The sequence below is a fragment of the Nuphar pumila genome, chromosome 7 (genome assembly GCF_984573655.1).
Source record: "Nuphar pumila chromosome 7, dmNupPumi1.hap1.1, whole genome shotgun sequence".
In the NCBI taxonomy this organism is placed as follows: Eukaryota; Viridiplantae; Streptophyta; class Magnoliopsida; order Nymphaeales; family Nymphaeaceae; genus Nuphar; species Nuphar pumila.
This window is the reverse complement of record NC_143255.1, coordinates 44,738,745-44,810,833: the sequence shown is the minus strand read 5'-3', so window position 1 is coordinate 44,810,833 and position 72,089 is coordinate 44,738,745. Positions and strand designations below refer to the sequence as shown.

The 72,089-nt window shown below is 37.2% G+C and overlaps 1 protein-coding gene across 1 annotated transcript; it reads left to right on the top strand.

The window, feature by feature from the left end:
- Positions 1-29,142: 29,142 nt before the first annotated feature.
- On the top strand, positions 29,143-67,297 carry LOC149832114 (receptor-like protein 4). The gene is made up of 9 exons (XM_090012357.1): positions 29,143-29,320; positions 29,628-30,668; positions 30,884-31,031; positions 32,164-32,235; positions 44,102-44,170; positions 45,807-45,875; positions 61,791-61,868; positions 63,176-63,384; positions 66,570-67,297. Exons 1-9 carry the CDS (start codon positions 29,245-29,247, stop codon positions 66,695-66,697), a joined length of 1,890 nt encoding a protein of 629 aa, XP_089868483.1. The 5' UTR covers positions 29,143-29,244; the 3' UTR covers positions 66,698-67,297.
- Positions 67,298-72,089: the final 4,792 nt, after the last annotated feature.

The window sequence follows — 72,089 nt, the reverse complement described above, 5'->3', positions numbered from 1 at the left end:
GCCTCGAGGGAATGTTGTATGCGCATCTTTGTTTGTGCAGCTTTGGTTGTGTGATATTTCTCTTATTTTCTCATATATATATATATATATATATATATATATATATGTATCAAACTCTTTCAAAACCTTGGGTGTATTATTTAAATTTCCCCTTTACTTTCAAAAAACCCCAGGTGTACATTTTTCTCTACCTACATTTCTTTTCTCTTTTTAGATCAAATTTTCTTCAAAAACTTTGGAAAATTCCTTTAAAAATTTCTCAATCTTTCAAAATTTCCAGGTTTGATTCTTCAAGAGTCTATCCGTAAGTCCTGCATTCTATTTTATTCTTCTCATTTCTTCTCTTTGCCCCAGTATCATCTCGATGGCGTCTGATTTTCTCGATGTTGTCTTTCCCAGAGATCATGTCTTTTATCAGATTCAAGGTGGATCTTTGGATCATCGGGTCATCCAGTCTCGTCCTTTCTTCCCTCGGTGGTATTATTCTTGGTTCGCCACCTTCTCGCGTATGTTCCCAGACCACCTGGATGACTGTGGGTTGGAGATGGCATTGGCAGTGGGCAAGCGAACCATCAATGGAGCTTTGATTCAAGCTATGGCAGAACGGTGGAATCCACGTACCTATACATTTTGGTTTCCATGGGTAGAGATGACTCTACTGATGGACAAGTTCAATGATATTATGGGATTGCTCGAACCAGCTGGTCAGCCAGATGATCCTATCGAGCAACAGTTTTTTATCAACATCAAAGGGGTAGATGTTCGAGAAGCCTTGGCCAGAGCAACAGGGAGTAGATCCTGGTCTCTCACTCAGATTGGTGGGAATCAATTCATCGACCTATTCAGACTCTATCGCAAGTATGGGGCTTACGAGGAGGTTGACACTTTGTCTCGAGCAGCAAAAGACAGAATTCAGCATGCCATGATCCTATGCACAGTAGGATTAGCTTTCTTCCAAGATGGCCAGAATTTCATAGATATCAGAGTCGCCCAACTCTTTCGAGGATGGGGAAGCAAGCAGACCAGTCAACTATCAGTTTCTATGGCATCATTGGCTTTTCTTTACAGAGGCTTGGCTCGATTTGCCCTCTGAGAGACCATTCTGGTAGAGGGATGCACTTACGCTCTGCAGTTGTAGTTCATGTGACATGTTCCCTCGAAGGTCAGCTCCTTCAGATTCAGCAGTAAGCAGCCAAAGTCTGTCATTCAGTATCGAGCCTTGATCGAGAAACGGCATCAGGAGGAGATTGTTTGGGACTTCTTCGACAAAAAAGAGACTGTCCCTCGATATACATATGCTCGCAGCAAGCGCTACAGATTGCTTGGCCCCTTCTTCTGTGTTGATTATCAGCCGGAAAGATGTTTCAGGCAGTTTTCGTAGCGGCAGGTTCGTGCCAACACCAGCTTCCCGACAGGCAACATGCCAGAGTTTAATCTGCAGTCGGATCAGTGGTCTGGGGCATACCATGTAACTAAATATACTTGGGACTCCTTTGTTTCTCTGTTTGTATTTCCTGGGCCAAATGTATATTCTGAATATCAAGAGTGGTGGCAAACTGTCTGCCCACCCTCTCTTTGTCTGTAAATATTACTACCAATAAAAAATATTTTTTGGGCCAAAATTTTATTTCTTGTATTTTTTATTTATAGCAAAAATGGTCACAATTTTTGGTGACGACCTCATCCCGGATAAAAGGGGACATTCCTTCCATATTTCTTCAATACATTTTATCATGGTTGATGACCTTGCCTAGGTAACAAGGCACATTTCTCCGTTATCATCTAAAATGATAACACAATTGTCACAAATCTTGTGATGACCCAATCCCGGTTAATGTGATAATCTCTTGGAATTGTCTACCAAAATTCTTCATTCTTTTTTTTCTCAAAAATTATGATTTTCGAAAAAAGCTTCTCCATACTCTAACCATTCCGATATTCTACAGGAAAACTTTGGCATCCAAAGATGGTTCAGACAAGGGCAGGTAAGCAGACTGTTCAGCAACACAGTGACAACGAACAAGAAGAGACGAATTCTCCCAAATTGTCCAAGAAGCATGACTCAGAGGATAAGAGCGACGTTGATCCGGCTATGTACCGGGTCTTTCAAAAAATGATGTCCAAAATGATGGCCGAGCAGGATAAGGCTGGTCCAAAGAAAGCAGCTTCTAAGAGCAAGGTTAAGAAGAAGCCCATGAAGAAGCCTGTCAAAATCAGCAAACAGAAGGTACAGCGTGACAGTACTTCTGAGGATTCTGAGTCGGCAGAAGAAGTCTCTAAAGAGGAAGAGCAACTGATTTACATCTCAAAACATCTGCGGCAATCCAAGAAGCCAGTGGAAGAGCCATTATCAGTAAACAAACCCAACTACGGGCCCCCCGCACAGGATTCAATCCAAGCACTGACTAAAATAGTTAAGGATCTGCAAATCCGAGACAAAGAAAAGAGGTCGTACACCAGGTAGGATTTCTATCTCGGCTTGGAAGGGGATAACAATCTAGAAAACCTCCTTCGGAAATTCATTAAGTTTGACGGATCCAGAGATCCCAAGGCCCATTTGGCAATGTTTTTCGCCGAATGTGCCCGGTTCAGTGAGGATAACCATGCCCTTTTCCTTTGTTTTCCCCACAGTCTGGAGGGGATAGCTGCTAAATGGCACGCCGAGCACGTCAATCCCATTAAGCTAAGGGATTTTGACAAAGTGGTCAATATGTTTGTTGAGCGCTTCCTGTTCAATACGAAAGCTCTGCCTACGCTAAACCATTTATGCAACCTCAAACATGAGCCTCATGAAAAGGCCAGAGATTTCATTCACAAATAGAGGAGCATTTGTAACAAAATGAGAAACCCCATTTCTAAGGAGCATGCCCCTTCAAGTTATCCTTAACAACTTCTGTCAGCCCCTGAAAAAGCCTCATTTTCCCATATCCCTCCAAGTCATTTATTGAACTGACGATGCGAGCAGAATGACTCGAGATGGGGGTAGAGAATGAAATCTACGAAGGTGTCGCTCTGGCCAAGAATGTCCAGGATCCGAAAAAGAAAGCACACTTCACTTACTCAGCCGAGGTTCCAGAGGATGACCAGGGCAGTAGCAGCAAGCACGGCAGCGGCAGTGGCACGAAGCTTGAACAGAGCAGAGGGAGAAAGGGGAAGTTCTTCAAGAACAATGACAAGCTTCTCCCGACCGGTCCTCAACAAAAAGAGGACCTTCAGGAAAAACCTAAGCACATAAACTAGAGCAAGGATCGAAAATTCACTCCCCTCGACCATTCTTTGGAAAAAGTTTTGGAATATTTACTATCTCACGGAATGGTGAAGCTTCCCAAAGTTGCAGATCCGCCAGTGATCATGGGAAGATTCAAGGAACAATACTGCAAGTTCCACAGAGCGACAGGCCATGACACAAAATATTATTTCGTCCTAAAGCATTTGATCCAGGATTGCATTGATAAGAGCATCCTCATAGAAGATGAAGAGAAAGGCAAAATGGATATCCTGTCCGCCCCATTTCCGAAATATTCAGCATCAACCATTTCGGAACATTCTTTTCTTCCACAGAGTCACATGCATCCATGCTCCAACGAAGATATAAGTCTTCAGCATCAGGTGATGGTTCTAGATCAGGATCAGCCTGCATCTTAGAGGATGAACCTCTTCTTATTCTTGAACTTAAGAAATATGTCAGTTGAGAGTGGAAAACCCCAAGTTTTCCCAAAAAGATTCTGAAAAAAGAAGTCTGCGCAGAAGAAGCAGAAACCTCCGAGGCAGCAGAAGAGCAGGCCAAAAGCCTTCAAAAACCTATTATAGCGCTCTCCAACATTTATATTTTTGAATTGACTCACGATTCTCCCAAGCATCGAGAAAAGCTAGATGATCTACTGAGAAAGATCAAGGTGAAGTCGGGCACCACGCCCGAAGATATGGCACAAATCGTAAATCAGGCGATGACTAATGCGCCTATCACCTTTTCAGATGAGGACCTGCCAAGGCCTCATTCTTTCCATAACAATGTATTGTATATTATGGTGAAGACCAGGGGCATGACTGTCCCGCATGTACTTGTTGATGGAGGCAACAGCCTCAACATTTGCCCAGAAATGACAACGAAGGCCCTGGGATTGAAGGAAGAAGAATACATGTTTGATCCCATTACCATCTATGGCTTCGATAATCACGTGTAGACTGCAAAGGGCAAGATCTTCCTGGAAATTTTCATCAACTATTCAGTGCACACCGTCCTGTTCCATGTCGTCAATGTGCCACCAACTTACAATCTTCTACTAGGACGCACATGGATTCACAATGCCAATGTCGTTCCATCAACCCTCCATCAGTGCATAAAGTGGTCCAAGGGAGGAATGATTACTACCATTCTGGGCGAAGATCCCGAAGAAAGGTTACCACAGCCTATGATTCCCCGTCCAACATTCACAGCTGATATTCCGAGCATCAGGGAAGCAGATGAAATCAATCTCAGTGACAGCCTAGAGATGTTGAAGTTGAAAGATGTCATGGAAGAAGAAAACATGGCAACCAAGGTCCAATGGCAGGAACCTTGTTTTTTCAAATTAAAAGGACGCATCAATTACACATCTTTCAAAGATCATCCTTTATTTCCACAATTTTCTAAAGCCAGAAAGGGATTTGATCTGTTGATAAAACATGGATATCAGCCATTCCAAGGCATGAGGAAAAATGAAGACGGCATAATAGAGCCTATCATTTCAATTCAGCATGCAGACAACTCAGGGTTGGGGTTCACCGGCCAGGATTCTAGCAAAAAGACCATTTTTTTTAGAGGAAGCAAATGAAGAGATGATGCCTTAGTTTTCCTACTTATTTCTATCTTTTGTTACTCTTGTAGGGACAACATAGTCCCATCTTGTCGATATCTTGTAAATATTATACTTCAATCAATGAAAGATCAATCTTTTCTTCATATTTGGGCATCTATCATTCTTTCTTATATTTTGTCTATGTCATTGCTCTTTACTTTGTACAAAAATTTGTTTTGGCTCGTACTTTCCCTTAAAAACCTCTTCTTGGCGTTTTCAGGACCATTAACTCCTGAATCAATGAAGAAATTTATTATCAATCCCAAGTATCTAAAATTGGCAAGGTTTCCTGAGATGAAAGACAGAACAGAGGTAAGCCAGGCAGCAGAGCAGACTGAAGAGCCAGTCGAATTTGATTCCACTATTCAGGAATTGAGAGAATTTGCTCACATTCAGAAGCAGGATGAACCCTCATATTTGATTCAAGTTCCAACTGAGGATATCAACATTGGGTCGGAAGATGATCCGAAAATTCTCAAAATCGGTTTGGGTCTAAATATAGAAGAAAAAGCAAGACTCGTTCAATTCCTTAAGCAACATCAAGAAGTATTTGCCTGAACTTATAAAGATTTGCCAGGATTAGATCCCAAGCTGGTTGAGCATCGACTCAAGTTGAAACCAGATTTCAGACCAATCAAGCAGAAATTGAGGAAGTCAGACCCTCGAATTGAGCAACAAGTCAAAGAAGGACTTGAAGATTTGTTAAAAGCAGACTTCATCCGAGCCATTGATTATCCAAATTGGTTGGCAAATATCGTAGCAGTTCCTAAAAAGAACAGAAAAGTTTGGATCTGCATTGATTTCAGGGATCTCAATAAGGCTACCCCGAAAGATGATTATATACTTCCTAATATTGATCTGTTGATCGATAGCACAGCAGGTCATGCCATGATTTCTTTCATGGATGGATATTCAGGCTATAATCAAATCAAGCTGGCCGTTCGTGATCAGTCGAAGACTTCATTTACTATACCATGGGGAACCCTCTGCTATACTGTCATGCCGTTCGGGCTCAAAAATGCCGGGGCAACTTACCAGAGGGCAATGGTCGTTATATTCCATGACCAGATGCACAAAAATATGGATGCATATGTGGATGACATTTTGGTTAAGTCTAAAGAAGAAGAGGATCACCTTGATGCTCTTAGTCAAGTTTTTGAAAGACTTATTCTCTACAAATTGAGACTTAGTCCTCAGAAATGTGTTTTCGGAGTTGAGTCCGGCAAATTGCTCGGCTTCATTATCAGCAAGAAAGAAATAGAGGTGGACCCGGCCAAAGCAAAAGCCATTATTGATATACCACCACCAACTAATATCAGGGAACTGCGAAGCCTTCAAGGGCGCATTCAATCTATTCGCAGATTCATTTCCAATTTGGCTATGAGATATGAACCTTTCAATCATTTGCTAAGAAAAGGAGTTAAATTTGAATGGGGATCGGAATGTCAGCTCTCGTTTGAGCGCATCAAGCAATATCTCCTTAATCCACCAGTTTTGAAGCTGCCTAAATTGCGGAAACCTCTTTTACTATATATTTCCGTAAATCAGAATGCTTGTGGTGGATTTCTCGCACAGTATGAAGAAGGCAGCCTGATAGAGCATGCCATCTACTATGTGAGCAAAACCTTCATTGATTATGAAAAGAAGTATTCTCAGATGGAGAAAACTTGTCTAGCTCTGGTTTGGATGTGCCAAAAATTAAGACATTACTTGTTGGCTTCTGAAATCAAGTTTCTATCGAAACTTAATCCTCTCAGATACATTTTGGAACAACCATTTCTCACTGGACGGGTTGCGAAGTGGCAAGTCCTTCTAATGCAATATGACTTAGAGTATGTTTCTCAAAAGTCAATTAAAGGCCAAGCGATCGCAGATCAGTTGGCAGATTTTTCTTTGAAAGAAGAAATTAAAGCAGAGGATGATTTTTCTGATGAGCACATCTGTAATGTCTAACAACCCCCAATTTGGAACTTGTTCTTTGATGACTCTAAAAACATGTCTGCCATCGAGATCAGAGTCTTGCTAATCACTCCAGAAAAAGAAATGATCCCTTATTCCCTCAAGCTTGGTTTAAAATGCACTCATAACATGGTCGAGTATGAAACTCTAATACAAGGCCTCAAAATTCTGCCAAGTTTCAATGTCAAGAAAGTGCATGCCTTTGGTGATTCACTACTTGTTGTCAGTCAAGTTAACACTGAATGGCAAGTGAAAGATTCTAAATTGATTCTGTATCAGAAGATCATCCTAGCTCTTGTGGACAACTTCGAAGAATTTCAGCTCAATCACATCAGAAGAGAGCACAATTAGATAGCTGATGGTTTAGCCAGCCTGTGTTCCATTTTATCCTTCAAAGGCAGTGAATCATGTCGTTCTTTCGAAGTTGGCAGACTTGAGCAACCTGCTTTCATTTCAACCATGCAAGTAAACCAGGTCGATCAAAAGGAGAAGCCTTGGTACCAAAATATCAAACATTTCATTGAAACTGGTGAATTTCCCCCAAAAATGCCAAAAAGGGAACAACGTGCAATTCAGCGTATGTCTACCCGTTATTTCATTTTGACCAATGTCCTCTACCGTCATGGTTTCAGTTCTGAGTACGCAAGATGCTTAGACAAAGAAGAAGCTATGGAAGTTATCCAAAAGGCACATGAAGGGATTTGTGGTGGTCATGTCGGCTATCAAACTCTTGTCAAGCAGATCGTCCGAGCAGGGTACTACTAGAATACCATGCAACAGGATTGTCATCGTTTTGTGAAAAAGTGTGTCAAGTGTCAGATGCACGCACCTTTCATCCATGCGTCGGCTACATATTTACAATCAGTTGTTTCTCCTTGGCCATTTTCTATGTGGGCTTTCGACATCGTCGGCCCGATTACCCCTTTTGCTTCCAACGGCCACAAATACTTTCTGGTTGCGACAGAGTATTTCACCAAATGGGTTGAAGTTGTTACTCTACGCACAGTAGAAGGCCCCCTTGTGGTTTCTTTCATTCACAAGAACATTCTTTGTCGCTTCGGCATACCACATGACATTGTTTCAGACAATGGGAGCCATTTCAAAAATGAGAAGATGAAAACCTTCTGTTCTAAATTCAAGATTTTCCATCATTTCTCAGCCCCCTACTATCTTCAAGGGAATGGCCAAGCAGAGGCTACCAATAAGATTCTGATCCGTATTTTGGAAAAGACTGTGAGAACAAGTTAAGATTGACAAGAGAAAATTCATGATGCACTTTGGGCATACCGAACCACCATTCGAACTTGTTTACAGAACTTGTTTACGGAACTGAAGTAGTGTTGCCTCTCCATGTCCAGAAGCCCGCTCTCAAATTTGCTTCCCTTATAGAATTGCCACTTGATCAGTATCAGCAGCAGAGATTGGTGCAGCTGGATCTACTGGATGAAAAAAGGCTCAAGGCAGCAGAGCATGCTCAAGCTTATCGACAGAGGATAGCTCGACATTATGCCAAGTCCGTCATTGAGAGAAGATTTCGGGTTAATGATTTGGTGCTCAGATCGACAACCCATTTGAAGCATCGACCACGGGGCAAGTAGTCACCCAATTGGAAAGGCCCTTATGTGGTTAAGGAAGCATTGCCTCGCAATTCACATCGTCTAATCAATGCAGACGGGGTGGAAATGCCAGACCCTATCAACGCTTTGCATCTGAAGAAATTTTATACTTAGAATTTTCATTCTAAAGCCTTTTGTACTATTCAAATAGTCATTTCAATAAAATAATGATCTTCTATCAATTCTTACATTCTTCTCCATGATACTGGAGCATTTTATTTTGGTCTATAATCATCTTCTTTTATCATATGTAGGCAGGATTAGACAAAAGCCCTTTTCCTCAAATTTTATTAATTCTCAACTGATCTTGTGATTCACTTTTGGTTTGATCAAATTTTCATCAGACTATTTCCAATTTCTGTCAAGTATTAAAATCTTCGTGAATCTTATTAAATTCCATCCAATCTTTATCTTTGAAAATACCCTTTCGGGTTAAGGGATAAACCTGATACCTCCTTTCAATGAGGTATTCTTTTTTGTTATTTTCTCCGTTCAGGATAAGTGGATAAATACTGAATTATCTTCTAAAACTCATTTTGAAAATCTAGCTCATCTTCAAAACCCGGTCCTTGCACTGGTTATCTCTCAAACTTTTTCAATCATATATCAAGCTCATTTGGAAAATCCGGTTCTCACACCGGTAAATTTCTAACATCAGTCTTCTGATAAAATACTTTCCTTTTGCAAAAATCAAGTTCTGACTTGAACTTCCCAAGATTTGATATTTCCAAAAGATTTGGCATCTCGCTGGTCATATATTTTCCCAAAAGGATCCAACACTCGTTGGTCATGTCTTCCAAAAGATCCAGCATCTCGCCGGTCATATATTTCTAAAGGATCCAACATCTCGCTGGTCATGTATTCTCAAAAAGATCAAACCCTCGTTGGTCATGTATTTCCAAAAGGATCCAACACTCGTTGGTCATGTCTTCCAAAATACCCAGCTCCCGCTGGTCATGTATTCCAAAAGGATCCATCATCTCGCTGGTCATGTATTTTAAAAAGTCCCAGCTCACAAGTGTCGAGCTCCTCAAGTCAATCTGTTTCACAAATCAAACCTTCAAGATATGATTTCTCCATTCTCTCATTTCCAAACCTTCGGGTTTTCAACCTTTTCAAATCCAATCACTCTCAAACCATCAGATTAAATCCTTAATTTTTAAAATCCAGTGTTCTTCACTGGTCGGGATTTGAAATCCAGTATTTTTATTGGTCGTGATTTGAAATCCAGTTTCTTATAACTGGTCGGGATTTGAAATCCAGTATTTTTCACTGGTCGGGATTTGAAATCCAGTTTCTTATAACTAGTCGGGATTTGAAATCCAGTATTTTTCACTGGTCGGGATTTGAAATCCAGTGTTCTTCACTAGTCGGGATTTGAAATCCAGTATTTTTTCACTGGTCGAGATTTGAAATCCAGTTTCTTATAACTGGTCGGGATTTGAAATCCAGTATTTTTCATTGGTCGGGATTTGAAATCCAGTTTCTTATAAGTGGTCGGGATTTGAAATCCAGTTTCTTATAACTGGTCGGGATTTGAAATCCAGTGTTCTTCAATGGTCGAGATTTGAAATCCAGTATTTTTCACTGGTCAGGATTTGAAATCTAGTATTTTTCACTAGTCGGGATTTGAAATCCAGTTTCTTATAACTGGTCGGAATTTGAAATCCAATATTTTTCACTGGTCGGGATTTGAAATCCAGTTTGTTATAACTGGTCGGGATTTGAAATTCAGTTTTCATAACTGGTCGAGATTTGAAATCCAGTGTTTTTACTGGTCGGGATTATCAAAATCCAGTTTCTCATAACTGGTTGGGATTTCCAAAACCTAATATATTTCATCAGTCAAGTTTTCTAAGGTTTGATTCTTACACCATTTCTTCAAATTACAGTTAAAGATCTCATCAAAATTCATATTGAGTGATTATTTCATAAAAGAATGCTTGAACATTATGCCAATTTACTAAAAATAGTTGTCGATTCCAATATTCTCACTACACAAAAGAATTACCTCAGATTACCTCTAGTATTTCTTTCCAAAAAGGTGAAACTTTTTGCGAAAAAGAGGTAAAATTCAAATCTTTTCCTGTTGGTCAACCAAAAGGATGTAAGAAATGTCCTTGGTATGATTAGCAAAAGAAATATTCAACGATGTTGAAAAGCCAGAAGCGGATTGATATTGATCATGGCTATGGCGCATGTTTAAAGACAACTATCTGGCAATCAGGCAGTGGAAATATCTCGAGCTATAAAAAGAATCCACTCAACCCGTATCTTCTCATTCATTTAAAGTTACAATCAAATATCCGCAAAAGGGATCTCTCAACTGTCGCCGAGATGAAGACGAATATGCGAGGTAGACCCCTGGGGCCAAAGAAGATTTGGATCATCTCCAAGATGAAGGAGTTTGTGAAGGATCCTTCCAGGGAAAGTTCAGATCATCGTCGAGATGAAGGCGAGTGCGATGAACCTACCAACAAACCCTAAAAGACATTTGATTTCTGCTATCCTCTAAAGACCCTTTTTTATCCAATATCATCAATAGAATGCCTGAGAAAAAGAAGAATCAGAACATCTCCAAGATGAAGGAGTTTGTGACGTGCTCTTCCCCGAAAAAAAGAGAGAAAAGTCAGAATACATCCAAATAAAGGATGATGTAAAAAACCCGAGAAAGTTCAATGACTCAAAAAGGAGTGCAAAAAGATCATCGTGGGAAAAACATCTAGATATCAATCTGCCAAAATTGCCAGAAGTCATATTTTCTCATACGAAATTCTTTTATCAATATCTTTTCATTACTTGCTTTTATGAAATTAAGTTTGTTTCTTTTCTTCTCATATCAGAGAAATGGATAGCTTCCTTGAAGAAAATCATCAGCGCTAAAATTTTGAATTTGACTCTTAAGACCAATAAGTTAACCTCGTTGGGTGAAATACTCTAGGTAAAAGAGGGAATATCTTTTGCACATACGAGCACATTCTCAAGCATTTGAATCAGTTATAATTTTATCGTATTGACAAAATTTTCTAGCTATTTCAAGAATGAAATAAACATTCAAAATTCCATTTTGATGCAACCTAGCGTTGTTTATATTTTCTAGAAGAGTTGCCTCCTTCAGAGGAAGTATCGCTTCCTGCCCCGTCATGGTTTCTTCATTTGAGAAATCCGTATGGTAGATTTTCCCATTCAGATTAAAGGTTAAGCCTGAACCTCGTGCCATGAGGTATCTTCCTTTTTCAGGTTTGGGTTAAACCTGAGTTTCGTTCCTACAAAATTTTTCGCTTTAACGAGATGTTTTCTTTCAAGTCCCATCATGGTTCCTTCCCATCGAGGAATCCATGCTTCATATATCCATCCAGGATATGATCCTACCTGAGCTTCATTTCACGAGGCATTTTTCAAAAATGTCCCATCAAGATCCTCATGTATTCCTTTCCTCATTCAATTCATCTTGATATATCTTCATCCCATCCAGGTTAAGGGCTAAACCTGAACCATTCCGAAAGCGTATCTTGTCTCACCCATGAGACTTGATCAAAATTCTTATCTTCATCATTTCGGGATCTTCGCCCAAAGTCTCGTCACGACTTCCTCATCTTCTGCTCAATCATATCATTCTCGAGGATTTCATCCCCTCAAAACTATTCAGGATAAGGCTTTAAGCCTGAAGAGCCATATTTTTCAAATAAATTCTTCCACACCCAGTTCGGATCAGTTGACTGAGGCATTTTCAAAATTTGGACTGTTATCTTTGCCACTAAGCTCGGCTTTCAACCAGCTTAGTAGCAAAGAGGGGCATTTGTGAACACCCCAAAATTTTCAAAGTTTGGTAAAAATGACCTTATATTTTTCATCTGGCATCCTGTTGGATCCACAACCCTATATTTTTCAGTTCGGGGTTGTAAACCTCAAAATATTTCCTAAAAATCCGGATATAAACCCGCTTTCTGAAGAAATTTTTCCAAAAATAACCTTGAGTTCTCAGAAAAAACTCTCTCTTGTAAATACTTTGCAAAAATACAAAAAAATCAGTCTTAAATCTTTATTTTCTCGTAAATCTTAGGATTTTATTCTAAAAATACAAAAACATGGGAAAACAACACCAAAAAATCAAAAAAATCGAAAAAACTATGTGAAAAATGAAGGGTTTTAAGATTTTCAAAGTTAGTTTTGCTAAATACTTCATTTTTGAAAAACCATTTTATGAAAAACTTTCTTTAAGGGGACCTCCTTTTTGAAAAAAGGGAAACCTGCAATGGTCGCAGGCTCGCTTATCCTCTCCGCCTTCGATTTTCAACATCCCTCTTCGCCCTCCGCCTTCAATCTTCAACCATTTTTTTTTCTCTCGAACCTTCCATGCTCTCTTTAAGAAGAGACCTCGATCTTCTTAAGAGGATCCTCCATTTTTCTTGCTAACAACCATCGACTTGGCTTCAGGAAGATTGAGTTTTCTTCTAATCCGTCATCCACTCTCTTGCAACAATCCTCCTCCAGCACCCTTCGAGGCACTTCCCCCCTCTGCAAAAGGTCGGTAAGAATCCTTCTCTCACCTCTGGTTCCCCTTTAATATTCCCTTCACATTGTTGTATTTCCATCTCCCAGTTTCGTTTTATCATCTTATTCCCTGGTTTTACTTCATTGATGCACCATTGAGTATGTTGGTTTGCTCATAAGCAATACCGACTCCTCATGTGCAAAATTAAAGGGGTCACAGTATCCCAACATATCGAAATCCCTGTTCATGTGGTTATTTTATTCTTTTAGCATTAACTAGTTACGAATTTCCATTTGTTTTTCCTCTGCCGATATGGGTCCAGCCTTGGCAGATCAACACTCGGTTTTTAGATATTGTGTATGTCATGCGTTGTTATTTCTTTCCTCTTTGCACAATTTAGCCTTTGTTTGATTCAATTTCACCATGAACCCCTTTAGTATCATCGTCTTGAAATTATTAAAGTTATACCACAATGAATGTCATATAATATCCAACATCCTCTACATGATCTATTTGTGAATATTTTACAGAGACCTTAGATCGAATTGCGATTGTGGGAATATTCTTGACAGACGACCTGATCTGGTTCATTAAAAAGATCATAGGAATGGTCATCCAGAGGTATTCCTGGGCTAAAAAAAACCCATGAAGATCTCATTCATACCTTGCGAAATTTTCATAGTTTTAAAAGACTAGAGGTAGTTCACCTCATGAAGTTTTCAATCTCCAAGCAAGAATGGAATAAATGGGGAAGAAAATAAATGGAGCACAACATTGGGATGACCATCATCATACATAATAAGGCCTCCCTTCCCTTTAGCCTGCCATGAAGAGGAACCTTGTATTGAGTTATTCTCCTTCCAAACCATGGTCCGACAGGTTTGATCCACCATGCACCAAACGGAAATAAACTTGTGGCGCACATAAGTAGCAGAAACCGATTCATTGCTCTAAATTTTGACAATCTTATATCTGAAATGGATTTGGTAGACAATTTATTACATTAAGTGTGAAGGATCTATATCTATAGTTGTTCTACTATAAATTTCTTCCTTATTTGTTATAGATTCTCATTTCTTGATATCAGTATTTGCAATAACTTTGTTCCATTTGCTGCAAAAGTCTGCAGAATAACTACTGTGAATATTCTCTAGTCCCATGGCAAGGTCAGGCTTAAATATTTTTGTAAGATCGATTAATTTCATTATATATTCACTCATGATACCCCATTTGCTAGTTTTAGTATATGTTTGTTATCATTCTATCTCTTCTTTTCTATTTCTCCCTTGATTACATTTTTTTATTTTATGATTTCTGCTGCTTCACTCTTTTATTGGTTGTCACCATTACCTCTCAAGGCATAATTTGATTTAATAGGTCCCATCTTCCCCTTTACTCATATTTCACAAAAAAAAAAAAACTTATCTCTTTTATAAAGGAAGTAATCATCAGTATCTCTCGTAGATTCTTACTTGAGGGTAAACTCTTGGAGAGTTTGTGAAGCATAATAAATGAGTTTCCAATAAAAGATGAATCTAAGTTGTTCCTTGCTCTTATTCTGTTTTACAAATCCAGATTTGTTTCATTGTGTCATTTGCCACCCTCTTATTGCATGACCTGATTCGTTGAGAAGGATTATGAGCTCGTAGATATGCAGATAAGAGGACTAATAAAGCTCTGCCCTCTTATTAACTGTCGGAAGAAAAATCCTCTTTCAGAATGAATCAGATAAAATTCCTGAGGTGTTGCAGGGAATGATCAACTGATTTTTTTTATATATATATAGTGGACTCACTTTGTTAAAAAGGGACATCGAGTTTCTCGATATTCTCCATCGAGTTTTCTGTGGCAGAGTCACTATGCTTTCAAACACCTTTCCCTTACACAACACCTTACCACTGTATCCACCACAGTAGTGTAAAACATCAACTTTCCTCAATATGCCTTTACACAACATAATATCCGTGGCAATTACACAGATTGTTCTGTTCTTTTTGTTGTTCCTGTATATCCACGTCTCCAGCATGCTATTCACTACAAGCACCAATTATCTGTAGTTAATTTTAGATGCATTTACAATCATGCATAATGAACCTTCAGTGATATTATTGCATCAGTCGTTGACTGTACCATGGAAATGGTTTTGGGCTGGTTAAACAAAGATATATTCATATGTTGGTCCAGTCCCCAGCCAGATCCAATTCCAAATAGTCGGTCTTGAGAGATCTGGTGATGATATTGCTATTTTGTTAAACTACCTGTGCACCATTCTCCATTATTTTGTTGTCCTACAGTAACACCCCTGCATTTTCATCATCTCGGCACCACCTGGCACATCTTGCAGCATGTCTGCTACATGATGCACCTGCCTCAGCTTCAACTCTTGCACACCATGTGCTCCAACAGCACCCTGTACCTACTTCTTACTTCACACCCACGTGCACCAGCCCCTCACCTTCACTATGCACAACATTGTCTCACTCCAGTACACAGTTTTCCATCTCCAATTCACTGCGTGGTTACAATATATCCACCTGCCATCTAATGTCTCAAATTCCCATACTGCACATTACACACATAGTAATCACCCACAACACCTGTGCATTAGGCATTTGCAGGTTAGTAGTCATGTTTCAATTTACATGATCCAATTCAACTCTTAGATACTGTAGATGGTATCATAAGATCCTCGTTGGGTGCTACAGTGAGTACAACAGGTAATCCTGCATCTAGCATAACAACCAGTTCAGTGTTCGGTGCCACGAGTATTCCACCATTTGAGTCTACCTACCTTTTTAGACTTGATACCCTAAACTCCTCACTGTTTGGTGCTAAAGACCTCTTCCTATACACCATCTTCTGTGTTGTTTTCTTTCTGCAACCGCTTAGTGTTGTGCAACACATGTATCTCCACTTCTTTAGCTTCAACACATTCACTATATCTTCATCCAGCACCACATAATCAGAATAGTGTATACATCAAATTTGAACACCTGTATGCTGCCACCAGATTAGCATCATCTCTCCTGCTTTCATCACATCACAGCAGTGCATATCCCTCTTCACAACACTCTACCTACTGTAATACAATGTTACATCCACATTGATTTTTCCTTCACACAGCCTCTGTTTTCTTCTATTTAGCACCAACATCTTCCCTGGTTAGACATTACCTGCCACTTCCTGCTACCACTATACCTACAACACTTACACTCATCTTTAACCACAATTTGTATATGTCACATATATATGTATATATATGAACACCTATATATATATACGTATATACATATATACATATAGATGTATATATAAGTATATATATGTCATCTTCCATCTTCCTATCATTCATATTTTGGTATATGAACATTTCTTTAGATATCCATGTGATATATGCCATTTTTCTTCTATTTTCATGTTAATCCAGTTGTTTTGCAGGGAATATGTGGAAAATATCATTACTTGGGGGTTGTAAATTCAATTTTTGTATTAAATTAGATCTTAATGAGAATTTACATTTCTTATTTTAGATAGAATGAATGAGCATTGTAAATATCATAAATTGCTTATTTTCATGCTTTTTGCTTTTATTTCTCAAAATCTCACAGTGGTGAAACACGAATGGCACGTGCATCATTTCGTAAGAGGTAATTAATCCTAAGTTGATGATTTACATCAATGGCCATAGTCAGGATGTAAACAAAACTTAGCATTTTTATCTTTTATAAAATAACACTAGATCCACACTGGATCCTTTTCAAAATTCATCATGTCTTCTTTAAATATTTTTCTCTTTTATCAGAGTTTAGTTTAAAATTGATTCAATACATATATCAATGGCCATAGTCAGGATATATTGAGAATTAATTTTATTCTAAACTCTATAAAAGCACCAAAATATGTTTGATTCTTCATTTGAATTTAGATATGATTATAATATAATACATTCAATTGCCATAGTCAGAAGTGTATTATATCATTAATCTCATTTACATTCGTTTAAAGAATGAAATACGATTTTCGAATCTAATTTCAAAATTATTTGAATTCATCCATCATTTAGGATAGAATTGCATCATATTTTCAAAATTTCCCTTTTCAAAATTTCCAAGTGATTCTTTTCTCAGATAAAATCTTATCTATAAATTCAAATTCAATTCTATCTTATTTCAAAATTCAAAAATTCAATTTCAAAAGTCGAATTTAACTTTGAAATTCCAAAAACATGTTTATATTCAAATTCTAATCCAAACTTCAAAGTTTAATTTAACTTTGAAGTTATCTTCTATTTCAAAACCAAGTTTATTTTTCTCATCTCCAAATTCAAAATCAAAGTTTGAGATTGATTTGGAATCTCAAAAACTTGACTCTTCTTAAAAATTTTAAATTCAATCCGGGTTTCCAAAACCCAGTTCCATTTTCAAATGTCCCATTTGGACTTTTGGAACCTAAATCCAAAGTTAGATCCTAATCCCAACTTGGATCCAGATTTCTAAGTACAATCCCCACTTTTTGATCTCAGACTTTAGATCCAATTCTATTTTTAGGATCCAGAATTCAACTTCCATCATTGGATCTCAGGCTTCAGATCCACAATTCATTTAGGATCCAGAATTCAACTTCCACTTCTGATCTCAGATTTTGGATCCAAATTCCATTTAGGATCTAGAATCCAATTCCATTTTGAATCTCAGACTTCAGATCCAAAATCCATTCTAGGATTCAGAGTCCAACTCCATCTTAGATCTCAGATTTCGGATCCAACTTCCATTTATGATCCAGAATCCAATTGCATCTTGGGTCTCAGATTACAGATCCAAAAACTTCATTTAGGATCTAGAATCCAATTCCATCTTGGATCTCAGATTTCAGATCCGATTCCCATTTAGGATTCTAAATCCAGAATTCAATCTCATCTTGGATTTCAACTCTATTTAGAATCCAAACCTTTGATTCAAAATTCCATTCTGAACTCCAAATTTCAAATCAAATTCTATCTCAAAATCTAAATTCCATTTTTCATTCCAGATTTCAAGAACCAAGTTTATCTTGATTCCTAAAAAAATCCAAAAGCCAATCCCATTTTCTCAATCTTATTTGGATCTCTTAGAACTCATTCTGATTTCAAAAATTCAAAAGTTAGAATTCAATCACATTCCAAACATTTATCCAAGTTCTAAACTCTAAAGTCCATTTATGACTTTGAAGTTTCCTTTCTTCTCCTTTTATCTCAGCTTCAAGATCATTCCTTTCGAAATCCAGATTTATTTTCCCAAACTCTGATTATTCTAAAAACTTAGAACTTTAAATTTTAAAAGTTCTAGGTTAGAAATAATTTCTTCACTCCATTATCAGATTCATCTCAGAAACACTTGGGAATTTTTTAAATCATTTTCAAAAAGGGCATACATCCTTGCATTGCACAAGCATGATTCTTTGTGCATTTAGACTTAGGATAAATCCTTAGGTAGTATTAAGGCATAGCAAAAGGCATGAATTCGACCCTTGGTTCGATTACTCCTAGTTAAGGCGCCAGGAACGGTCGAACCTCATACCGACGAGCGGATCCCGTCTCCCAGTTTTCTCGCAAATATTTCAAAAACGAAGTCGAGTTATTTTCTTAAATATCTTCAAAATTAAGGTCAAGTGAGACCCTGCAAAAGAATTTCTCTTCTCTTCTTTTATTTTCTCTTCTCTCTTCTTTTCTGTCTTTTATTTTCTCCCTTCAAAAAGGAGGAAGTAGGGATTGGAAAGGAAAATAGAAGGAAGAGAGAGAATATTACGAGAGAAAAATTTTTACAATGATCACAGGTCGTTGTGAGAGGCGTACACCTCAGTACCTGAGGCGTACGCCTAAGAGGCAAAGCGCATGCTCAACGCCTCGCTTCGCCTCATCGCATTTAACAACCTTGGTGAGGAATGAAATGGATGTCATCGTCCGTCACTGCAGTGACATCGTCTAGCGAGTGGAAGAGGGATGCCGATTCACCAAGGGTTTTAGAGAAGAGGGAAAATGGTCGACTACTCTCTATAGAGGAGAGAGAAACACGAGGGTTTTTGTAGTTTAAGTCGACTGCCCTTTGTTTTTAAAACAAGTAAGTCATTGGTTCTATTTTTTTTTTTTAAATTAACCAACTACCAGTCGATTGAAAAGTTTAGTCTTAAAAATTTTTAAGTAAAACAAAAATTTCAAAAAAACATTATAAGTCCAATAATGAGCAAATACTAAGTTCTCTTCTAATTCTCATAAAATCTGTATTTTGAGTGGTTTAGTAAAAAAGCCGGCATGTTGTGCATTTATGAGTATAAAATTTAAAGAAATATCACCTTCTAAAACATGATCTCATAAAAAATGATGTCTCACCTCAATATGCTTAGTTCGTGAGTGTTGAACAAGATTTTTTGAAAGATTTATAGCACTAGTGTTATCACAATAAATAGTTGTTGTAGAGTAATTCAAACCAAAATCTCTTAAGGTTTGCTTCATCCATAGTACTTGTGTACATGCTAAACTAACTGCTATATATTATGCTTTAGTTGTTGAGAGTGATACCGAATTTTGCTTTTTACTAAACCAATAGACTAAGGAATGTCCTAAGAAGTGACAAGTTCTACTAGAACTCTTGCAATCAGATTTGCTTTCATCAAAATTTGCATCACTATATGAAACTAAATCGAAGGAAGATGACTTTGGGTAAAATAATCCAAAGTCTGAAGTATCTTTCAAATATCGAAGAATTTGTTTTACAACAATTAAGTGTAATTCCTTCGGATTAGCTTGAAATCTAGCACACATACATACACTAAACATTATATCTGGTAGACTAGCAGTTAAATATAATAGAGATCTGATCATACTTTGTAGAGATTAGTATCTACAGTTTTACCGTTTTCATCTTTGTCAAGCGAAGTAGTTGTGCTCATAGGATTTCTTCTTGATTTAGATGAGTCCATGCCAAATCTTTTAAGAAGTTCTTTTGTATACTTGACTTGGTTGATGAAGATTCTTTCTTCAGTTTCCTTTATTTGAAGTCCAAGGAAGTAGTTTAATTCGCCCATCAAGCTAATTTCAAACTCTTTCTGCATAGCTTTAGCAAAATCTTTGCAAAAAAAATCATTAGTAGAACCAAATATTATATCATCAACATAATTTTGCACAATAAGAATATCTGAATTTAGATTTTTAACAAATAGAGTGAAGTCTACCCGACCGATGAAAAAATCAAATAGTTCTAGAAAACTTCGTAGTCTCTCATACCATGCTCTTGGTGCTTATTTGAGTCCATACAAAGCTCTTTTTAATTTGTAGACTCTTTCTAGATATTTCTCATCTTCAAAACCTGGTGCTTGTTCTACATAAACTTCTTCATTGATGTATCTATTCAAAAATGCACTCTTAACATCAATTTTGTATAACTTAAAATTCTTGTAGCTAGCAAAAGCAAACATCATTCGAATTGACTCCAATCAAGCCACAAGAGCGAAGGTTTCATCAAAATCTATGCCTTCCACTTTCATCCCAATTTACTTGAAATGCCATTTTCTTCTTGAATTGATCCTTAGGCTTGACTTTGAGAAAAGGACAATCTCTTTTGATATGTCCAGCCTTTTTTGCAGTTGAAACACTTAACTTCATCAGAATATTGATGGTTCAGTTTTCTTCACCTTTCTTTGAAATCTCTCATTTTTGATGAATCTTTTGAATTGCCTAGTGATAAGGGCAATATCTTCATCCTCATCTGAATCTTCAGAATCTGAAGTGACCTTGAATGCAAAAAAATTCTTCTTTGGTTCTTCTTCTTGTCTATCTTAAAGTTAAACTTCATATGCCATCAAATTACCAACCAAGTCTTTAAGAGAAAGGGTGTTCAAATCATTGGCTTCTTTTATTGTTGTGGTCTTTTTTTCTAATTTTGAAGTTAAACACCTCAAGACTTTTCTAACCAAATCCACTTGTGAATAATCTTTCCCAAGGAATTTGAGTGTATTTGCAATGTTAGTCATTTTTGTTATCATTTTAGAAATTGACTCATTTTGCTTTATTTTAAATAATTCAAATTTATGAACTAAAGAAGCAATTTTAGATTCCTTAACCTTTGACGTACCTTCATGAGTCACAAGAAGAGTATGCCAAATTTTATTTGCAGAGGAATATTGAGAGATTTGATTGAACTCTACCTTGTCAATGTCACAATATAGAGCATTCATAGACTTGGCGTTGAGTGAAACAATTTTCTTTGCTTCATTGATTCATACGCTGAAATCTATTGATGGTGCTTCATACTTTTCAAAAATGACCCTCCAAATTTCAAGATTCATGAATTATAGAAATATTGTCATTCTTACTTTTCAGTATCCATAGTTTGTTCTGTCAAATAGAGGAGGACGGACTGAGGAGCATCCTTTTTTGTGCTGAGAAGACGATGTTATTGTCATGCTAGATGATGGTAAAATCAAAATATAACAAACCTTGCTCTGATACCAAATGAAAGTATTGTAGGATCAATGCAACCAACACTAGAGGGGGGTGAATAGTTCTTTTAAACTTCGTCTTTGGAATTTGAAAGATTTTGAATTCTGCAAAGCAATCCCATACAAAGAACACAAATTTTATCCTGGTTCGGTCCTCCAGACCTACATCCAGTCGCCAAGTAAAACCCGTTTGATATTTTCACTATTAAACTTGTATCACCACAAGATCAAACAGACCAAAACTGGTCTCACTTTCAGCAACAACCCTTTGGAAAGCAAACTTTTCCTTTAAACCAAGGAGACTCTGTCCTTTTAAAGAAAAAATGAAATAAACAACTTACAATCAACCTATGAGACCTTCTTATGAATGCAAAGGAAGTGAAATAGGTTTGCAGAGGCTTCTAAGGCTTCAGAAATATTTAACTCACGATTTCACTGACTCGCAAAAGGAATTTGAGTGAAGAACTTTAGTGAAAAGACTTAGTGAGTGAGAAAATGAATGCTTGAAAGAATAGGAGTGAAAAACACAGCATTCGATGTTTCAATTCATTTATTTTGAGTATAGATCTCACTCTTATTTATAGTTGAAAATTTTCAGAAGTTGGTGGTACGAAGGGGTGTCAAACAAACAGTTTTGAACAGTCAAAATGTTTAAAAAATGAAAGAACGCAACTTCTGAAAAGTTCAAGAAAATGGCTATATTAGTCGATTAAAAAAGTTATCAGTCGACTTAAATCAAATATTAGCAAACTGATTGTTAAATCAGTCGACTACTATGTCTAGCTGAAAAGATTTGAATTCAGGATTTTGAAAATTAGTCAACTAAAGAAAAATTAGTCGACTGATGAAAATCATCAGTAGACTGAAAAAAACTTTTAATCGACTTCTGTTAAAATTTTTAAAAATCAGACATTCGGGTCGGTCGACTAAGAGTAGATTAGTCAACTGATCAGAAAATAGATATTTGGCTTTGAAAAAGGTGTGAGAAAATTGGTCGATTGATAAAGACTATTGATCAACTGATAAAACTAAAAATATAGGTAAAGAGCTTTCTAAAATGATTTTTGCAAAGGGTTTTTTTAGAAAAGTTTTCCTAAGTATTTTTAAGGTGTAATGCCAAGTGAGATATGCAATCAAAGTAAGGCTCTTACAAGAATCTAAGAATTTAAAGAGATTTACACTTGCACGAAATCTTTAATCAATTCTTCAATGTAGAACTTGTAAACTTCTTTAATTCTTTTCTTCTTTCTTTATTGTCATACCTAAAATCCAGTTGTTTCAATTGTTCATCATCAAAATATCATACTTGAATTATCGTGTACAACTTCTTTGTCTTAACAGAAATAGTTCAAGTTCATGTAATACTCTAATTTTGAAATATTAGCAGTTTTATGATTCAATTATATTTCTATTTGCATTTAGGCTCGGTTTGAAAACTCTCTTGGGTTAAAAAAGTGGATTCCATAATGGCCATGGATTTAGCAAATCCTCAGTACTCTTTAAAATCTACTAAGGATTTCCCACTTCCATAGTTATGTTGTTTGGGATGCAGCTTTACAATAATAAATGAACTGACCATCGAGAGTGTAACCATCGCTGAAATGAGGAATTGGAACTCGCAAAGGTCATGCCAGTTCCTACTTTTCTCCTTTTTCAAGGCTCCCAAACACTTTTGAAGGTGGGGATTCTACACTTACCACTCCGGTGACCTCCAACGGTCACTCCCCAAACAGAGCCTTAATCTTGTGGATTTGCCAATCGATGGAAGTAGTAGTGTTAGATAAGAAAGAATGAGGAGACAGGACTTGTAAAATCAACTTCACAGTAACAGGTTTAAAAAATTTGTATTTACGAGATATATTGTTTTTAGAATACATTATGATCTTTTTAACTGTAAAATCAACTTCACAGTTGGTGCAGCTTGGCACACATGGTAGCATTCTGATCGTTATCAAGTATAATGGTTTTATATCTAAATTAAAGATAAAATGGGATAGGTGACAGGTCGGATCCAGTTCTAACCCGGTCCCAAGCACCTATTTATTAAACCAATTCTGACTCGGATCTGGCTAAACCCAACATTATTTGTTCTGAAGTTGACGTGGATTCAGATATGAATCATCCAGACTGATAATATGGGTCGGATCTTTACATCCAAGTCGTGTGTGGGACTATCCAAAATTTTAAAAAACAATGGGACTTTAAGTCACTTCTCATGTGAAAAGAAAACAGAAAGTTGTCACATTATTTGTGACCCGTGATAATGCTGGGTTTAGGCTTGTCACGTTGTTTTCCATTAATGCAAAAAAGGGCTGGCCCCAATCTTTCCATGTCCACACTATTAGCAAAAGGAGTGGAGGTTCCTTTTCAACTAGGGGTGTCAACGGGTCGTGTTTACTCCCGATTAAGACCCGGGACTGGACCCAAAAGGTTCAATTAATGCATAGATCCTGTATAGTTTGTGAAATGTTATACCAGATTGGGCCGGACCTAATTTTTGATCAAGACCCACAATTTTTCAATGTAAAATCGATAAAAATATTATTTTATGGAGTATGGTTTGCATCCGGTTCATGTAGTTCTTATCGGGTTCGGGTATGATTTCTCTTATAGTGAACCCGATTAAACCTGGGTTTGGACTCAATACCATACTCAAAAATCGAGTCCAGGTCTGGTTTCACTTGGGAACTAATCAAACCCTTGACACCCCTACTTTCAACTATTCAACGATGGAGTTTAATGGCCTTACAGTGGTAGGTTTTGTTTTTTGTTATAAATCTTTTTAAATTGGTAAAATTAAATATAGAATGAACATGCTTAGGGAGAAAGTGCTGACCGCTTCAACACAGGTTACTGTCACTCGGTGTTTAGGTGCCTTTAAGTGAAAAGCCCTGTAAGGGGGTTTGGCTGTCGATGACTAAACTACGAGTTTATCTGACAGGGGGCAGGTCTATTAAGTGACCTGATTCTCGATGAGGGTTTTTGTGATGAGTTGTGGAGCTTGATTCAAAGTTCTTGCCCTTGTAGTAAGGGGGGTTCGGGGGCTCCTCCCTTCAGCACGGGTCTCGTTGCGTGTTCAACGGGCGAGAGTTCAGGGGAGCTGGGGAGTTTTAGGGGGTAATGCCCCCCAGAAGTTTTTTTTTTCTTCTTGGGCTTATGTTTGAGACCCGGTGTCTTATGGATAAGACCTGATTTCTTTAGGTTTAGGGATGCCATCCTTGCCTTGTATAAATTCTTTCTTTTCTTTCTTTTTTGTACCTGTCGAGAAAGAGCAATAAAGGTTTTTTTCTCTTAACGGCTATGGTTTTTTACTTTCTCTCGGATTTGAGAGGAGATTTTTTTACGTAAATCTATGTTCTTGCTGTGTTTTGTTTTCTTCGGTTGTTTTTTGCGGTTTTTGTAACATTTTGATCATTAATAAAAAAAAAGATAAAAAAATAAACTAACGATAATAAATATATATTTTTTTGATAGGCAAGCTGAGGTTAAGTAGACCTCCACCAGTTATATATCATATCATTGGGATTTGAACTTGCAACATCCCAGCACAAGGTGACTTGCACTAACAGCTCCTACAAAACAAGCAGAGCCCCGTTGATTCAGTAATAAATATTTCGCATAGTATAGAAACCATAAACAAAAAAAACAGAGAGCCAAACAAACAGGCAGTAATATAAGAACATGGGTGGTCGCAATTTTTGAACCTTAAGGTGTATCTGTTTCTAGGGCTGCACAATGAGCTCTAGCTGGTAATTAAACGAGCCGAGCTTGATTAAACTTGATTAGCCCGATTACGCTCGGCTAAGAGAGACATATGGGCATTACTTTTAGGATATGTAGCATTTTTGTTGACTAATAAAAAAAAAGTTGTCTTTAGCTAAGTGGGTAACGTGTTTGCCATGCATGTGTGAGGTCTTGAGTTTAATTTTAATGTTAATGCTGGTTAAGTCGAGCTAAGCCAGGCCAGAGCTTGAACTCAAACCGAGTTTGTACACAACCTTTCAAGCTCGGCTAGATTCGAGCTGAGATTTTTGAGCCTGAGCTCGTGTGCCTATCTGTCTCACCTCAAATTGTGAGGAGACCCACCTTCAGGTGAAAGTGGTCTCTTTCATGCTTGGGGTGGAATGAACACACAAGCGATAAAGGAGGTAGGAGCTCGCATAATAAATGTGGGTTCCCTTCTTTCACAGGAAAGTAGGCCACCCCTCCCCGTAGGGAACCGTTCTTAATCCAGGGCACCCCTTTAGACAAAAAAAAAAGTGGGTCTTTTTTGGTAGATAGCGACTCTCTCTCTCTCTCTCTCTGAGTAAATAACAAAACACTGGTTAGGTTATTAGTTAATTAGAAGAACCAACCAGCTCATTGGTTGTTACATTTGACCTAACCTATTGATTTTCATCGAGCACAAAGACATGCTTGATCGAAAATCACTTAGCAGACCATTACTTAGATAGACAGAGTGACTAAGATTTCCTAAATAATTATTTCTTTTTCAGAACAATACGAGTTATTATGTCAATAAAGAAACAGTAATATTTCAGAACTTATGTGGGTGATTGAGTATCAACCCAAGAACAGATGCCAGATGCCTGATGCCTTCTTTTTGTAACTAGCTAACAAGCTAAGAGTCCCTTTTCAATTTACACTTTATTTGCACACAAATATATATATATATATATATATATATACAGAAAAATTGGTAGCAGTGGGACTCCGCTGGCCGTTCATCCAGCCTTGATGGACGGCCAGCGAAAAAACATGGAGAAAACTAGTTTTTCTCTTTTTTGGCTTTTGTGTCACTAAAGGCTCCAGTTTTTGCTGTGGCCTTTAGTGACAGGTTTTTGACCTTCTCTAAAGGGGCAAAAACACGAAAAAGCAGTTTTGCCCCTTTTCACATTTTTTTTCATGGTCGTCCATCCCTCTGATAGCTGCGCACCTAATATATATATATATATATATATATGTGTGTGTGTGTGTGTGTGTGTGTGTGATTTTTTTGCTTCCTCCTAACCCTTCATATGATGTTGACAGTACTAATTTCTAATATTTTAGGCCATATTTGGTCAATCTGACCTCACATATGTGCTCAACATGATTTATTTACTAGGAATCAGCCATTGGATAGTGTTTTTCATGAAAAATACTATTTTATGAGTTTTAAAATTTATAAAAAAAAATTGGCCATCAAATTTTTAAGCCTTTTAAAAACCTGATTACATATCATAATTAGATAATCCAAAGGCATGCATATTTCCACTAAACAGACCATGTAGATCACATCTATAAAGTTAATTCTAGACAAAAGAATTAAAAACTAGAAAATTAGGAGTGTCTGCACCATCATACTCCTACCGTTAGGAAGAACCAATAACTCTCTCTCTTTATATATTGAAGGCACCAAATTATATGGAACTATTGAGCTGAAAATCCTAGGTTCAAGCTTTATGAACTCAATCAGACCACATAGATGTGTTTAATAGGGTTGGTTTGTTAAGGATCAAGCCTTAGATCCTGTTATTTTGATCTAAAAATATGTTTTTTTAGTTAAATTTTAATGCATTGTGGACCATTAATTTTTGAAGCCCTTAAAAACATGCTTATGTATCGCAATCACATAATTCAAAACTCATTTCCCACGTATATCATATATATCCTTTGGATTTAGTCTACAAAACAAACCTAACCTATGAATTCATGTTCAATAGTTTCATATAATTTAATGCCTTCAATAGCACCAAATATTAACTCATATATAGAGAGAGGGAGAATACTTACACCTTTTCACGCAAGAAAAGGTAGCCAGTTTTTTCAAAGCACCTTCGGACTAGAGAACGAGGCCAGAGATCAAAATTAGGGTGGCCACAGATGTGTATGTGTATCCACTAAAATATGTTATATGAAAATATGCCAATAGTGGGCTATGATGGTTTGGTCAGCATCAGTGGATCGTTAATAGCCACTCATCAATTGTGGCAGAGAGAGAGAGAGAGGGAGAGAGAGTTTCCGGTCTTTTGATGCTTACGTATCCACGCGTCAAGTTCAGCAACTTTACGTCCTCATGAAACAATCATCACATGAAAGAATGAGTTCTTTCCCTTGGTCAACATTTACGTTTTTTTTTTTTCAGAAATTAGTCAGCATCTACAGTATCAATGAATGTAAGGTTACTTTTGTCAAAGGCATCCCATCAAGCATTTCTTAATTGTCCCTACCACGTCCCCAGAAAGCAAACCAAATTTATTTCTTGCATAATTCTTTGTCCCCTCTGATCTGATTCACTGTTCTATTACATTTTTTTGAGCAACTGTCTGCTATTACATTTATACACATCTTGCTGACTGCGTAAAATGATTGCAAAGTCTTCATTCTTTCAACGCAATGTGAAATTATTAGACTTCCATGATTGGTATCTTGCTAGAAGTTTGGCCCTTCTCTCTTTATAAATTGCATTATCAATCTTTTAAAGTCAAGTACAAACCCTTCATCACAGACCGCACATTGATAGGCCTCCGGTTGATAAAACCCTTGAGATCTCCTCTGTCTATCAGGGAGTAGACTTAGCTTGGATTTTATGACGAGGAATGCCCATCCATGACATGCATCTTGTTAACTTGGTGATTTTCACAGGTGACCCTACCAGATGAATGGAGCCCCTGCGGGTTATTTGCATTAGGCATCTTGAGATTCTTCGTGTCAAGATGAAGAAAGTTCAGTGTAAACTGGTTAGACCTGAGTTCTAGTGCAACAGGAGTGTCTTAGCCAGGTCGTGGTCCCGGACCAACTTGGCATTAGCTTGTCTGGTTAAGCTTATTGGACCCCTATTACATGAATCTGGGTTGTGTCATGTGGGATCCAAGATGGGCCACCATCGGATTCGTTGGGAATTAAATATGATATAAGGCCAAAAAAGCAACGAGGATGTTGACAAATTTGCAAATTATTGTATCTGTTGCACCATATGGACCAAGAGAGGTGGTTGAGCAGGGGATGGTTATTTGGGTGGTCCACTACCTTTTGCTGAGGGGCAGGCCCATCTTTGTGATGGTGGGTGTTGGATAGATTCATAGTAAAGTTTTCGCCAGCAGATGCGACGTCTAAAAGGCCAAAAATCAGGTTAATGGTTCACAGGCAATCCGCTTCCAAACGTGCCCCTCAGCAAAGGGTAGTGGACCATCAACCTCTTGTGGAGAAAAGCTATGAACCCTTTTTGCCATTTTTCATCCTGCAGGTAGATTTTACTGAAATCTCTCTCTCCAGCTACCCTAAATTCAATAGTAGCTTGTAGTAGGTACCAAGTGGGTCTGGGTGAGCTGGTCAAGTTTCTAAGTGGGTATTCCAGCCTACATCAATGAGAGCCAGCCCAGCCACCACGGCATCTGGTCAGCATCTTTTTCTGTATCTTTATATATACACAGAGAACATATTTATATGTATATAGAGAGAGATAGAGGGGACGCTGACCATTTCATTTTCATAGTTTTTTTTTAGAGAATTCATTTTCACAGGTTTTCAAAAATATTTGGGGAGTCCCAGAATGTTAAGATTTGTTACTAGAAAGAGACTCATTTCCTTAATATTATACTTTTTAGAGAAGTCAGAGAGAGAGAGAAGACGAATTGATTTATGTCAACATATTACTGAATAATTACCGTTAAATCTCTCTCTCTCTCTCTCTCTCTCTCTCTCTCTCTCTCTCTCTCCTAACATAAAAAGAATCCCCCTCTCATCCCTGTAATCTCGCGTCTTTTATCTGCACCGTCTCTCTCTCTCTCTCGTGCAATCATTTTCTTTCTCTCTCTACAGTGTCCGAGCCCGCATTGCGTGCTAGAGGCGACACGACCACCACTAGCCACACACTATCACCATGACTTCCCCTCTCCTCTGGTTGCTCTCCCTCCTGCTTCTCCACCCTCTGCTTTCCCATTCTGTTCCTCCCTTCGGTAAGTAACCCCTCCCCCCTTCTCTCTCTCCATTTCTTAATCGTTGCTACTTTATTTGTCCTCTGAACATCTTCGTTCGGCTCTGAATGGAACTATAATTGCTTTAATCTTCTCCTGTCTATGATTTCATGATCTGGGTCTTGCTTCTTTGTGGTATATCTCCATGTAGACTTGATTTTTTCTCGGTTCTAGCCTGATCATGAACTTTTATTTGCTGAAACTGATTTTGGGTGTCACTAAATTCCATGATTAGAGAAAGTTTGGTGTATGGTTCTTAGTATTGTTGGTATTTCTTGAACACGTGCAGATTTTTCATTGCTAATCGACTGTGGTGGGCAAAACAATTTCACTAGCCAACTCAACCAATCATGGATAGCCGACCGGTTCTACACTGGAGGGAGTCCAGGATTGGTCACAAATCCACAGAATTTCAACCAACCTCAAGAAAGGACCCTCCGGTTCTTCCCCGTTTCATTCGGAAAGAAGAACTGCTACAATGTCAATGTTCCGAATGGTCGTTACTTCATTAGGACGTTCACTGTGTATGACAATTACGATAGCCAGCTACACACGCCGAACTTCGATGTTTCTGTGGAGGGTACTCTTGTTTTTAGTTGGAGATCGCCATGGCAAGTGGAAGTGAGCAAGCATGGGGCATATTCAGATCTTTTCTCGTTTATAAATGATGGGCAGGCAACCATTTGCTTCTATAGTATCGCCACGGATTCTCCGGTGATCGCGTCTTTAGAAATCGTACAAGTCGATCCGCTTGCCTATGATTCTTCATCCATCGGGCGGGATCTCATCTTGGTAAACTACGGGCGTTTAACTTGTGGATCTAACTCCTTTGGACCAGGATTTAGCAAGGATACAGATTACTTTGGTAGAGCTTGGCTATCTGATAAAAGCTTCCGTTTGAATTCGGATGCTAGAATGATTTCGACTACAAAGACAATACATGGTGCCGATCAGGCGCACGACTATTTTCCAGAGCGGTTGTATCAGACTGCAATAATAGTGGATTCAGGCAAAAGTCTTGAATATACACTGACTGTGGATGCTAGATTGGATTACTTGCTATGGTTCCATTTTGCGGAGATAGATCCTGTTGTAACTAAAGCAACCCAGCGTGTGTTTGATATCTTTGTAAATGGGAACAAGGTTACCAGGATAGATATATTTGAGCAAGTCGGTAGTTTTACTGCTCTCAGATGGTACTACACTGTGAAGCATCTGAACAGTACAGATCTGAGCGTAAAACTTGTGCCAGTGATTGGTCCACCCTTGATATGCGGACTCGAGAACTATGCTATGGTTCCCCTTGACTTTCGAACTGTTCCTAACCAAGGTTTGTTGTGTTTCTTTCGGACTCCTCTCTTTGTTGATCTTTGTAGTTGTTTTTTCATGCAGAGAGATTTCAAATGTTTAGCATCCAAGAACGAGCAATTTGGAAATTTGTTTTTTGGAAGCTATAGCATACTTACTACATTTGTGAATTAACCGAACACCTTTCAAGTTTGGCCTTCTCTTTGGTCTAAGCAAAGAAGTGTATCAAATTTGCAGTGCTTGCAATGAAAGCATTGAAGGAGTCACTGCATATTCCTGACAGAATGGGCTGGAATGGTGATCCATGTGCTCCTTCCACTTGGGATGCTTGGGAAGGAGTAACCTGTCATAATGACGGAAAGAATGGCCTTGTCATTACCCAGTTGTAAGAGCATTTTTCGGCCATATTAGAGAAACTTTCTTGAATCTGTAGATCAAAGATTCTATCTTGAAGCTTTTTTTCAACTTCTTTATGCCTTTAACACTGTGATTTGCTTATTTACTTGCATTTTCCTTTGAATGTATAGGAACTTATGTTTTGAGAATGTCTGTCCATCCATTTATCTTGTCATACAAAATCTTTTAGGGATGATCAAATAATATTTGTCTTATGAACCAAAAGGGAATAGGAAAAGCAGAATAACATGAACTATTGGAAATGCATTTCACAACCATTGTCATTGATGGGAGCTCCCACATTCAGTAAATAGCATCAACATCATTGCTTTTTCTGTCTTCAAAGTTTAAAAAATTTTCGTCAATGCCTTTGTAAGTTTTCTTAGGGACTGTAGATTCGATTATCGTGATTTTATTCTGCCAGAAACTCATATCCCAACTTCCTCAGAGAGAAGACAAACTATTTATCTGTTGACCCATTTAAGGTGGATGCTCTTATCTAGTCAAACGGTCGCTTAATCTCATGAAAAAAATAAATTAGTAGGCCCTTTATCAATATATCAATTGCATCTTGATCAGTTACAAATTGCATCCACCCTAGATACCTCTTTGCATGAGGATCAGTAGAGCAGTAAATTATTGTACAACATGTTATCTGCAGGAAATGTTCCATGCCAGAGTTACAGAAATTTAATTAAATTAATAATGCCTAGATCTTGTTATGTGAAAGATGGGGTTGAGTGAAAGCTGTTGTACTGCAAATTCCATACATGTTTTATGGCTTATTTTACCCATATTGTGAGTCATAGTTTATAGGTTTAATCTTTCTGTTTTGACTCTTTTCTTAGTGTTTACTCTTTTGATTTGTAGAATTTGATTATCTGCAACTGTTGTTCACCAATTTGCCTACTTGCTATTGTCTTGCCAATGTTCTCTGTAATTATAAGTAATGAACGCCTTTCAAGTTATCCAATCATTGATACTTAAATATATCTTAAGAAGTTCAAATTTTCATCAAAACGACTTATATCAGATTTTGTGCTCATAATCTCAATTACTGTATATCATTGAATCAAATTTTGTTGTAACACAGTATAACATTATTTTTCTTGTCTCACTAGGGATCTTGGAAGTCAAGGCTTGAAAGGATATATCAGTGACAAGATAAATCTTCTAACAAACTTGTTGAGCCTGTAAGTATTATCTGTTTAATGTTGCAATATTCTCTAGCTGTGCCTACTGTTAGAAATCCACCCGTATCTTCATTGAGAGAGAGAGAGAGAGAGGCGAAGGCAAGAAGGGGTCTGCGGCTGTCACGATTTCTGTGTGAAATCGTGACCTAAAACAATGCATTTATAACTTTACTTTACATGATATGGATCCGGGTCTGGTGTATCCAGACCCGATTAAAGGTAAGCGTATACTCTGTACACAATCTTTACAATCTTTACATGGATCGGGTCGACTCGGGTCGGATCCCGAGTCAGATCATTTTTCACCTTTTTCACCCCCCCGTCAAGTCGATCATGGTTTTGGACCATGAACAACTTGCCTTTAAGCATCCAAAAACAATCCTTGGTTAACCCTTTGGTAAATATGTTTGTAACTTGCCTTTCAGTACTGATGAATTCAGGCTTAATCTCTTTTTCTTCAACCTTCTGTCTCACAAAGTGTTGGTCAATCTCAATGTGCTTAGCACGACTGTGATGTACGGGATTGAATGACATGTTGATAGCACTTTGGTTGTCACATAGCAAGGTAGTGTGGGAGATCTTTTCTCCTACTTCAGTTAGTAGATGCTTGATCCATGTGACTTCAGCAGTAGCAACAGCCATGGATCTATATTTAGCCTCAGTGCTGGATCTAGCGATAGCCTTTTGTTTTCTGCTGCTCCAATAGACTAAATTTTTTTCAATGAAGGCACAATATCCTGATGTAGATCTTCGTTCGTCAGGATCTCCTGCCCAGTCTGCATCACAATATACAGTAAGTTCGTGCTCATCTTTGTCATATGACTGTGGTGAATATATCAATCCATCCCCAATAGTCCCTTTCAGATATCTAAGGATTCTCTTGACCGCTTCCATATGTCCAGTACGTGGCACATGCATAAATTGAAATACTTGATTGACTGAATAAACGATGTCAGGTCTAGTGAATATGAGGTACTGTAACATTCTTATTATGCTTCGATACCTGGTGGGGTCATTACACAAATCTCCATCATCAGCGCTAAGTTTCTGATGAAGCACACTCGGAGTTCCTAGAGGTTTGCAGTCTTTCATGTATGCCTTGCTGAGAACGTCTACGGTGTACTTATGTTGAGTGAGTGTCAAGCCATGAGCCTGGTTATCAACTTCTACGCCAAGAAAATAATGTAGAACTCCAAGATCTTTCATTTTGAACCTCTGACCTAGTAAGTCTTTGACTTCTTGAATGTGGGCTGCAGAGTTTCCTGTGATAATAATATCATCGACATAAATTAATAATAGAGTGGTCACAGTCTGACTTTTAAAAATAAATAATGAGTGGTCTAGCATGGAACGTGAAAATCCATGTTTTTGAATCTCTAGCGAGAAGCTATCAAACCAAGAGCGAGATGCTTGCTTCAGACCATAAATAGCTTTGTTTAGCCTGCACACATAGGTTTTACAATTTTGTTCTTGATATCCAGGAGGTTGCTCCATGTATACTTCCTCTTTCAAATCTTCATGCAAGAATGCATTTTTCACATCAAGCTGACTCAACTTCCATCCATGTTCAACAACCAAAATAATAATAATTCGAATTGTTCCCATTCTTACAACCGGACTAAAAGTCTCATCATAGTCTTGCCCTGCTTCTTGAGTGAATCCTTTTGCCACAAGCCTTGCCTTATATCGTTCAATGGTTTCATCTGGCTTGTACTTTATTTTATAGACTCATTTACATCCGACAACATTTTTGTCAGGTGGTCTGGGAACAACTTCCCAGGTTCCACATTCATGCAAGGCTTGCATTTCATCATTCATGGCTTCTACCCATTTGGTAGAAGTGGTTGCCTGATAGTACATAATGGGCTCATCTTCTTTATTGAGGGCAGTTAAAAAGATTTAAAGATCCAAGGAAAAGTTGTTATAGCTAACCCACCTGTCAATAGGATGTCGTATGCGGTTTGATTTTCTGACCTCAAGAGTATGAGAAGGAGTTGGATTGGTGACTGAAGCATGATCTGAATGACTTGATGCTATCGGTCTCTGTCTGGAATAGACAATGCCTTTGTATCTACCTGATACTTCCTCTGCATTCTGTGATCCCAACGTCCCAGTGTTCTCAAACATCTCTTCTTCTTCTTGCACGCAATCTGAGGAACACGCTTCATTGGGGCCAGCAAAAAGTGTCAGAAATATCAGAAATACCAACCTGCAAGGGTTAGAGATGAGGTAAAGAAAGAGAAGAGTAGTCGGCGGCAATAGGGTTTTCCCTTTTTACTTATTATTTATAAGTGATACAATACAGGGCATTGTTAAAATGTATCTCATATATATATATATAATATATATTCTGTATATTACAAAATACTCAGATAGGGGTAGTTTTATAATTTCACAATAGTTGTTTTAGAAAACAACTATTCTTTTAAATGTATTTTTTCTTTTTATTTTTCTCCTTTTATTTTGTGTATTTTTTAAATAACAAAAAGGGGCTCCAACATAGAGTCGTTGGAGCCCCCAACGGTCACAAATGTGACCGTTGGGGGCTCCCAACGACTCCATGGGAGCCCCCTTTTTGGCTCCCCTTTTGAGGCTTTTTGCCTCCTCCTCTCTCCTTTTCCTTTTGTATAAATAGGGGTGATCCCCTTGTATATTTTTTATCCTTGAGAGCTTCTCTCTCTTTTCAATAAGAGGCTTTGTATATTGTTGCCTTCTTAAAGGCTTGTGCTTGTGTAGTCCCTTCGTGGACTTGTGATATTGTCTCTTTTTCATTGTTGTATGTGCTTGTATGCACTCTTTATATTTCCGCAATATCTCATTACAAGCATAACTTTACACAGGTAATAAAAACTAATTACAATCATGCCACCGCTCACGCATCACGCGGTGGATCAGGTCAGATCCATGATCCAAACTAACAGCCTCCCTCAAGTTGAGTATGGTCTTTGATCATGCTCAACTTGTCTTTGAGTGCCCAAAATGATGAGTGGATAATCCCTTGGTAAAAATGTCAGCAACTTGCATATCTGACCTAACATATGCAGGTACAATTTCTTTTTCTTCCACCTTTTGTCTAACAAAGTGTTGATCGATTTCGATATGCTTCGTGCGACAATGAAGAATGGGATTAAAGGCAATATTAATAGCACTCTGATTATCACAAAGAAGCATAAAGGACGAGATCGATTCTTGTAATTCTTGCAGTAGGTGTCTCACCCACGTAACATTGGCTGTTCCTGCTGCCATTGCACGATACTCGGCTTCAGTACTAGATCGCGCCACTGCCTTTTGCTTTTTGCTACTCCATGTTACAACATTATTGCCGATAAGGATGCAATACCCTGAAACTGATCTGCGCTCATCAGGATCACCAGCCCAGTCCGCGTCTGTGTAGGTGAATAGTCGATGTCCTGACGTATAAGTTGTGTCTTTGTTATACATCAAACCATCTCCAATCGTACCCTTTAAATACCGAAGGATTCTATTTACTGCTTCCATATGTGCATCTGTAGGAGCATGCATAAACTGAGAGGCCTGATTGACAAAATATGCTATGTGAGGCCTAGTGAATGTTAAGTATTGTAACATCCCTACAACTCGACGATACAAAGTAGGATCATGATAAGTAGTGCCTTCTTTAGCACTTAACTTATGATTTAGAAGGCAAGGTGTACTAATTGGTTTACAATTCTCCATCCCTGTAGCGAGTAAAATATCAATAGTGTACTTATGTTGGCTCAATGTAATAGTCTCATGTCGACTATCAACTTCCACACCCAAAAAATATCGCAAGGGACCCAAGTCTTTCATCTTGAATTTAGCCATCAGCATAGACTTAACCCAAGATATGTGATCCTCATCACTCCTGGTAATAATGATATCATCAACATATATAAGCACCCAAACAATAGTTGAACCACTTTTGAAGATGAACAATGAATGGTCTAGAACACTTTTATTGAACCCATGATGCTGGATCTCTGTGGAAAAACTTTCAAACCAAGATCGAGAAGCTTGTTTCAATCCATAAAGAGAGCGTCGAAGTTTACATACCCAATTTGATGAATCATGCATGCTATATCCAGGTGGCTGCTCCATGTAAACTTCTTCCTTTAGTTCACCATGCAGAAAGGCATTTTTAACATCAAGTTGACTGAGTGACCATCCATGTTGTAACGCCAATGCAATGACAATCCTGACTGTGCCCAGTTTTACTATTGGGCTGAACGTTTCATCGTAGTCCTGCCCATATTGCTGTGTGAAGCCTCGTGCAACCAGACGAGCCTTATAGCGTTTAACACTGCCATCCTGTTTGTGCTTGATCTTGTACACCCATTTGGATCCTACAACATTCTTGTTATCTGGCCTTGGCACAATTTCCCATGTATTGCATTCATGCAATGCTTCCATTTCCTCATTCATCGCCTCTACCCAGGCACGGGAATGGACAACCTCATGAAAAGAGAAAGGTTCTGTTTCTTTGGAAACTCTGGTTAGAAATGTTTGAAAATCCAAAGAGAAATTGTTATAACTTACCCAGCGATCTATAAGATGTCTAACCCGATTGGAACGTCGTAGAGGAGTCTCATCATTGACTGGGTGAGTTCTACGAGAATAAACAAGACCAGAAAAACGTGAGGATGTTGTTGTAGGAGGAATGTCTTTCATATGTGGTTCCACATCGAAAGTATAGGGTTCATTGTTTGTCAATGAAGATGAATCCTCATAAGGCAACAAGTCATATAAAAGTGAGTCACTGAGCCAAGGATCATAACTGTCCTGTGTATCTGTGGAAGATGAACCCAGAGTGTCAAAATTTTCATCATAAAAAACAACATTTCTAGATACCCGAATTTTTCCCGTATGAGGATCATAACACCTGTATCCCTTATAGTCATTTGCATACCCAAGAAACTTGCACTGTACAACTCTGTCTTGAAACTTATTTCTCAATGAATGATCAATATGAACATAACATACACAACCAAAAGGATGTAGTTCTTCATATGATGGATGACAATTATAAAGAACAAAATACGGAGAATTGTCTTCAAGGATGGTCACGGGCAACCTGTTGATAACGTAAACAGCTGTATGGAAAGCCTCGGTCCAAAGGGAAAAATGAATGCCTAAGTATGCATCATGCTCAAGGCTGTTTCAACAATATGCCTGTGCTTTCTCTCAGCAACTCCATTTTGTTGAGGGGTATGAGGGCAAGAAATGTTACGTGTAATGCCATGCTCCTTCAAATATTCACTAAAATCATGGGATATGTATTCTCCCCCATCACACTGGAAATATACAACATTGGTATTGAATTGGTTTTGGACTAGTGCATGAAACTGTTTGAACAACTTAAAAACCTCATGTTTGTTTTTCATGAAGTAAATCCAACTAAAACGAGTGTAGGAGTCAAGAAATAGTACATAGTATCGAGATCCAGAAAGAGAGGCAGTGGGTGCAGGACCCCAAACATCTAAGCATATAATCTCGAAAGGCTTTGTTGCTCTTTTATTGATACTATGAAAAGGAAGTACATGACTTTTGCATAAGTGACAACTTGGACATTTTGACTCTAAACTGACTGCGGGTATTAAACCTTTAGCAGACAACTTATCAAGAAAAACTTGACTACAATGACCCAAACGAAGATGCCATAAGTCTGGCTTATTAAGTTTCAAGACTCTAGATGAAGAACTATGATCTGTAGATCGACTCAAAAATGTTGGAAAGGAAGAAGCTGAAGAAGCCACGGCTATGGAAGACGACGTCTTCAAAGGCACATGAGATTCTTCAAAGACGTACATGTTCCCTCGCCGTTCACCTTTAGCGAGCGTCTTCTTGGTGTGAAGGTCCTTAAGATAAACAAAAGAAGGAGTAAATTCAACGGAAGAATTTGTTTCATCAACTAATTTTGACACAGATAGGATATTCTTTTGAATAGCAGGTGTGAGTAAGACATTTGACAAGGGTAATTGAGATTCAGGCAAAGAAATGCAGATATTTCCAGTGTGAGAGATGGGGTGGTGAGATCCATCTCCTATGACTATAGTGCCATTTCCAGTGTAAGGAGTCAAGTGAGAAAATTTACCTGCATTAGAAGTAACGTGTGCTGCTGCCCCTGAATCAATATACCATATACCTTCCTCATTTTGGCGCAAGTTCATCTGATTGAAAGTAGTCATAAGGATATTTTGTACGTCCTGTGGAAGAACCGGTCCCTGAGGAGTACGGGCAAACTGATGAGTTGCCTTCTGCCCTGGCCTACTATATGGCCTCCCTGATTTGTTCCGGTTCTGAGGATTGTACCAGCAGTTTGCTTTAACATGTCCCCGCTTGTTGCATAGAAAACAAGTAGGAACACGTCCTCCTCGTGGTACACTGCTTGAACCAATACCTCCTCCACCTGGTGTAGGCAGTAATCCTCCTTTGTTCATAGGTGTTCCATTGGGACGAGGGGGAGTAAATAAAACTCCTGTTTGAATAGGGGTATGTGTCATCATCACAGGATGAGCATCATCTGACGCGTGTTCCTGATTTAAACTGACCTCATATTGCAAAAGCTTAGATTGAAGATCATCAAAACATGGAAGGACTAAGACAACCTGGAGTGTCGTGCAGAACATGCGATATTCAGGTCCAAGACTACCTAATACCTGTTGTACCATATCCTTATCTGATACAGGACTTCCAATGGCAGCTAACTGATCTGTAATCACTCTGACATCCCCCATGAACTCTGTAATGGATTTGTTTTCTTTTCGCATGGATTGGAATTTCCACTTGAGTTGCAAAGCCCGAGATTCGGAAACCTGAGAAAAATAATGAGCTAGTCCATTCCACAACTCGGCATCAGATTGGTCATCAGAAATAGTTTGTAAAACACAATCGAAAAGTGTGGAGGTTATGTAAGCAACTAATGTCTGATCCCGTTGTACCCATATGTCATAAGCCGGATTGGTGGTTCGGAGTTGACTCACCTTCCCATCTTCACCTGTTATTTCTTGCATGATATGTGTAGGTGGGGCGGGTGATCGCCCATCTAGATGCCCATAAAGACCATGACTGCGAATAAAAGGCACAATTTGACGTTTCCAAAGCAAATAGTTATCATGGGATAACTTGTGGGTCATGAGGTGAGTAAGAAAACTAGGGTTCAATTTGGAATCCATGGATTATATGAAGAATGAGAGGCCAAACTGTACTTAACAGTGTATTAAGGGAAAGAAAAACAACAATACTGTGTGCTGAAAATGATATCAGCACACACGTTGCACAAAAAAATAGTGACGTGCAAACCAGAAAATATTAAATGCCGACTGTACTTAACAGTGTATTGAGGAAAAAGAACAATGCTGTGTGCTGAAAAATAATCTCCACACACACGTTACTCAGAAAAAAAATAGCAATGTTGTGTGCTCAGAGAAATAGCAATGTTGTGTAACGTGTGAACCAGGAAAATATTGGAAAAGAAAAGGAATCGAAAGAGAAATAAGAATGCGCGAAACTGGAATGCGTGAAATCAGATTAAGAAAATCAGAGCGCAAAACTGGGATGCGTGAAATCAGATTAAGAAAAAGAGAAACTGGAGAAATCTGATTAAGGAAAAGAGACAGAGAAAAAAGAAGAAATAGAGCCTACGTCCTTTCACGTGCTGGTCCTTATAGGCCTTCCAGATGATCGATTTCCGCACCTGTGCTCTGATACCATGTCAGAAATATCAGAAATACCAACCTGCAAGGGTTAGATATGAGGTAAAGAAAGAGAAAAGAGAGAAGAGTAGTCGGCGGCAATAGGGTTTTCCCTTTTTACTTATTATTTATAAGTGATACAATACAGGGCATAACTTTACACAGGTAATAAAAACTAATTACAATCATGCCACCGCTCACGCATCACGAGGTAGATCGGGTCGGATCCATGATCCAAACTAACAAAAAGTTCTGAACTCAGCCAAAGATAGTAAACTTTAGTTGACATGTTCGTTGTGTCAGCTTCACGATCAAAATTTTGTTCATCAAAGACAACATTTCTTGAGGTTCTGATGCGTTTGTTGATGGGATCATAACACCTATATCCTTTATAGTCATCTGCATATCCCACAAACCTACATTTCTTGGCCTTGTCCTGAAACTTGTTTCTCAGGGACTGGTCAATATGCACATAACAAACACATCAAAAAACGCGCAGATTGTGCTAACTAGGATGAGCTCCAAAAAGACAGTGATAAGAAGACTTATTTTCCAGAACAACATAGGTAGTCTATTTATCACATGTACGACAGAGTGGAAAGCTTCTGTCCATAGGTTGATGGGAAGATTACTGTCATGAAGCATGCTCATGGCACTTTCAACGATATGCCTATATTTTCGTTCAACAATCCCATTTTGTTGGGGGGTGTGAGGGCAGGACACCCTTCTTCCTATTCCGTTATTTTGGAGAAAGAAAATAAAATCACGGGATGAGAATTCCCCACCTCCATCACATTGGAAAAATTAAATGGACTCAAAAAATTGATTTTTGACCAAGGAAAGAAAACTTTGAAACAAAGAGAAGACTTCTGACTTATTTTTTATGAAATATATCCAAGTGTATCGAGAATAGTTATCAACATAGATTAGATAGTATCTGCTCCCAGATCCAAAGGCAATCGGGGTGGGTCCCCATACATCAGAACAAATTATCTCAAAAGGTTTTGAAACTCTCTTATTAATGGAATGGAAAGGCAATACATGACTCTTGCATGAAAGACAACTAGAACACTTATGACTGCTCTCATTCCCATTGAAACTTTCTTTTGGAATGAGATTATTAGAGACAAGTTTTTCAATAAAATGACTCCCACAATGTCCTAATCGACTATGCCACAAAAACGGCTTATTATATTCAGAAATACTAAAAGCATTAGCATAAGAGGATGAACATGACTCTAATGAAGGCTTTGAATTCAGATGAACAGGGTGAACCACATGACATGGAGCTTCTTCAAAGACATACATATTGCCTCGTCTTTTTCCTTCAGCGAATGTTTCCCTCATGCATAGGTCCTTGACCTGCACGGACAAGAGAGTGAATTCAACTGAAGCATTATTATCATCAATAAGTTTGGAAACAGAGACAATATTTTTCTTGATGTCAGGAGCATGAAGAACGTAAGAAAGAGTAAGAGTGGAATATGGCATGGGAATGACAGTTTTTCCAACATGAAAAATAGGATGGTGAGATCCATCTCCAGTGATAATCTTACTTTTTCCAAAATAAGGAATAGGGTTAGAAATTTTACCTGCATCGTCTGTCACATGAGTTGCTGCCCTTGAGTCAACAAACCAAGTGCCTTCATCGCTCTGCCTTAATTTCAACTCTGACAAGGCAGATATCAGCAGATCTTTAATCTCTCCACTGTCTTTGGTATTTGTGAACTTTCTTTTGGTTTTCGTCTGTGGACCCTTTCCTTTATTCTCTGGATTATGCCAACAATTTGCCTTGATATGTCCCTTTTTGTTACAAAGGAAGCAAGTAGGGATGAATCTTGATCCCTGCGCATGAGCTAACATGTTTGGAGTGGGAAGTAGACCATGTCCTCCGTGTCCACTTCGCCCTTGTCCTCCTCGTCCCCGTCCTCTACCATAAGTCACTCCTGTGGCAAAAACTTCTTGAGAATTTGGGTGAACGTGAGTTTCTTCAGAGAATCCCTTCAGAGTCATTTCATACTGGATCAATTTGGCTTGTAGCTCATCCATGGTAGGAAGAACAAGAAGGCATAATAGTGAAGTGACTATCATATTGTAGTCAGATCCCAATCCGCTCATAGTTTGTTGCACCATGTCATTGTCACTAACAACACATCCTATAACTGCAAGTTGATCTGTGATGGTTTTTATCTTGTTCAAATATTCCATGATGGCATGGAATCTTTTCTTAGCAACTGAAATTCCCTTTTTAGAAAAACCATCCTGACTTGTGAAACCTGTGAATACGTCTGAACCAGTCTCTCTTAGAGTTGCAATGTTGTATAATTGTCGGGAATGACAACAAGGACCTCTTGAGACAGGGTTGAGGTGATGTATGCAACAACAGATTGATCTTTCCTTTCCCAATTGAGAAATTCTATAGTTTTAACATATACGACCGAACTCACACCTTGATCATCTTTCTCTTTTCTCAGAACAAATTCTGGTGGGACTGGGATGGTTTCATCCAAGTGACCTAAGAGACCTTGGCTCCTTATAAAAGAAATGATTTGTCTCTTCCAAATTAAGAAGTTTGAGGTATTCAACTTTTCAGAAATGAGTTGGTTGAGAAAACTTGAAGAAATATTTGATTGAAGGGAATAGGGATCCATAGAGAGTGAATTTCAGCAAGAGTGTTCATGAAATGCTCAACCTCTTTTTTTTTTTTTGCAGTTGTCAGATTCAGAGAATAAGAATAGAGAGACAGAACCTTTTTCTATGCTCTCTAGAAAACTGATATAAAAAAAATCTTTCCCACGTTAGATATATTTTCAAACGAGTAGCAACAAGAGAGACAAAAAGACTACACGACAAATATATATTTGAATATGTAGAAATGGATGCGTGAAAGGGATTGGACAAAGGGAGATCGAGCGTTCGACAACAGTAAAAGGGAGTCAAGCAGGCAATGTCAAACAGAAATTGAAATAGGGCACACGATTGGTCTGATGTTTCACGTGAATCAATTTCAACGATTCACGTGAAATACAACCCCTCGTTTTTCATGGTCTGGGTTCACGTGAACAAGATTCACGTGAACAGGGTACACAGAAAAATTTAGAAGAGGAGGGAAGAACGAGAGAAGAAAGAAAATGAAGAAGATTAGAAGAGTTTATGCAGACAGAAATAGCACAAGTATTAACTTCAGCAAATAGAATACTCAGATTGAGGGAGGGAAAACTGGTCAACGTCTCTTCACGTCGGCAGATCCAACTGAAAATCCACTTTGATTCCAGAGAGAATTAGATCTTAAAGAACAAGGAAGAAAAGAGGAGATGTTGACGGAAGAGAAGGAGGAGACGTTATCGATCTTACCGGAACTGGAGAACACAGAGAAAAGGAGGAAGAAGATGCACGCAGACGAGTCACCGCTCTGATACCATGTTAGAAATCCACCCGTACCTGCATTGAGAGAGAGAGAGAGAGACGAAGAGGCGAAGGCAAGAAGGGGTCTGCGGCTGTCACGATTTTTGTATGAAATCGTGACCTAAAACAATGCATTTATAACTTTACTTTACATGATATGGATCCGGGTCTGGTGTATCCAGACCCGATTAAAGGTAAGCGTATACTCTGTACACAATCTTTACAATCTTTACATGGATCGGGTCGACTCGGGTCGGATCCTTTTTCACCTTTTTCACCTACATGACCTAGATCATATGGGTATCAGGTTTTGTTTACTCTAAGCTAACATGGTTATGATTGTTAAATGCATTGTATTTATAAATTTCTATGCTATGTGGAAGTCTTATCTTAATGCTAAAACATGAAATAATGAATCTTGAGTAATTAACTGTTCACAGGAAAGAATACAAAAATAATGATTAATGACCAAGGAAACATAAATGAAGTTGAATGAATGCACCTTTGCTAATAGCAAAAAAATGATTGAAGGTTTGAATAATTTCTGATATCATCACAATAATAAATCTATTTATATATATATATATTTATTTATTTATTTAGAAAGCGTTTTTGGTGTTTTAATCAGAGACTATCTGTTTTCCTGAAAATTTCATTTCTAGTTTAACAGTAGCAGTGACTAGTAAAAGACAGTTTACGCTCTAGGCCATTTCATCTATTAATGCTTTGATGATGACATAAGTAATGTAATTTCTTTGTTGTCTTTACAGGAATTTAAGCTCCAATAGTTTGACTGGCAGTATACCTTCAGGGCTAGGAGGTGGATCTCTTGTACAATTGTAAGCTTTTAAATCATCCCATTTGCTTGAACCACATTATCTGTCCATGTTTGCTTCTCTTTGGCACTGATTTGATGATACATGCTCGATCTACATGGAACTACATTTCTATGTTGGGATACTTTATCCTTTTCAGTGGCACAAATCAGTTTTCATTTTCTTGATCTGCAGTTTTTTATGCAAGTAAACAGTGGTATAATTTGAATATTGTTGATGATAAAGATGGCAACTAGATGTCAGATCTCCTACAGCCACTGCATTTATGACCATAGCCGTATACAACTAACATGCCATGTCATGCTGATGGATACTGATTGACTTCCTGAAGAAAATTTCCTTTTCTAGATCAGTTGTTTCAATCGTTTAATTGAAATAATTAAATTGCATGATTCATAGTATAATTGGTTGATCCAAACTTTTTTTCACCATCTCATATGTTTATCTGATCTAAGACCTGAGCTGTTGTACTGGAAAATGCTTATACAAATGTTTAAGTTGCACTTCCATGCTATGTTGTGAAAGGCGCCCCTAGGCGCTGGGCGCCACCCAGCTCGACTAGGAGAGCTACCTAGTCGGGACCCTTTAATATTAATTGTTATGCTTCATACATGCTTTATTTATCTCAATATTGTGTAGTTTATCTTTTTCTACATTCTTTGTTCTTAATTTTTTTTGCCCGCCTAGTTGGCCGCCTAGGCCTTTTCGAAGGTCCACCGACTAGCCCCGCCTAGCGCTTTTGACAACATAGCTTCCATGTTCACAAGATTGAGCATGAATGCAGGGTGACTTGTTTGACATTTGACTGTCCTAGTGCTCAAGTTGAATTAGGATCTTTACATGCCTGTCTAAATGCTTCTTACTTTTAGTTTTGAGTCTTTTGACCTTCCAAGCATTCTTCATATCATTATCTTTTTGGAATTGATGTAACCATAGATAATTCTTAAGTTATCTATACGAGGAGATTTCTCCTGAACTCTTTCTTTTCCCCATGAACAATGTTCTCTTTCCCAAAACTTGAACTTTATCTTGATTTTGCCATAAATAGGATGTGCTTACAGTTAGGTGTGCATTGACAGTTTCAAGAATGAATATTGCCAATTAGATCATAAGCATAACCTTTTGACTGAAGTACCAAAAGAGTTAGTTTATTGTACCAAAAGCATAACCTTTTGAGATGAATCTTTTAGAAATGCATGACTTTATCTATTTTCCTGCATCCCTTTTATCACATGAAAGTGCTATCGACTTATTACTTCAGAACTTTATATTTTACATGTACATATTAATTATTCTGGTCAGATATTGTATTGAGGACCGTTCTTTAAATGCTTACCTATAAAGGCTGTAATAAAATACTCAATATATTAAAATCTGTGTACACTTTAAATGATCAAGCAGATGTCATGATCTATAAGAAAACACTAACCATGCTTTTCTTATACCAAGTTGTGTAACCTGAACTAGAATGTCCTTTTGCATTGTAATTTTGTACCTATCTGGTTGGTTTTAGATTTTTAGCCTAGCTGCCTATTTCTAATGGGTTATGATTCCTAACAAATGACTAAATGAAAATTTACTTTGAACTTTCCTGATGTGCATATTTTTGGCATTGTAGCTTACATTGAATGGTGTGCAGGGACTTATCAAATAATCTGTTATCAGGAGCTATCCTCGAGAGTTTAGGTTCTTCAAATCTCCAAGTTGTGTAAGTAGCCTGTTTTTTCCCTAAATCACTTCTTTGTTGACTTAGGAACTCTTCATTGGATGCTTTTTCTATGGAATACATAGCATATGCTAGCATGTCATGGAGAGATTTTTTTTCTTATTGTAGATATTTTTGTTAAGGGTTTCATTTGTTCCTGGCCATGCATGTTTTAAGCTTACAATTACAGTTAAATAGATCTGTATATACTCCAACAATTGTCAGTATTTCTTGCTAAGAGAATCTTATGATTGTGATCTAGACCTTTGTGGCATATTTTCGCAATATAGGCAAGTGTTTACATGGAGAATGTTAAATTATATATCAAATATTGTAATCTTATATATATTTTATATATATAATAAGGTGATACATATACATATACTATATATATGTATATGTATCTACCTAATTATATATATAAAATATATATTTCTTTATTATTAGCCGTAGGGGTAGTTTAGTCTTTTCAAGCATTCTTGTGCGTATTCATTTTACGAATATGCTTGTAATTTTGCTTTTTTATTTTTATTTTTTCTTTTATTTCTTTTTTATTTTGACTTAGTCAACTCACCTTGGGGGGGGGGCATTCTTATAAACATTGGGCCCCTCCAACGGTCACAATTGTGACCGTTGGAGGGGCTCCAACGTCTATAAGTTGGACCCCTCCAAGGTCCTTCTTATTGTGTATAAATAGGGGCATTTCCCCCTTTGTAATTTCAAGGCTTTGGGACAAAGCCCAAGTATTTTTCAATAAAGCTTTTATTCTTTTAGGCCTTTGTGCATTTGTGAGATTTAGTGAGTTGTGCTTTTGTGCACAAGTGTTCTAAGAGTGCTTATTGTGCATGTGTACACGTGTTTATCATCAAGAATATTAAGGTCTTGATCATAGTATCTTGTTAAAGATACTTTTACAGAGAAAATGTGGGGTTCTCCATCGGCAGCATACTGGTAACAGACCTATTTTTTCCATTAGGATGCATGAAGTTCTGGAAAAATTGAAAGGTTCATTCCCACTTTTTGAATTTTGGCAAGTTTCCAAATCTTCTAGTATTGAATTTGGATTTTAATCAGAAAGATCAGCCCCCCCTGTTTGTCTCAATCACTTTGTGGTTGTCTCCACTTCTCTGATTGTGTGATTTCTGAATCAAATTGGGCATCACCTATGAAATTTGTGGAACAACTTTTTATGGATGTTAAAAATGGATGCCAGTAAATTTTTCTAGAGTTATCATTGGTGAGGAAAATTACAAATTAGTTGGTGCATCATGATACTAACTGTTGCATTGCCTTGTGTTTTTACTTTAACTTCCAAATGAGTTGTTTGTTTAGTTTTACTTTAGGAGGAAAACCTGGGAGATGATTTATAGCATATCATATTGTACTATTAGAACAAAACAATATAATTTTAAGATGATGTTTCTCTTCAATTTTGTTATTTTCTCTTTTAATGCTTTTTGCTCCATGCCTATGAATTACTTGGTTTCTTTATTATAAGAAATCTCAAAATGGAACTCTCATTGGTAAGTTGGTAGAGTTAGTAGATGTTATGTGTAGGAGAAAGATTGATATTTTATGTTTACAAGAGACCAAATGGGTAGGTAAGAAGGCAAAAGTGATAGACCCTTGGGGATATAAGATTTGGTATACAGGAATAAATAGGAATAGGAATGGAGTAGGGATTGTTATTAGTCGTGAGTTTATAGATAATGTAGTTGAAGTCCGTAGGAAGGGTGATAGGATTTTACTTATTAAATTAGTATTAGGTACGGATATCATTAATATTATTAATGTTTATGCACCTCAAGTAGGTTTATATGATTCCATTAAGTGTCAATTTTGGAAAGATTTAGACGGAGTAGTATAAGGGATATGTCATGGAGATAAGATTTTCATCGGCGGTGACCTTAATGGACATGTAAGCATTAGTAGGGATGGATTTGAGAGTATCTATGGAGGCTATGGTATAGGAGAAAGGATTTTAGATTTTGGTTTGTCCAATGATATGATCTTATCCAACACTTGGTTTAGGAAGAGGGAGTCTCACCTAGTAACATTTAAAAGTGGGGTTAATACGAGTCAGATAGATTTTTTCCTACTTAAAAAGAGAGATAAGAGTTGTTGCATCGATTGTAAGGTTATATTAGGAGAAAGTGTAGCTACACAACATAGAGTCTTAATTTTAGATCTTAAAATTAGAAAATGCTGTTAAAATATGTGTACTCGTACACATATATGTATGTTGAAATATAATCCTTAAATATACATGTATATATTTATATATATATATATATAAAGATACGTATACATATATATGTATACGTATCTCTATTTATATATATATATAAATATATATTTTCTCTTCCTAAAATACCCTTAAGGGTATTCTTGTAATTTGTCATTTTACGCATATTCCAATTGGAATATGCATGTAATTTTTCTTTTATTTTTTAGTTTCTTTTATTTTTTATTTTTTTGTGGTTTGCGCCACCTAGGGAGGCTCCCCAAAGAGTCGTTGGGGAGCCCCCAACGGTCACAAATGTGACCGTTGGGAGCTCCCAACGACTCCTTTGGAAGCCCCCTATGTGGCTCCTCTCTTGTGTTATAAATAGGGGTCTCCCCCTTTGTATTCTTTACTCCTTGGAGGAGCATTTGCTTCATTGTATTGGGTTTTTACCCTATTCTTCCTTTTTCTTCAATGATATTCAACTTATGACTTTAAGTCATATTTTGCCCCTTTTGTGGGTTTATGTGTTAGCACATTATGTGCTTGTGTTGTTCCCTTTAGTGGGTATATTCGCACTTCATGTGCATGTGTATGGGTTCATTATTGAACCTAATGTATTCAATGTCACTTTCTAACATGGTATCAGAGCAAGGTCACGTTGGGGTTGTCCTTTGGTGTAACGGAAAGCGTGTTGCTCAAGAAATGGTGAAGTATTCATTGTTCTTCTCTTTTTCTTAAGTTTTCGGTATGTGTCTCTTTTCCTAACATATTATGCATTATGAAACTATTTTTCTTGCATATATTTTGTACATTTAGTGTTTATGATAGTTGAATCATTTCTTTTCACATTTCGCGTGTTCGTATATTTTAAAATATCTCCTTTTAAATTTGGTAAACTTGTTTGTTGTCCAAATATATAATTCTTGTTTATATATTTATCGATTACTCATCACATATAATAGTAATTTATGTTTTTCAAAATTGTCTTCAATTATGAGAGATTTAGGATTTTTACATAAGTATTTCATGATTGACCTATAAGTTAACTTTAAAAAAAAATTATATATGATTTCTTGCTAAATTAATGATCTTTGCTTAAAAACTCTTGACTCTCATATAAAGCCTAATTTGTTTTGAGTTCCTCTCTTGTTTATGGATTTTAGTGCATTTTTTGTGAAAAAAAAATTGATAGAATTCTTGTATGAGAATCTTTCACATCTAAATCTTTGTTATTTACCTTTTTATGAATCCTAAGTAGTTCTTGTTAATGATAACTATTTATGAGAAAGGCCTTTCAATGTTTTTGGATTATTTAAAGAATTTTGAAAAATTGTTTGTGATAAATATGTTGTATGAACCATTGTGTTCATTAGGAAAGATCTTTTAAAAGAACTTCTCGCACTATATCGAATGCATAGTGTATCTATTGCATCTTTTGGTATAAAAGATTTCATTAATTTTGACTTTTCTTCTAATGATGCAACTTTATAAACTTGTTGGTTTGTATTTTTCACATAAGGTTTCAAAACCTCTTGATTATATCTCTAAAGATGCCTACGTTGGCCGTAATATGGTCTTCTTTGTCTTAAATTGCATGTGTCAAGCATATAATTGCATAATTAAAGTTTGAGAGACTCAAGCATTGCTTTTTCTATGAAGTGCATGCTTGCTCACTTTTGTGTATTTTTTTTTTTTGTATTTTGTGCACATTTGTTTTTCAAATATTTGTGCTTGTATGCATTCCGTCTTTTCTATGAAATACATGCCTTAGTGCATGTTTGTTTACACCTTGATGTGTATTTGTTCAAGTATTGTATGAGTGCTTTCGTGCACATCCATTGTGAAGCTTTTGTGCACATTTCTATTTGGGAAAATATAATGAATTTAGATATTGACTCTTTTGTTTAATCATTATAAAACATTATAAGTGCTTATAGCACTTTATACGTTTCCGCATATCTCATCACAATCAAAGAATATTAAAGCTTGTTGTATGGGATTTAATCCCAATTCTATAAATTTTCAAGTACTTTTGAATATTCTTTCTTTGAGTATTGTGTTATAGCTCTCTTTGGGAACCATTACGGTTCTTGTGATTCCTTTGTTATAAGCTTGATTATCTTGATTATCCCAAGATGATTTCTTTATGTCATTATGTTTGTTGCAAAAGTATTTTTGCCTTTTATGGCACTTATTTTATCCATCACAAGTTGTTATATGATGCATCAATCCTTTTATGGCCTTATTGTTATATTAGAGATGTTTGTTGAGGTGAGTTATGGGCACCTTGTGTTATGTCATTTTAGATTGTCCACTTGCCATATTAAAGATGATTGTTGAGGTGAGTTATGGGCACCTTGGGACTCTAAAATGATTTGTTATACGATCTCTAATTATGAGTGTGTCACTCGTTTTTCTCTTTTGGTCATTGATCTAGTAGATGCTCTCATTTATATGTAAATGTGATGGATATTTGAAACCTTAAATATTTTAAGGTATATTAAAATCAAGGTTTTTGGGATTATTGCCCAACCTTTTATTGTTTATGAATCTTATGAGTATGTTTGCACATTTGTGTTTTGTGCTTTTGTGCACAAGTGTTCTTGGTGTGTGTATATTCACACATTTATTCCAAAATATTATTGTTATGGGTATTCTTTTTGAAGAATATTGTTCTATTGATTCAAGGTTTTATTTATATGTTTGTTATTACAAGTTTTATTGCCTCAAAAGTCTTCTCCTTTTATGCCCCTTATCTAAGTGTCATCATATGTAGACAAGACATATTATTACACCTTTGTGTGTTGGTAGCCCTTTGTTGGCTTTTTGTTCTCTTGGTCTAGTAGCTGAACACACTTGTCTTGAGTGTTATTATATGTAGACAAGGCACGTTGATTCACACCATGGTGTGTGATTTTAGCCTATGTTGTCATTTGTGTCCTTGTTCTAGTCGCTGAGATGTATGCCCATGGTTGACTTCTTTCACTCATTTCAAGTGCCATCTTATGTAGACAAGAGACGTATTGTGTTTTAGCCCATGGTTGGCTTGATACTCTTGATCTAGTAGCTGAACACAACATACTTGGTCTTGAGTGTATTTTTACGTAAACAAGAGATGCTTTTGGTCCATGTTGGCGGGTATTCTCTTGTTCTTGTCGTTGATGCACTCATTTCAAGTATTATTACATGTAGACAAGAGGTTCTTTGGCACACCTTTGTGTGTGTCTTTGGCCTTTAATGACATTATATTTATTCTTGATCTAGTAGCTTATACACTTGATTTATGGGTTTTTGGAGGACTAATGAGGTAGTTGCTTGTAATGGATGAACTATTGTTGAAATTTATGAAATTTCATTCATATGTCGCTTTCTTTTAGATACAAGTGAATCATATATTTGATATGCATATTTTAAAATCAAATTGATATTTTTGGCCACTTTTGTATTTGATATGAAAAATGAGTTTTTTGTCATTTGAGTGGGATTTTTCTAAATGTATAAGGTTCTCTACTCAAATAACACTCATTATTTTGCCTCCTAAATGGATTTAAAACCTTTTGAACTCTTGTGTTCATTTTTTCTAAAATATGTTTGGAGCATGTTCATTAATGATTTCGTTAAGTATTAATTCATTTTATGTTAGTATATGTGTATGCTCATTATGGCCTTTTAGGCCCTCATTCAATAAAGTATATGTTGCTTATGCCTCTTCGTAGGATTATTGTGGTGTCCCTTAGTGGACTATTTTGTTATTCCCCATTATGGGGTTGTGTTTGTCCAATGTTGGACCTTATGAATGCATTATGCATTCTTGCAATATGTTTCCGCTCACTCTTTAAACATGATATATGACTTTGAAACTTTGGATTTCTAAATTTTCTTTTCATGTTAAAGTAATTATCCTATCATATGCTTTAAATTTCTATGCATAAGTTATAATTTTGCACCATGGTTTTACAGATGAGTCATCCGATATGGTTTCAATTAACCTTGTTAGGAATGTTCCATTTGAGTAAAGTGCAAAGGTATTTTTTACTTGTTCTTTGTTGTTATTCCACAGGATCTTGGAGATAGGATAAAAAGAAGTACCCTGGATGGATCGGGGAATGTGTTCACCATTAGAAGGCAATTGGAAGAAGGCATTTACAAGTTTCAATAGCATCCTTACAGAAGTCTCTTGGAGTCTTGCGCTTTTTTTCAATCTTTTCGTTTCCCCGCAAAGATTGAGGGGGGTTGTTAAAATATGTGTACTCGTACACATATATGTATGTTGAAATATAATCCTTAAATATACATGTATATATTTATATATATATATATAAAGATACGTATACATATATATATGTATACGTATCTCTATTTATATATATATATATATATATATATATAAATATATATTTTCTCTTCCTAAAATACCCTCAAGGGTATTCTTGTAATTTGTCATTTTACACATATTCCAATTGGAATATGCATGTAATTTTTCTTTTATTTTTTAGTTTCTTTTATTTTTTATTTTTTTGTGGTTTGCGCCACCTAGGGAGGCTCCCCAAAGAGTCGTTGGGGAGCCCCCAACGGTCACAAATGTGATCGTTGGGAGCTCCCAACGACTCCTTTGGGAGCTCCCAACGACTCCTTTGGGAGCCCCCTATGTGGCTCCTCTCTTGTGTTATAAATAGGGGTCTCCCCCTTTGTATTCTTTACTCCTTGGAGGAGCATTTGCTCCATTGTATTGGGTTTTTACCCTCTTCTTCCTTTTTCTTCAATGATATTCAACTTATGACTTTAAGTCATATTTTGCCCCTTTTGTGGGTTTATGTGTTAGTACATTATGTGCTTGTGTTGTTCCCTTTAGTGGGTATATTCGCACTTCATGTGCATGTGTATGAGTTCATTATTGTACCTAATGTATTCAATGTCACTTTCTAACAAATGTCGCAAAAGGGATAAACATAAGATAGATCCTAGAATTAAGTGGTGGGCACTGAAAGGAGCTAAACAAGAAATGTTTGTAGAGCAGGTAGTTAAGGAAGCTGATTGGTGTCTTGAGGAGGATTCAGAATCAATGTGGAATAAGATAGCGGGTTGCATGAGAAAGGTGACTAAGGAGGTATTTGGTGAGTCTAAAGGCGGTGCACTGCTAGGTAAGGATACATCATGGTGGAACGAGGATGTAAAATTAGCTATTAAGGTTAAAAGAGAGTGTTATAGTAATCTAAGTAAAAATCATGATAATAAGAATTTGGAAAAGTATATGATAGTAAAAAAGGAAGCTAAGAAAGTAGTTCGAAATGCGAGGGATAAGGTATATAAGGAGGTTTATGACAAGTTGGATACCAAAGCGGGAGAAAAAGATATTTATAGGCTTGCAAAGATGAGAGATAGGAAATCGAGGGATCTGGGTATGGTTAGATGCATCAAAGATGAAACTCAAAAGGTTTTAGTCAAAGATGAGGAGATTAAGGAGAGATGAAAAGATTATTTTAATAAGTTTTTTAATGGAAGTCATGCTCAGGATCTTGGAGACTTCTCCACTCCTTCTCATGAGATGAATTGTGACTTCATGCGCAAGATTCAAAAGAAAGAAATTACAGAGGCTTTAAAGAAAATGAAATCAAGAAAGTCAGTTGGACCAGATGGTATACCTATTGAGGCTTGAAAATGCTTGGGTGAGAATGATTTAAAATGGTTGACAAATCTTTTTAACAAGATTTGGCGGACAAATAAGATGCCTAAGGAGTGGAGGAAGAGTACTTTGGTGCCTCTATATAAGAAAAAGGGTGACATACAAGATTGCACAAACTATCGTGGTATAAAACTCATGAGTCATACTATGAAACTTTGGGAGAGGGTGATTGAGCATAGGTTGAGGAAGGTTGTCATGATATCGGAGAATCAATTTGGTTTTATGCCTGAAAGATCAACTATGGAAGCTATACATCTTCTTAGACAAATTATTGAAAGATATAGAGAGAGGAACAAAGATTTGCATATGGTTTTTATTGATTTAGAGAAGGCATACGATAGAGTACCTAGGGATATTCTTTGGTGAACAATGATGAAGAAAGGTGTTTCTCTCAAGTACATTAGTATAATTAAAGATATGTACAAATGAGTGGTAACCAATGTCCGCACTTGTGAAGGGGTGACAAACAATTTTCCTATAACAGTTGGGTTACATCAAGGATCTACATTAAGCCCTTTTCTATTTGCTATAGTGATGAATGAGCTTACGAAATCAATTCAAGAAAATGTGGCGTGGTGTATGTTGTTTGCTGATCATATTGTTTTGATTGATGAGTCTAGAGCTGGGGTTAATGCTAAATTAGAATTATGGAGACAAACATGTAATGAAATAAGCGGAAGAAACCAAGAATGCTAAAGCATTCACTATGTCCCACACGGACAAGTGCAACAAGCACAAGAGAGAAAATCCACTAAGGGATATACAAAGAGCCTTATAAAAAGGCTACACACATGAAAAATAATATCACTATTATTGAAGAGGAGCTCTCAAGAGCAATACATCATACATGGGGGGTTCCCCCTATTTATAAGAAAAGGAGACCAAAGGGGCTCCCAATAGAGTCGTTGGGAGCCCCCAACGGTCACATATGTGACCGTTGGGGGCCCCAACGACTCCATTGTGGGGCCCCTTTTCGGTATCCAAAAAATACAAAAATAAAAATAAAAAGAAAAATAAAAAATGGTGAAATAAAAGAAACAAAATAAGTACCCCTATGGGGTACTTTGTGAAATGACCATAATACCCCTATCGGGTATTATGGTATTATTACATATGTTTTAACACCCCCCCTCAAACTTTACGGGGGAATGACCAAAAGTTTGCCAAGGAGGAACAAGAAGCGAGGAGCAGGCAGGGCTTTGGTGAAGAAATCGGCAAGTTGATATTCTGAAGTGACATATGGCAGTGTTACTGTCCCACGAAGATATTCATCACGTACATAATGACAGTCCATTTCAATATGTTTCGTCCTCTCATGGAAAGTGTGGTTGCTGGCAATGTAGATGGCACTTTTGTTATCGCAACAAAGCTTCGAAGCCCCGGTAATTTCGACTCCCATATCTTGAAGAAGACTTCGAAGCCACACCAGTTCCATTGTAGTAGTTGCCATAGCCCTGTATTCTGCTTCAGTAGAAGACAATGAGACTTTCTGCTGTTTCTTGCACCTCCAAGCAATTAGCGAATCTCCTAGGAACACACAAAAGCCAGTAGTTGAGATTCGATCATTTGGGTTTCCTCCCCAGTCAGCATCAGTATAAGCTAGTAAATCTAAGGAAGAGAGTGAGGATAGGAATAGCCCTTTAGTCAAAGTATTTTTAATATATCGAATGATCCGGAGCACAGCACTCATATGTACAGATGTAGGAGCATGCTGAAATTGGCTTGCAGAGTGCACAGCATGAGCAATATCGGGCCTGGTGATAGTCAGATAGGTGAGGGAGCCTATGAGTTGTCTGTAGGGCGTAGGATCGTCCAGCAGAACTCCATCCTCCAGTCGTAGTTTAGCATTGATAACCTTGGGAGTCTCCACCTTTTTATCATCTGAAATCCCAGATTTGGAACATATGTCTGCAGCAAGCTTCATCTGTGACAGTATATACCCTCGAGGAGAGTATGCAACTTCTATACCAAGAAAGTACCTGAGAAAACCCAGATCAGACATATCAAAATTATGTTTTAACATATTTTTAACTTTAAGAATACCGTTTTCATCATTGCCAGTGATGATCATATCATCAACATAAAGCAGAAGGATGATGATACTATTACCTGCATTTTTAACAAAAAGAGCAGTGTCAGTATAACATGAGCGAAATCCCAATTGTAACATGATAACACTAAATCTATCATACCAAGCCTTAGGGGCTTGTTTAAGACCATATAAGGCTTTTAATAACCGAAGGGTTTGACCTTGGTTAACACTGATTCCCGGCGGAGGGTCCATATATACTTCTTCATTCAACTGACCATTAAGAAAGGCATTTTTAACATCTAATTGGAATATAGGCCATTTCTTAGATGATGCTACCGCAATTAAAGTTCTAACGCTTGTCATGCGAGCCACGGGAGCAAAAGTCTCCTCATAATCGATGCCATATTCTTGTGAGTATCCCTTAGCAACTAATCTAGCTTTATAGCGCTCTAGGGAACCATCACTTTTTGTTTTGACTTTGTAGACCCATCGACATCCTATAGCTTTCTTATTTGGAGGAAGGTGAACTATTTCCCAAGTTTTAGCTTTATTTAAAGCATCTAGTTCAACTTTCATTGCTTCAACCCAATGAGATATACTTTTTGCTTGATTATAATGGGAGGGTTCATAGTAAGAATGCAAGGCTATTAGACAAGCTCTATATTTAGGTGAAAGAGTTTCATATGAGACAAACCTATTAGGTGGAATTGATTCTCTAGAAGAACGCCTAAGGGAGGTTTCTTCTAGGGGTTCATTAAGCCGCAAGAATTTTTCTAAAGCACTAATAGGTTGGGCTTCCTCACGCCGAGTGTATACTTGGAGATTGTCACCATTAGTTGGTGATACATCATCATCATGAGAATCATGAGTATTTTCTAAAATTTTCGGATGACTCAAAGAGTCATCATTTGAATCTTCTAAAAGATCATTGATAAACATATAATCAATTTCATTTGATTTTTCCAATATGTCAAATCCATTTTCATCTTCTAAAAAGGTTACATATTTGGAGACAAATAACTTATTGTTTTTATGATCAAAGCATCTATAGCCTTTTTTATTTTCACCATATCCTAAAAATACACATTCTATTGCTTTAGGTGACAATTTATCTCTTTTATGTAAAAGAACAAAGCATTTACACCCAAAAATCCGAAGACGATTGTAGTCGGGTGTCATATTAAAAAGTTTTTCATAAGGAGAGATATTATTCAATTTTGAAGATGGCATCCTATTGATTAAATAGGTGGAGGTTAACACGGCTTCGGCCCAAAAATTTTTAGGAATATTTTTAGAAATGAGTAAGGATCTAGTGGTTTCCAAAATATGCCTATGTTTTCTTTCCGCTAGACCGTTTTGTTGAGGAGTTCTTGGGCAAGATTTTTGATGACAAATGCCATGTTGTTTTAGATATGCTTGAAAATCATTTGATAAGTACTCTCCACCCGAATCGGATCTAAGAATGGATATTTGACTTTGAAATTGGTTTTGAATTTTTGCATGGAATTCTTTAAAGAAGTTAAAAACTTCCGATTTAAAGTTAAGAAAATAAATCCATACATATCTAGTATAATCATCAATAAAAGTAACATAATATGAATAACCACCTTTAGATAGAACCGGAGATGGCCCCCAAACATCGGAATGCACCAATTCAAAAGGTCTTGTTGTCACAAAGGATCTAATAGGAAAAGGAGTAGACTTCATTTTGCCAAAAATGCAATCTTTGCAATTGATATCTTTTTCTTTACAAAACTTGTGTCCAAAAGGAAAAAGATACATTTTAGAGTAACTTGGATGTCCAAGCCTTTTATGCCAAGTTTCAATATTTTTGTCTTGGACATAAGTACAAAATGAGGTATTTGGAAGCATTAAATTATCCATAAAATAAAGGTCTCCCTTCCTATGGCCTTGCCCAATCCGCTTCCCGGACCGGAGATCCTGCACAAAGCACCCTTGGGATGAGAAAGATATTTCACATCCATGGTCGGCTATTTGAGAAACGGAAAAGAGGTTAAGATTTAATTTTGAAACTATTCTAACTTTTGGAACAAGGAAATTTTGAACATTTTTAGAATCAAGAGTTCCAACACCATTTATTTTGAGAAAAGTTCCATCGGCCGTAGAGACACAAGACATTTTTGAATTGGTGTGCACGTTGGTTAATGCATTTTCATGAGGGGTCATGTGAAAAGAAGCTCCGGAATCTAAAATCCAAGAGTACGTACCGGGAGGTGATGATGAGGCAATGGCGGCACCGGAGGTGGAAGAAGTGACCTTTAAAATTTGTTGAAGAGCCAAGGAGATTTGTCCAAGAGTATCTTTGAGATCCCCGTTCTTGCCGTCATCTTCTTTGGTGGTGGATTCTTCAACGGAAGCCACCTTTGGCTTGAATGCTCCATTTAGCTTTGGGCAAACGGGTTTAATATGTCCCGGCTCATAACAATGGTGACATATAATCATTTTTCTTCCACCACTCCCTTGCTTACCAAAATGAGGTGGTTTGTATGTTTTAACATGATTGTCGGGTTTAGATACGGCAAGAACTTCCTCTATGCTTTTACCCATGCTATGCCTAGTCTCTTCTTGAGTAATCTTGGCAATAGCTTCTTCTAAGGGAGGAAACGTGGATCTATGGAGAAGTGAGGATCTCACTTGTTCAAATTCGGGACGAAGCCCAAATAAAAATTGAAACAATCTATCTTGTTCCATTTGTTTTTGTCTTAGAACCACATCCTCCATAGATACCCATTTAGGCTTTAAAAAGCCAATTCATCCCACAAAGGATTTAGAGCACTATAGTAATCTTGTATGCTCATGTCTCCTTGTTTTGTGGTTCTTACTTTTTCTTGCAAGAATTAAGCTCTTGCAAGATCCTTTTGGGTAAACATACCCTTCATAAAAAACCAAGCTTCATTTGCCCGGCGGAATTTTGCAATATTTGCACATACCTTAAGTTCGACATTATTCATAAACCATGCTAGGATTTTTGCATGGTTGCTCTCCCAATCTTCCATTTGATGATTATAATCTTCAATGGCCTTGAGACGAGCATCGCCTTCAAGTGCTTTCTCTTGATCTCCTTCCATCTTTGTGAGCTTAAGTTGGGGTTCCGGAACGGTTCCCATTACATAACCCCAAAGCTTCTTGCCTTTGAGATTATTCTCCATTGTGGATGCCCACATCATGTAATTTTTTCCATTGAGTTTGAATGATAGATCGATCTTGACTTCCATTGCTACACAATGAAGATGTGAGAAAGAAAAGAAGTAGAGAGAGACAAGATTTTACCTTTAGTAGATCTTATGGCTCTGATACCATGTAATGAAATAAGCGGAAGAAACCAAGAATGCTAAAGCATTCACTATGTCCCACACGGACAAGTGCAACAAGCACAAGAGAGAAAATCCACTAAGGGATATACAAAGGGCCTTATAAAAAGGCTACACACATGAAAAATAATATCACTATTATTGAAGAGGAGCTCTCAAGGGCAATACATCATACATGGGGGGTTCCCCCTATTTATAAGAAAAAGAGACCAAAGGGGCTCCCAATAGAGTCGTTGGGAGCCCCCAACGGTCACATATGTGACCGTTGGGGGCCCCAACGACTCCATTGTGGGGCCCCTTTTCGGTATCCAAAAAATACAAAAATAAAAATAAAAATAAAAATAAAAAATGGTGAAATAAAAGAAACAAAATAAGTACCCCTATGGGGTACTTTGTGAAATGACCATAATACCCCTATCGGGTATTATGGTATTATTACATATGTTTTAACAAGACATTGGAAGCAAGAGGTTTTACGTTGAGTAAGAGTAAGACAAAATATATGGAATGTCGGTTTAGTAAGCAACGCAGTAGTGATGAGAGTGTAGTGAAGCTTTGCGAGCAAGAAATATCGGTGGATGATTGTTTCAAATATTTGGGATCTATCATTCGAAATGATGGAGAAATTGATGGAGATGTAAACTATAGGATAAAGGTTGGGTGGATGAAATGGAAAAGTGCAACTGGAGTGCTGTGCGATCGTAGAATGCCATTGCGGTTGAAGGAAAAGTTTTATAGGACGACAATTAGGTCCACTTTATTATATGGTACGGAATGTTGGGCTGCCAAGAAACATCATATTCAAAAAATGAGTGTAGCTGAGATGCGTATGCTTTGATGGATGTGTGGAAATACAATAAAAGATAAGATTCGAAACGAGGAGATACGTAAGAAGGTAGGCGTTGCATCCGTTAAAAATAAGATGAGAGAAAATCATTTACGGTGGTTTGGACATATTCGGCGAAGGCCTAATGATGCTCCAGTTAGAGGGATGGACAAATGAAAAAATATATTAGTCAAAAGAGGTCGAGGTAGGACTAAGAAGACTTGGATGGAGATGATAGGAAAGGATATGAATGCTTTGAACCTCACCGAGGACATGACATTGGATAGAAATGATTGGTGGAGAAGGATTCATGTGGAGGACCCAGAATGATTTTCTTTTTTGGTTCATATCGCCGACCCCAATTGTTTTGGGATGAAGGCGTTGTTGTTGTTGTTGTTGTTGATTCCTGTTGTCTTCACTGTTACTGCTACAATTGTTTATCTGAAGGCCTCCCTTCTGAAAGCTATGCCCTTATCAGTATGCATCCTCACTTCATGGAACACACTGGCATTCGTATCTCAGATGGTAATGACCCTTCTACATGTCATCATTCTGACATGAAACTGCATTTGTTAACAAGAAGATGCTGAAACATTTATGACTATATTATCCATGTAAAATTCTTTCAATATCTTTGTCCTCTCAAGAAAAAAAAAGATTGAAGGGTGTGAGAACTCTAAGTATCGTACTTGTGTGTAGTGTGCTTCATTGTCTTTAGATATATAATTTTTCCAAAACAACTTATAAACAAATAATATTCCAAATTGTAAACATGACTTTCTTTAGAGATTGTTGTTCGACCATATGATTATTAAATATCTATGGATCATTTGTTGACATTCAGATACTATGATTAATCCTGAGAAAAAGTAATGTCTGTCGTGAAGCCAATGGATTTTCCATAATGTGTATCCTGCAGCAAAATAAGGGGTACTTCCTATCTACAATGGTCACTGTTGTATTGGGACCAAGGTTGCCAGACTAGGAAGCGGAAATGGGAAATGATACGGGAAGTGAAAGTGAGAAGCGATGCATTTTAAAATGTATAGGAAGTGAGGAATGAAAAAAACAATATAAGAATTGAATGGGAATCAAAATGGAATACAAATAAAAATGAAATAAAAGTGACTATTCTTAAATTTTATGATTTTTTAGTTTAAGAATTAAATTTTTAACAAAATCTAAAAATGTTAACTGTCAATTTAGAGATAGCACATGGAAGTGAGAAAGAAGGTAGAGAGGAAACACAAAAAACATGAAAAGTAGAGTGAGAGAACATATAATAAGAATAGCTGAAGCGTGTGGAAAGCATAGGAGAAGCGTGGGAGAATCGAGATTCTTGTCAAGTTTAGGAAGCGCGGAGTGTCGCACTTCCGAAGCGAGTTTCCGGGAAGCGGGCTTCCCACCTATCTAAGAAGCTTCCGGTAACTCTGATTGGGACACATGTATCCTTCTTTATCATTTTTGCTTTTGCAGTTTCTTTTTCTGTTTATTCAATCTCAGAATTTTTATATACTAAATAACTCAGGTTATTGAACATAGAACTTTTTGGGAGGGTTAAGATGGTTGACATTTTTACTCATTTCTTTTTATTTTCATGGTGTCATGAACATAAGTGGACCATATATTGAACAACATTGTTAAGCTCAGTGTGCACTTCATACTTAAATCTATTTCCCATCCATTTCAAATTAGATGCCTGACACAAGTTTTGTTTATATATTATTTTCTTTTCTTTTCTTTTCTTTTCCTCTCATGAAATTATATGCGCTTTTTCAAATTTTCTTGTATTATTCTTGATACATTCTTCTGTTCCAGGTTATTAAATGGTAATCAATTGGAAGGACAAGTACCTGAACGTCTTTACTCTATTGGTGTGCATGGTGGACTGATTGAGTATGCTCTTCCACATGAATTTTTTCTCCCGATAAACCTTTTTGTTTTGCTGTCTAAGGAAAACCAATATGTTCTTTCCTGTTTGAAAATTTTCACATTTTGACAGTTAGGGCACCTCATATTTGTTGCAGTTGATTTTCCAGAATCATCTTTTTTAAAACCAATGCTGTAGTACTCATTGTCCTAAGCTTCTGCATATTGTTCAGTTGGGCTGCTACTTTTGTGAATCTGCATCATTTTCTATAAATTTGGAATCTTTGCACAACAATCTAACTTCATATGCTCCAAAATGAGAAGCAACTGTGGATCTCTATTTCAGTGTCATACTGCAGAAGCACTTTTGCTTGTTAGCAGCAGGGAGGGTTTGTAAATTTTGGAACTGGATCAGACCCATGTGCATTCAAATCTTTGCTTGCATGTTATCAGATCCTATGTATTGCGTCCACGTCTAGATAAATAGGATGAAATACCTTCTTTCACCTTTTCAAGTAAAAAATAGTCCGATGTGGGTACAGTTAGATATTCCTTGCATAGTAATCAGTCTGGATCTGGTCATTCCTTACTCCATACTCATACTGACCCAGACTTGCAGTCGATCTGATCCAATTCATTCAGACTGTTAAAAAGAATTGTGGGTCAGTTCTAAGTCAGACCGGGTCTATTGACAGTCATAGCAGCATGGATCTGGATCAGTACAAATAGAAGCTCCAGGTGATGAAAAATATAAATTGCAGGGAGAAGTTCAAATTTGGTCGCTTTAGATGTATTTATTCGTGATAGCTGTAGATTGATAAGAACTATGCACATCTTGAAAGTTAGTGTTTATGCATAAGCTATGAAAATTTGGTCAAAGCTGTATTTGAAATTTACTTCATGTCAAAGTAATGTTTCTGCTATATTTTCTTTTATCTGGAAGCAGGTACTGGATGATGAATCTCAAAAGAAAAGAATGGTCTGGTGGGAATCATCTTCCATACTAGAGTGGAATGTATAAGATGGAAAAATATTATGTTTTTATCAATGAGATGAAGCTTCTTTTGTTGTGATGTAATATTATTCTAACTGAATGTGCTACAGATTTTATGTAACTAATACCTTTCCATAATTATGTAGATAAAAAAGAATGGGGATTTCCTGGAGCATTCCATAATTATGTAGATAAAAATGAATATGAATTTTGGCAAAGTGCAAGTATGAAATGGTTTTAATGTCTATTTCTCTGATTAGAAATTTTCATGCTGTGAGATATTGTGAACTTTCTTATGCTAGTGACTGACCATTTTTTATTCATATAATCGGTTTTGCAGTCTTTCTAGTAACAAAGGCCTATGTGGTGTGCCCACTCTACCTGCTTGTCCATTATTCTGGGACAAAGGTGGCTTATCTGATGGTGCAAAAATTGCAATAGGCCTCGCGTGTATTATTTCTCTAGTGCTGTTAATTCTAGTTATTTACATAGTCTGCATCAAAAGAGGGAGAAATGATTATGACTTTGAGCTTCCTCAGGATTTAATTTGTAAGTCAGTTGATAGGCCAAAACTCATCTTTTCAGTTGCTTTGTTTTTTTGTTTTTTTCATGTTTACCATCTTCCCACTTTGGCAGTATCTGGAGTTCCACTTATCTTGTACCTTTGCAGCTTTTATTTAATACGAAGTATGATTGTGTTCTATTGCTTTCAATACTGTTGATGCAAGTTCTGTAATTATTTGTGACATGATAAATTCACAATCAAATCTTGCAAGGACAACATTACCAAATTCTATGGTTCATATTCATGAAAATTCTTGATTGGTATGAATAAATGCACCTTCTCATATTAACTGTTAACACTGCTAGCATGTTCCCTTGAAATTTTTTATATTGTCAGGTTAGTGCCTCTATATATTCTCATTTAGATGCCTTCATCAGTCATTGAAGTCATGCAACAACCAAGCTGAGTATTTCTTGGAGTTCCTTGAAAATGGGATCTTATGTGACATCTTGCTTGTCAAATTTTCACACAAATTTTTGACTTGTAATCAGGGACCACATACAATTTTGGTTAGGCGGGTTAGGCATAGGGCCACCACCTAGGCTTATGGGTCTAGGTGGTAGAGCTTTTTTTTTTGGCCTAGGCACAACCTAGGCCACAAGGACATAGTTATCATGTTTTTTTAATTTTTTTTCTTCTTTCTTTCATTTTTTGGTTATCTCATTTTCTTCTTTTGCTTTTCTTTTTTACTCTTATTTTTTACTTTTTTTCTTCTTCCTCCTCCTTTCACCCCTCCGACTTCTCATTTTCTTCATCTTCCTCTTCTTCTTCTTCCTTTTTCCTTCTTTTTTTTCTTTTTCTTTTTTCTTCTTCTTCCTCCTCTCGCCCCTCCACTCTCTTCTTTTTCTTTCTTCCTTTTTTATCCCTTTTTATCTTTTTTCTTCATTTTTATTTTTGCTGTTTACATGTATGCATTTGTTTTTGACACACATGAACACACACACATATATATAAATTTGTTTTTTAGTTATCACTCTCTCTCTCTCTCTCTCTCTCTCTCTATATATATATATATATATATATATATATATATGAGAACGGGGTTCATCCTATCGCCTTTTTCTTTATGTCACCGTTAAGACCCTTCAAATATCAAAGTTTTAGGTGTTTTATTCTCAATTTGAACCATTAGATGTGTTGATCAATACTTGTTTATTGAGAAACAAACTTTGTTTCAAATTGATTTGATGTAAAAAATGTGAATATCATGAAATTTTAGTACGATATCAACTGATGATTTTTTACCTCTTTAAAATACACATTTGAGCATAAAGATGCTTAATCAATTACATGTTCTCCATTTAATAACTATCATAAACACATCTAACGGTTCGGATGGAGTATAAAACATCTAAAAACTATGATTTTTGGAGGGTCCTAATAGTGACCTAACGAAACAGGGACAGGATAATCTTCTCTCTCTCTCTCTATATATATATATATATATAGAGAGAGAGAGAGAGAGTGAGAGAGAGATAGATAGATAGATAGATAGATAGATAGATAGATAGATAGATAGATATAGAGAGAGAGTAATCGGATGGTGTGCCCCAAGTTTTGGTGTATGTTCAATATTATGCAATTTCATGAATTTTGCGACATGTTACACCGAATTACACATTTCATCCATAGTTACAATCATATGTTTGTTACTAAATTTATCTATTTATTATAATATTTTTTTTCTTGATGTTTTATTTTTTTGGTCCCGCCTAGGCCTCAACTAATCCTTTTAGGTATCTTCCACCTAGGTTCCGACTAGCGCTTTTGACAACTAAGGTTCTGATATGTTGGCTTTAGTTATATCATTTTTTGGGCTTCCTAGATTATATGGTTTGGTTATGCCGCAGGTGATATCAAGGAAGAAGTGTTAGTGAACCAAGTGATTTGTTGCCATTGCATTAAAAGCTTCTTAGTTTATAAGTTTTGGACTTGTTTATGCTGTTAATCGTCCAAATTGAAGGTCTGTCTAGATCTGAAATGGCATGTTTTGGTTAGGCCAGTAAATGGAGGGATCTAGTGTAATTACCAGGCAGTGGTGTTGCTTGATCTGGAAAAAGGGTACGTTATTCTTTGAGATGCACAATTCCATAAGAGCATGTGGTTTGGACACTAAAACAGGTGATATTGTAGTTAATTTAAAGATAAAAAATTGATACCTGTAAAGAGAATGGAATCACATATCCTAGTTGATTTACATTGATCTTCTTGACTATAGTTTGCGAGAACAATTCTGATCAATCCCATCACCTCTGGCTCATTTGTTGAAATAGTCTCAGAAGGCAATAGGAAGATGATGTAGGTTCAGGTCATTTTCAATTGTGTGTGCTTCATTATGCTCCATACAAGGATTCATTTCCCTAGCTTATTTCATCAAGAACATTGCCTGTAGGATCCTTAGATTTGTGTGAGTTCTTAGTGGGAAACTTGGAAGTTCTAATTTGAGAAAGTGCCTTTCTTTTTTCTCGACTTACACTTTCAATTTTGTATTTGGAGGGGCCAGAATTTAAATCATTTTTTAATCTACATTTCATTCATCTATTAACTTATTCAATTCTATGTATAAAATCTTTGCTTGAAAACAAAAAACCATATGAAATAGAGGACTAAATCCTATAGTTTGTCCTGAACAAACAACTGAAGCAATTCATTGTTCAACAGAACATGGTATTTCTGGATGTTTTCTTCATCTAATGCCACTCATAATTTTGTCACAATCAAAATATCATAATTTATATTTTATTTCAAAATAAAGAATGCAGTATTAATCCACGACTTGTAGCTTTATAACATTATGAAGTCGAGATTTTTCGCATGGTGACCTAATTGATTTTCTCAACTACTTGATTTTGTGCAATGATGTTAAGCTGGTTTTGATCTAACATCAATTAAGTGGAGTTACCAAGATGCCAGTTGGTCATGAGGTTTCAAGGTTTTTTTCGTCAGTGCGACTCAATTATTTTTGTCACAGATGACACGCGCTTACAGCTGTTTAAAACATGTTTACATTTTTGAAGTTATGAATTTGAAATGCACATTGATGCATAACTTAGTACCGCTTCTTGGTTCAAGTACTTTAATGTCCTTTTATTTTATGTTGTCTGTAAATTCTATCTGATGACTTATGTGTTACATGTACCAGCTGATGCTTCCCATGTTTTTATAACAGCGGTTGCAGCAAAGAGAAATAGGTACCAAAGGCAGAAGTCACTGATGCTTCTAGAAATGGAGACACAAAATAATGGACTTTCATCAAGCTTCAACAAGCTTCATCCCTTTCAACCAGAATCACGCTGATAAACGTCCATATATTGCCCATTCTAAGTTGTGGATCAACAAGTCGCCACCAAGGATCATGTTAGACTCAAAAAATGATGGTCCTTTGCGAATTTGAAGAACCCACACTATACTCAGCTTTCCCAATTCCATATTTTTGGAGATTGGATGCAAGCAGCTGATTGGGCACCCATTGATTGAACCATGGAAAAAAGATGGGTACATCTTGACTGGGGTTGCTCAGCTTCAAATGGAGATTTGTGCATTTAACGAAAACATGTACAAACTAACAAATTTTGGCAATGACACAGAATCTTCTAAGGAAAAGCTATCCTGTTTGTGTTCATATTGTACCTGTATTGATCCTCTATTTGTCTGCTCATGCACATGTAGCTGAGTTGGTTTCTGATGACACTAGCTACTCTCATGCAGACATTCAGCCAACCTTTTTGTGATAACCAAAATTCAGCCGACTTACCAGAGCATGTGTTACATGCAAGTCTGTGTATTCTGAAGGAAGCCCAAGTTTGTGGATGATATGAAATTCTTGTTTTGAAAAATTCTTGTATGGAATCATGACCTTTTCCTTAAATTCTCATGGTGATTGAAAATTTTCTACAATAGAAGTAATATAATATATATATATATATATATATATATATATATATATATATATATATGTGGCCACTGTAATATGTTAACTGGAAATATGTGAACCAAAGTGTGAACTAGGAATTTTCCACACTTTTTTGCAAACCCAACCTTGCAAATGTATTCAGCATGGTCCATTTGCTAGGAATCGATTGTTGGATTATACATTTTCAATAAAAAATTATGATTTTGAATGCTTGAATATATTACGCGCCGTTGATTTTCAAGCCTTAAAAGATCCTTTTTATGCATCATAATTGGGTGATCTAAGAGTCAGTTTCTATAAAACCAAGCATCTAAATCACATTCCTATGATAAAATTTTAAAAAAATATATAAAAGCCCATGAAAATCTTGGTTCATACTCCTGTTCACATATTTTCAGTTATCATATTCTAGTAGCCATATATATATATGGAGTAACAGTGAATGCCCTACCATTGAACAAATGTCAGACCCTGTTTGCACATTGATTTTGTGCAAACAAAGTGTCTTTAGCAGCAGTCACCAACTGCCACCAATGACCCTTTTTGGCGGAATTTTTTTTCACTCTGATTTTTGCCCAACATTTAAGTGTGCATTATCCCATGTTTTACCTAAACCTGACCATAGAGATGTGTTCGGTTTACTAGGAAACAACACTTGGATCATGTTTTTCCAATAAAAACATGATTTTTTAACCATTGAATATTTAGAAAAATCTTATACCATCGATTTTTTAAACCTTATAAAAAACTACCTGCATATCGGAATTTTTGATGATCCAAGAGTCGATTCCTATAAAATCAAGCATGTAGAACACATCTGTATGGACAGATGGAAAACATGAGAAAACCCTTGGAAAGCCCAGTTAAATAGAAAAGTGGTTAGCAGCTCTCTCTCTCTCTCTCTATATATATATATATATATATATATATATATAAATAAATAAATATATATATATATATATATGGAAGAAATAAGTTGTTACTAAGATTTGACACGTGTAGATCCAGAATAAAACTAAATTCATTGATCATTACATATAATTAAGATATTGTATGATTCCTTATAATTCAATTTGACAATTGAAGGATCTTTGATTAGGGGAATTCAAAGAAGGATTTTTTTACCTACCCTCTTTCTTGATTTTTTCCCCTTATATCAAATCAACCAATAACTCAATAAAAATGATATTATTCTAAAAACAAAATATTTGATTTGTTATGCCTAATATCTTTTAGTTTAATCTGTATATGTCTTAATTATGCCCTTTAGCCGAGTGGTTTTTTCTTTGCAAACTTGCCTGAGGCTTATGCTTTTTTTGAACCCAATCGTCCATGTTATGCCCGTCATACCCGTGCACTCTTTTTCTCTTAGCCTTTGTGTGGCAAGCTGCTGTAAGCTTTCGATGAGATCCTTCCTAATCTAGTTCATTCAATGTTGAAGGTTTTTTTTAGCTGTATTTGAACTTGTAGATGTATTTACTATTGCTTGTTTAAATATTGGATTCCTTTTTTTTCATCTTTTTTGTGTTTCCTGTTAACAACATATCTCAATAATTAAGGGGTAACAATGAAATCTAGCACATGCTTTGGAGTAAATAAACTATAGAGATCACCTCAATCAGGTCTGTGAGTCTCTATCCCAGCATAAATCAAACCGAGGGAATCTAAGGAAGGTCAATTTTTGTCCACTTTCAGGTAACCATATAATTGGCATTGTGCATTTGACATTTTGAACATCCTATACACTATAATATCATAGCCACAAGGGCTCTGCTCATCTGGTAGGGGCGACTTGTGAATGTCACCAAGTTGTCTATCATAAAAGCTTAAGGCCATCACCACTAACGCAAGTCCTTGACAGCACCAGCACCAGCACCCCCACAAGGGGAGAGCATATTCGGTCATAGGCCGAATACCTTTCGAAGGTACTCTCGCCTAACGACTGGATGCCATGCATCCCACCCTTCTCTCCCTCATCTCAATGAGTGGATGCATGACATATCAGTGATTGGACCCAGTACCTTGCAAGGTACTCAGTCCAATTCCTTGTAACGCACTTTCTCCAATCATTGGATCTCCTCTCCCACATGGGAAGCTTCCATGAAAGAACAGATCCCGTCATCTGACATGATAAGATCCATTGTACTTTTAATCTTATCAGTCCAACCAACGGTTAGGATTAGTCCACATTCTGACCTATATGTTGACTAATCTCAGCAGTCCAGATACATTATCATATGATGGTTTGTATTGTTAACAAGCCTCTCCAAGAGAAGCATTGATTTAAGATGTTAGAGACAAAACCTAGGTGTTAAGGGTTTGGTCATGATTAGGGGGTGGCAATAGGGTTGGGTTGGCGGGTCAGAATACCTCAACAGGAACACAACATGTTTATTAAATGGGTCAGATGTGGCAAACACGAACACGGCCCATTTATTAAACGGATAACCCGACACGACACGGTTAACCCGTTTAATAAATGGGTTGGGTCGACACGACAATATTACACGACACGGTGACCCATTTATTAAACGGGTCGACCCGATAACATAGACACGATAACCGACCCGAATAACTTGTCTAACTGCAGGGCTACCCGCATTGCCGAAAGTAAGCCACTGCAGGAGGTGGGAAACTCTCACCGTCTTTGTCATTGCTTTGTCAAGGAGCCGTGAGAGGCAACACATCCTCCCATCGTCACTCCTCTGAGCTGGAGAGGGTTCGGTCCATCTCGTTCACTAGAGATCACCCACAACTCCGACTGCTCTTCTCCCTCTCTTTCATTTTCTCAGAGAAACGAAAAGAGGAACCCGATTAGGGTTTCCTTTTCATTTTTACTTGTAAGCATTTATTTAGAAGAAATAATTTCAGTTTTGGTACTGAAATTTTTTGAAAATTCTAGATCAAGTCTCATATATTATTAATAGATTGTCCCGAATAACACAATTAGAAACACAAAAACGGGTTGTGGGTTGACGGGTTCGTGTAAACGGGTTGACCCACCCGCCTAACCCATTTATTAAATGGGTCAAACGGGTTGGTGGGTTGGCATACCCCCCAACACGAACACGACCTGTTTAATAAACGGGTTAATTAGGCGGGTCGACCCGTTTATGACATGAACCCGTTTAAGCCAAACCCTAACCCGGCTAAGAAGCGGGTTGGCGGGTCGGGTCAGATTTTGCCGCCCCTAGTCATGATATCAAATAATTGATCCTTAATTATTTAAAATGCACCATATGTTTGGTTCGGTTGCAAAATATATGATCAGTGGACCGGGGGAAAGCGGGGCCTCGCCCCGTTTGGACTAGGGATGAAGGGTATGAAACGGGTATGGAGGCGGGGACGAAGGTTAAAATCCATCCCCGTTCGGGGATGGAGGCGGGGATGGACGTGCACTTTTCCCCGCCCCGCCTCATCCCCACCCCGACCACTTTTCCTCGCAATATCCCTGTCCCGCCTCATCCCCGTTTGAACCGGGGATGGAGGACATGAAACGGGGATGAAGGCGGGGGTGGAGGATAAAATCCATCCCCGCCGGGGATGGAGGCGGGGGTGGAGGATAAAATCTTGAGGGGGGGGGGAGATCTTGCCCCCCTCCCCGCCCACTGCCATCCCTAGCTCCGATATTATGACGCAACAAAAAAATAGGTGGTAGAGGTTGCGAAATGCTAAGTTCATGCATGATTAATCAAAGCCGCTCTGGGGAATGACCCCATGTGGCTTCAAACTAAGAACCCTCAATTATGATAGTGCGACCAAACCATCCAGCTATCTTACTCAGCCGAAGTGATGTTTGATCAAGAAACTGGGTGTGGTTTTTTTAGCTCCAAGATATAAGACAAAAGCTTAGAAAACTTATGTATCAGCTAATGGATTTGCAATCATCTTATGGTTAGCCAAACTATGAGAGTTGGTCTGGTTATGCACTTGACACCCAGTTGAGTGCAGCAGGTTTTCGCTTGAGGGGCCCAAATTGTGTGCAAAATAATATCAATTTAGGTTAAATTAACATACTAACAAAAAGCCAGGTCTTCAAAGAAATCTTCTGTAAGCCACCGCTATAATTACATGGGAAATTGATCCCGGGTAAAACAAGGTTCCACCATCTTACCAAGCACCACCCTAACCGCTAGTAGGGTGTCAATGAGTCAGGTTTGACCCATACCCGACCCATACCAAACCCTATAGGATCAGGGTTTGGTGATAAAAAAGAAGGCCCGATTAGAATTTGGGTTGGATCTCAAGGCTCTAATTAATATATGGAGCTGGGTATAGTTTGTGAAATTTCATGCCAGACCAGGGCTCAACCCGAGATCCAATTAAGATCTGCAAATTTTCAATGTAAAAAAAAAACATATTATTTTATAGGGTATGGTCCGAGTCTGGTTCATGTAATCTTTATAGGATTCGGGTATGGTTTCTCTAATGATCGGTCCTATTAATTAGATCCAGGTTCAGATTCAGTGCCATCATCTCAAATCAGGTTTAAATCTGGTGTCCAAACCAAACCCGATCTGTTGACACCCTCTAACCGATAGGCAACTCATAGCAGGTGCTATTGCTATACATGTGATTGTGTGATTTTATCACATCATAGATAGACTATATGAAGTATGAGTAATGGGTAGGTGTTAAATCAAATATGCTAAATGATATGTGCTAAATGAGCTTTTCAGGGTTTTTTTTTTGGTTTTTTTTAAATTCTGACCGTACATATGTGATCTATGTACTTGATTTTATGGGGATCATCTCTCGAAGTTTTCGATTCCGACA

What these genes read in the sequence shown, in the direction of transcription:
- LOC149832114 (XM_090012357.1), top strand. Translation starts at nt 29,245, where the DNA reads ATGACTTCCCCTCTCCTCTGGTTGCTCTCCCTCCTGCTTCTCCACCCT. An exon ending in GGCCTTGTCATTACCCAGTT is followed by an intron (nt 31,032 to 32,163) that starts GTAAGAGCATTT and finishes TTGTCTCACTAG; the next exon opens with GGATCTTGGAAGTCAAGGCT. An exon ending in GCTTCCTCAGGATTTAATTT is followed by an intron (nt 63,385 to 66,569) that starts GTAAGTCAGTTG and finishes TTTTTATAACAG; the next exon opens with CGGTTGCAGCAAAGAGAAAT.